We start from the raw sequence: 72089 nt of genomic DNA, 5'->3' as shown, positions 1-72089 counted from the left end.
AGTCTTAAAAAAGTTTTCCAACGTTGCAATATTTCTGCTCCCAGTCAAGCGTCTAGGAAAAGGCAAGGAACCAAGAAAAGGAACTTCTTCTGATCTGTTAACTTGTGGTTTAAAAGAGGGTTGAATTACTCCGGGTGTCTCAGAAGTTGGATAAGATCAAGGATGTGTCGAACTCAGTCAGGGCTAGCTAAATACGACAGGCGGACCCATATTAAGATTGTTGTGGATGATTTTTCTAGTGATTTGGGTAAAGATCTTGAAAGGATTAAAACGGCGATTGAAGAGTTCACATTTGCATATTTTTCTAACTTCGAAGACAACACCAAATAAAAAAAACAAAAAAAAAAAGTAATTTTGGCAAATGTAGAGCTAAATCTATGATTTGCAGGCTCCAATTCCACGATTTGCTGAGGGAGAGAAGAGAAAAGGAAAAATAAAAAAAAAAGAGAGAAGAAATGGGGGAGAGAGAGAGAGAGAGAGAGAGAGAGAGAGAGAGAGAGAGAGAAATTGGCTTAAACCTGCCTTAGTTATAGTCACTTTTACTTTTGCCCTGATTGTTTGTTAAAAGAGTTTTTGGTTAGTAGATATGATCTATTGATCATGTATGGATCATGTGATTATTTTCAGGCCATAAGTGGTTGAAATTAGTGATTTCGATCATATTAGACCTCTTATACTTTTATGAGGAAAGTAAAATCAGCATTTTAAATTTAGGGTTAATTACATTTACCTTCCCTGAGGTTTGACCAAATAACGAATCGATCCTTGAGATTTGACCAAATAACAAAAAGGTCCCTCAAATTGAAAGATGTATAACAGATACACCCTTCCCGTTAGTCTGTTGCCGTTGACTGTTAAAATTATGGGTTAATTGCATTTACCTCCCCTGAGATTTGATCAAATAACGAATCGATCCCTGAGATTTGACCAAATAACAAATTCCTCTCCCATACTAACTTCTGTCACTTATATGTAACGGAAATAGCCAAAAGTCTGAATAACCCTTATTGATTTCCATCAATTTTTTGACCTATCGATTTTTGTGTTTTCAGAAAAAAAAATTTTGGTTAATAGATAAAATTTTGAATCCAACAAATTATTAATTTATTTAACAGATAAAATCAGAGTAAATTCTGGTAGACCTTGTAATGCAAAATTTGCCATACACGTATTTTGTAATTTGGTGAAATAGTGTGACAAATTTTGGGTTACATGGGGTAATACCCATTATCCCATAAAATACTAGTGCTTTACGACTTTTCCCAATTATATGAACAAAGAATCCATTTTTTTAAAAAAATAATTTATTTAAAAGATAAAGTAAAATTAAAATTTCCAACGAATAAGAGGGTTGAAAATGTAGTACGCATTTTTTCTTTCCATAATGTACCAGCTCCTTATACTTTTCCTATATTATATAAACGAAGTACCAGCTTTCTATTGTCATTTTACTCTATATATTAATAATCCATTGTAAAACCAAACCAGCAAAAGGCTTTTCTACACAATGTAATTAACCCTTAAAAATTTGATGGAAATCAATAAGGGTTATTCAAACTTTTGGCCATTTCCGTTACATATAAGTGACAGAAGTTAGTGTGGGGGAGGAATCTGTTATTTGATCAAATTTCAGGGATCGATTCGTTATTTGGTCAAATCTCAGGGGAGGTAAATGTAATTAGCCCTAACGGTCAACGGCAACAGACTAACGGAGGGGTGTATCTGTTATACATCTTTCAATTTGAGGGACCTTTTTGTTATTTGGTTAAATCTCAGGAATCGATTCGTTATTTGGTCAAAGCTCAAGGGAGGTAAATGTAATTAACCCATAAATTTAAGGAACGACAAAATTCCACTGGCGAATTCGAAGGTATATTATGGATGATTTTCCTTCTATACATAAAACATGAGGCATGGTTTTAGTGTTAAAATTTTTTATCATCTTTTATTTTTCCAAAAGTAAAGATTTACTATAGATGACTACTAAAATTCAATAAATTCCAATAATTTCTGATAATTTCTTTTTTATCTATTATTTCTTTGGCAAAAAAAAAAAAGAATCATACTTCTTTTGTATTTTTGTTTGCAACAAAAAATATAAAAGTTATAATAACTTCCACTAGCATTAATAAATATAACTTAATTTTTTATTAATTTGCACACCATATGGCATGATTTTTCCATTGATCTTTCTATATATAAAGCATGAGCCATGTAGGGGTGGAGCTAGAAAAAAATTCAATGGGGGCAAATTTAAAATGTTAAATTATGCTACTTTCAAATTTTAAATCCCTATCAAAATTCTTAATAAAGTTTTATCTATTTGTGAAGGTGAAATAACAAGAGAGCTAGCAATTTTTACAAATTTATATGTGTTGAGAAAAAAAAAAAGACAGCAACTTTTCGAATGGATTTGTATGGTGAGAGCAAATTGGACAAGAGTGAGAAGAAGAATAAAGATAAAGTTGAATCTTTGGTGATTGGCTTTTATTTATATGTGAGAGGCGAAATGAGTTATTTATTATTTTTAATCAATCTTCTTGGAGTAGACAAAGTGATAAAAAAAAGAATAATATTACTTAAATATGTTTAAAAAAAACTAAAATCTTGTTGAAGAGCAGTGGCGCAATATTCTCTAATTATAGGGGTAAAGGTATGAAGTTGTATGTGTCAAATTCGAACCAGTGTTTGCAACATCTTCGAGCACCATAAAACTAAGCCTCAACCCTATTAGATTATACTACAGCCCACACCATCCCATCACTTATCTCAATATTAGGGATTCATTCGATCAGCAATCTTACCCTTCAATTGTCAAACATAAAGGGCCGACACTAAATCCTAGAGATGGCAAAATGGGCAAATTGATGGGTATAAATGGAATTAGATTCGTATCAAACCCAATCTCAAAACTAGAAAATCCATCCTGTCTAAAGGATGAGTAACCCATTGAAATTTGGGACAGATTCCTATCACCACTAAATCCTAACTCAAGGGTTCAACCGATCAAACTATGGAGACTACATCACTAAGGAATTCGCAAATCCAGACTACAAGGGAGCTCTCCATAAGTGCTGTGCTCTAGCTGACGAACAAGGCAGTTGGCTAAGCACATTTTTCATACTGGCCATTTGACTTGAAGATCCTAAATCATATCTTGGATAAATAGACACTTAACATATCCAAAATGATGCATTAGATTCAAGATTGAGCCGCTAAAATTCTTTAACAACTAATCTTCGATTCAAAAAGAATTATATCCCACATTGGTTCGAAAACTGGAGAAAGAGTCCTTAATATGTAAGTGAGGACCCAAAACCTAATAATTTAAACTTTTTGGTCAATGATGGATTCCTGACTTAATTACATACTGGGTCTTTTTGGTGAACTCTCTTTGGTGTTTCCCCGAATCTTCTAATTGCGAGATTGGACTACTCATAAGCAAGTAAATTTTTCTTAGAGTTAGATCAGAGAACTTCTCTTATTGGTGGTGGGCTAAAGTGCCAAGGAGATTGGCTAGTGTTGGACTAAGTGCGCCATGGGTTGGCAGAAGCTTGGAACTCAATTTGGATATTAAAGAAGAGTGGGTCTATGATTGAGAGAAGAGATGACCTTGGACGTTAATGTGGGTTTGCATTGAGATTTGAAGTGTGCTTGAAGAAGAGCTTATCTTGTTGGTGATAGACTGAAGTGCCAAGAAGTTTGACTATTGTTGGACCAAGTATGCCATGGATTGGCCGGGTTTGAAATCCAGTTTGGATGTTGAAGAATATTGGATCTATGGTTGGTAGAGGAAATGACATAGATGTTATGGTGGAATTGCGTTCAGTATTAAAGTATCTTGAAAAAGAATTTGTTACTCATGAAGAGGGAGATTATTAGACTCATGAATAAAGAATTATGTCTCACGTTAGTTTGGGAGAGAGAGAAAGAGTCCTTAATATGTAAATGAGAGGGCCCGAAACCCAGCGGTTTAACCTTTTTCATCAATATTAGGTTCTTAACTTACATATTTGGTCTTTTTAGCAAGCTCACTTGAGTGTTTCTCCCTAACAAGTTGTGATTCAACTACTGAACAAACATGTTTCAAAGTATACAACAATTTAATGACAAATAATGAAAAATGTTTATCCCTAACAAGTTTGTTGTGATCTAGCCGCAAAATAAATGTCTCAAAGTGTACAACAATTTAATGACAAATAAACTACAAACATGAAAATAAACGAGACACAAGATTTTTATGAGATTATAATAACTTGAACCTAAATCCAACCCTTGTATAATTTTTCTTATCTCTTGAGTGTTTCTGTGAGGACTCGTAAAAACTATTATTTTATGCCTAATTTATGGCTTAATAAATTATTTAATTGGATTTTATTTCCAAGGAATATTTTCTAGTCTTATTAGACTTAAATACATGGTAATATAACTTCGTTATATTTTTAAAATGATTCGTTTCGAAAATTAATTTCCTAGAGCGCGTTTAGTAAAAATAGTGAATAGTACTTGGAGATTTTATCCGCGTAGTAGCACAATAAGCTTGGAATATTGGAGACTTGTACTATGGTCCTAAAATAGGTAATCTTATGAATAAATATTCAAGTGATAGTTAATAGTGCAATCGTTATAAGAATTTCTCGGAAGTTTCGCGTTATAACGTTAAATTTGACGGTACGCGTTTTCACGCGCGCGACTTCAATCGAGGGACTTTAGACCCTTATTTCGGGACAATTAAGAGTGAATAATATTTACATGAATATATATGCCTTGGAGGTTTAGTGCACTAGTGAACCAAACGCGCGAGAAAATCGAGCCGTAATCGCACCAAACGGCCCCTAATGAGAGTTGACTTTTGGGTGAATTACCACCACTTATTTCACCTTCTCTTGGAAGCTAAAGGAAATCAGATTTCCCTCCATTTTCTCTCTCCTCATTGCCGACCAGCTCCCTCCTCTCTCTAACTCATTTGCAACAAAATTTCTGCTCACTAATCTCACTCAAAACCACCCCAAATCATCTCCAAATTTAACCAAACTTGCACCACACCTAGCTTGACACTTGAGGATCATCTTGAGCTGCAAACAAGGGCTGGAAATCACGGTTTTTCTGGGGTAGTAGAGGGCCGAAAATTCTGCTGAACATCAACCCAAAGTAAGTGATGATCCACTCTTGAAAACTTGAAGTTTGGAAGCTATCTTACCTTGTTAAGTTCATGCATGCATTTGGTTAGCTTGTGTATGGTGTAAAAATGTGATTGTGGGCTCTTTGAATTCCCACACTTGGGTTGTTGTTGCTGATTTGATGAGTGATGGTGATTATATTGTTGGTTTAGTGGTTATAATGATGCATTAGTGGTGGGTAATTAGTAGAAACTTCATTGGGTGTAAGAAGCAAAAACTTCCGATTTTGCCCCTGCCATGTTCGGCCATTTTAAGGCCATTTTTTAATGAACTAATGGCTTGAATTGAATGCTTGTATGATGTATTAGAGGTGTGGAAAATTTCATTGAAAAATAATGAGGTTTGAATGGGCAAATGAATTTTTTTTTAGAAACCAGCAAATCTGGAAACTGATTCGCGTATGACTCTGACCAGCAGTAGTATTTTGGCTATAACTCTGTCCTCGGATGTCGAAATCATGTGCCGTCGGTGGCGTTTGAAACTAGACATTCCTAGCTTTAATTTGGTATATAATTCACGTTCTGATTCTTTGTGAGCAAGCCGAACCAAATGTTTTAAGTTCGCTGTCCTGTTGCTCTGTTCATCTGGAATGAAGTGTTCAGGCAGCAACTTGATACCCGATTTTGAACCAGATGGGTGCCGAATTTGGAAACGATTTCTTCTGCAATATTTTAGCCCTATGAATTTATTTTCCAACGGCGTAAGCCATGCTCAATTCCGAGTTAAATTGACTGAGTTGTGACTAAAACAAGTGGACTGCCCTGTTTTGGAAAAACCCTAATATTTGGACTGGTTTGGAACAAGATCTTGGAGTGAACTTGTTAATTGATGTTCTTGATACTAAACACTTACCAAAGGTATTATGGATGGTTCTTAGGCCTTTATTTAACAAACGAACCATGATTGGATAGTTTGCTTGATTAAACGTTTTGAATTGGGTAATGAAGGTCTAAAGGCAGATTGCCTTATAAATTTTCCCGAACTTTGATTGACTCATTAGCTACCTTCCCGAGGGTATTTTTCCCTGAATTTTGACAGAGAGATACCTTCCATATAGTATTGAAATACTGCCAATTTTGGTATCAATCCAAGTCCATTTCGATACCTAATTAAATTACTAAAGTTGGAGGTTCAAATCTGGAAAATTCTTCTCCAGTCTTGAATTTCCCCAACTTCGGGCTACCGTATCTCGGTACTCGAAACTCCGATTCTTGATCCGCTTGTTTTGTTATAAACCTCACTTGTAACACTAATTGAGCTGCAAATTTCAGAGGCCGGTTTGCGACGTGTGAATCGTGCCGAATTTCCAAAGTTGGCCGAAATCCAACTTAATTCTGCCATGTAAACCAATCCTGCACCTTCAAGCTCATTTTTGCCCACTTTTCACTTCGATTCATGGAAAAGTGTCTTCTAGGAACTTATAGTACTCTCTAAGAGGTTTCCAACGGTATAAAGTTTTCCAATTCTCGACTTGTACCGAGTGAGTTACGATTTTTCAAAGATTTAGGATAAAACTGAAATTTCTCAATTTTCAAGGCAAAGGAGTTTTTCCAAAACTCTTAATTCTCTTAGTATTATTCAAACGTTTTGCCCTCGATTTTCATGATAAAAACTCAAATAATATTGTACATAATAAAAGGCAAGTTGAACCTCGATTTACGTGTAATTGAGGTCCCTGTTTGCAAAATAATTAGTACAATCTTCTTGATAAGTGGGTTAATTGTATGATTATCCGCTATTAAATTGCCAGGCGCACAAGGAGACCTTCAAGAGGATCTCACCGTGGACACTTGAACTCCCAGAAATATATTTCTTATCGAATTGCTCGGTGAGTGTCAGGTGTATGAATTTGATACTTGCTTATTTGTGGTAATTGTTGGAAGTTTTAAAAATAAGGGCGGGTGCGTACTTTACCGCACTCGTTCTAATTTCAAATGAATGAATGAAATGTATTGAATGAATGAATGAAATGCAATGTTATGTCATGAATGCTTATGTCGCTGGAGTGAACCTCCTCGACTTTCAAATGAATGGGGGACGCCCAAACTCATAGGCCGTCCTTAGACTCGAGCCAGCAATGGGCTTGGTCGGGGATTTGGGCGAGCCATGAGATATATATAAGCTCGACCTAATAAGAGGTCTTGCTTGGCATACTCGTAGAGTATCGCCCAATAATAGACTTGTGGGCCCTTGAGGTGTACGGTGGACGGAGGGAAGTAAGTGGTGATCTACGGAAATGGAAATACCGACCCAGTTGACAGGAGGGTCAATGCGGGAAGGTATACGAATGACATCGGTAGATCAAGTGGAACTTAGCTCCTGAGAGCTACTATATCCTTGAATTGTTTCTGATTACTTTTCCTGTTTGAATGATTGATTATTGAAAAGACATGGTTTTATTTATTAAATTGGGATTGTTATTTGACAAAGTGCTTGCATGTGTGTTCTTGGCCTCACGAGCGTTTAGCTCACCCTATAGTTTTGTTTTCCTTAACAGGACCGACTCTTGGAGAAATATGGAGAAACCATCCGTTGTAATTTTGTTAAGACTCCTGTTATATATTTTGACTAGACCCTGGTTTGGGTTGTACTTTTGGAAATTGTAAACTTGAAAAGTTTGGGCCCTGATGTGTACTTTGAATTTAAGTCGTTTCATGATTACCCGATGTACTGGTTATACATTAAGTGACTTATTAAGCTTAGACGTTTCCGCATTATTGTATTCATGTTGCTCTCATCGAAGTGTTTAGTTCGGTTTGAAATTGAATGGAATTGCTTGAGTCCTGGCGTGAGTTGGGCAGGCGTCCGCGGATACCCTTTGGTCCGCCTTAGGGAGATATGGGGCGTCACAGTTTCTCCCTAACAAGTTTGTTATGGTTCAACTGCGAAACAAACATATTTCAAATTATACAACAATTTAATGACAAATAATGAAAAGTGTTTCTCCCTAACAATTTTGTTTTGATCCAGCCGCGAAACAAACATGTCTCAAAGTATATAACAATTTAATGACAAATAAACTATAAATATGAAAATAAATGAGACAAAAGATTATTATGAGATTATAACAACTTGAACCTAAACCTAACCCTTATATAATTTTTCTCACCTCTCAAGAACTCTCTCCCATCTCATGTATAAGGCTACATAATACCAACAATACCTTCTCTGATGGACTCTCCGATGGGCAAGGGAAATAGGAAAATTGCAATGTGACTACCTTGAGAGGGAAGATAAGAAGTCTCCAGGCATCAATTTGGTTCCGTCACGGCTGTCGGCAGCCTCATCTGAATAATCCTGTTAGGTGAAGTTATGAAAAAAAAAAAGAAAAAAAATGAAAATTGGTTCAACAAGGGATGAGCTCTAACTTTACTATTTCAATTACTTTATCTAAACAGTGCCATAGTCGGTTTGGCAGCAGATGCATGAACTTCCACTCCAGTCTGGACCGATAAAGCTACATACAGAATCTGTTTTATCTTTTGAAAGATTCAAGGACGCCATTTTTGTTTATCACTGCTGTAGCATCTTTCTACACTTGATGCCACAATAATCAATTTCTGAGACTCCATTGCATTACCTTTTGAGTTCTCAAATGATGCGCCTATTTGGTTTAGGGGGAATACAGGTGAAAATTCAATTTTCTTGTTACCAAATACATTGAATTATTATTGAAGCCTAGAGTCAATTGCATCTAAGAAGCCCTTGCCTTTTCCCAATTAACTTAGAATTATCGAATTCTATCTTCCAACTAACAAGGGAACCAACCAACCAATTCAAGTTCTAATCCAACATCCAAGTGATCTTAGCTAGTTTCAGTTCTGGTTTTGAAAAATAGGAAGTATGGACCAGAAAAGAAGTGGAAGTAGGAAATTATTGGACGGTAAAGAAGATAGAATCAGTGAACTTCCCGAAAGTGTTTTGAGTCGCATCCTATCCCGTTTACCAATAGAGGATGCTGTTAGAACTAGTGTTGATAAATGCGAGTACAAATGAACTTCCATTTATAACTTAACCTTTGATGAAGGAAAGAGTTTTCGATACTCGCACAAGTGAGGCAAATGGACGCGGCAGAAGGAGCCTAAAAAGACAGATTTTATGGACTTTGTGGACAGAGTGCTTCCTCTTTCTAAGAATTCATCTATCAAAGAGTGTCACCTCTTGTTTCTAGATGCCTATGATTCATTCCGTTTGAAAACTTGGATCACCGCTGCTCTAAGAGCTAATGTCCCGAGGCTTTGTATTTCATACGAAGGGAACTTAGTATTTCCCCGTTGGTTTTTCACATTTGATTCCCTGACGAGGTTGAAACTCAAACTCTGAAAGTTTAAAATTCCAATGACCATATGTAATTCAAACCATCGAACTTTGGATATCCATGATATTGAATTCCAGAACGGTGGCCCTTCTGGCCATATTTCTTACCTACTTTGTCATTGAAGAGTTTCTGTCATCAGATTGCTAATGGAGGAATGTGAATAAGCTTAAAATACAGGCACCAATGCTTGCTAGGTTCGAGATAACAGGCTCCATCTTTGAACATCTGTGAACGTGCAAATGACGGAACAACTGACTGGAAAATAGAGATTTGTAGGGGCAACCTTGCAAATTTCAAATGTAGTGTTGATAAGTTCGCCAATATCTATTTTTCTGGCCTATCAAGAATTGTTGATGCATCTCTAGAGTATTCGGAGCCTGAAATGAATGACAATATTAACCAAAGAAGCGAGACAGGTGTTCGAGCCTGTGATCTTGACAAGATTCTCTGTTTTCATCAGCTTCCTGGAACTATCTACTGATCTGGTCGGGGTAAAGATTCCCCTTTATGCCAGTTTCTAAATCTCACCTCAAGCAAAATTGTTCATTTATAGTTCTTCAGAATTTAAGTTTGCAATTACCTCTTGCTATTCTCTTTCATTATTCACGCAATTTGAGATTGTAGATAAGAATATAGAGGCAAGTAACAGGCTCAGTCTACGATATATCATGACTCATGAGTTAAGACGTCTTGCCATTCTGATAAATGATTAGCTTCATGATGTACATGATCTTGCTAGAAAATACCCCTATGCCTTTTTCTTGTGTTGTATCTTGACTGATGCTTATGGCTGTAAATAAGTCTAATCAAACCAAACATCAAACTATTCAAACTTCTTTGATTATTGTAAAAAGCTTGAAATTGTTTTTGAGCTTGCTTTATTTATTTATCAAGCTGATCTCAAATGAGGTTTTACCAAGGCAAGCTCGAGTAGGTTGCGTTTTCTTATCTACAACTTCTAATTTTCATTTTTATACTTTGAAAGTTGATGCTATTCAAGTTTGACTTGATTAGTTAGCGAACCAATTCTAAACAATCTCTTATTGAGCTAAACTAGTTTCAAGTATGGAGTAGGTTGGTTCACCTTTCAGCCCTTCTAATGCTAGCCTAATTGCCCGATCTCCTCAAGGTACTTGCTGGTGCGAATCCGCAATGTCCTCCTCTTTTCTTTTATGAGCTTGCCCACCTCAAAGTGTATTCAGCAAGCATTCCAATTCAGTGTGATGCAGCACTCATGAAGATGGCACCAGGTCTTGAATCACTTACATTTGCTGGGGGTAAAATAAAGATTACCATTTCCACGCTCCTAAAAGTCCTTTTTTTTTTTTGCAGACTTCGTTAACTTTTGTGTTTATGTGCTTTGGTGGTTCCTTAATGTTTAACCTGTAGTCCTATTCATTGTCTTCCTTGTTTATCTTCATTAAACAGGAATTGTCGAGGCAAGCTGCTGATTACTACGATCAAATTCAATTGTTGCCTGGATATCTATCTTTCCTCAAGGTAATCAAACTGGTATATTTGTACTTTCATAAGCCAACGGAGAGTACTTTGGTGAAATTTTTTCTGCGGAATGCTGTAAAGCTTAAGGAGCTGTTGATTTATTCACAGCATGAGGGGCATAAGGTGGATGAAGTTGGAGATCATCTGCTAATGTTTCTCCAATCCCATGATTGGAGAACTCTAAGAGCTCTAAGAGTCTAATTGCGAGGAGAACTCTAAGAGCCTTGTTTTAATTATGGGCCAATTCCAGTGATTGCAGGTTAATGAAGGTTGCTACTAGCCCACTGAACACTTGTCACCACAAGTAACTGGACAAATTAAAGGGAAATGAAAACTTTTCACCAAGATGACTAGAACAAAATTATGCATTCATTTTTCCATCACAATTAGGGGTATCGAGTGGGCCTTACGAGTTAGATTTGACAAGTCCAAGTTTGGCTTATAAAAATAAAGTAGCACTTTCATGTTTTGGGACTCAGTATCTAGGCTCAATGTGTAAAACTCATACTCAGTTCACCAAAATACAAGAGTTTGGCCCAATGCGAACTTGGCCCAAATTCACAATTAATACATAATTTTAAAAATAATATACATATAATATTTATTTTATTGTATCATAATATATATATATGTTATAAACTATTTACATTATAATATATAATTATTAAATAACATACATCATTATGAACAAAAAAAATAGCTATTTATGTACTTAATTGATCAGGTCAAGTCGAGTTTTAATCAAGTTGGGTCTCTTTAAACTCAAACTCAGCTCACAATTTAATTGAGTCTTAACCTTAACCTAACCCTACAGCCCAATAATATGCAAGGCTCGACTCAAATTAATTCGGATCAAATAGGCCGAGTTTAGGTTGATCCAACCCATTAACAACCCTAATGACAACCACTATTTTTCACTTTCTTTTTGGTATGAAAACAGCCTACTTATATAAATAGTTGCCCGGCAGTAAAGCCTTTTGTTTTTTTTTTTTTTCAATTCTCCTACTACTCTCTTAAAGCCAAGCACATTACCAATTAATTTGTATTTCTTAGACAAGATTATTTCATGCATTTTAGATTATTTTTTATTTTCATGATGGTTTTTCAACTATTTTCGGTAAAATAATTATATTTAAATACTCTATTTAATTAAAATTTTTCATAAAATAATGTGAGAAAATATTTATACATGTACGAGGCAAAAGAACACATTCTGCAGAAACATTTTATAAAGAGTGCATAAAACAAGTATATTTGTTTATTTTAAATATTGTATTTCTTAGGTACAATTTTCCAAGGAAATATTTGTAAAAAGGTACAAAGAATGAGTAAAAAAAAAAAGGAAAGACATAAAGAAAGGAAGAATGAAAGGTTGCAATTTTTATAAAATTCGTAAATAAGGCAAAAGGATTAAAAAAACACGTTGTCATTAGCATTACTTTGGGGACAATATGTTCACATTGATATTGATGCAGACATGCATCCATATGCACGAGTATTGGTGGCTTTTTCCTCTTCTATTTTAACTGTGTGCACATCTAAACAAGTATTGTTAGCCTTTTCTCTCGTACTAATGTTCAACAATTCTATCTTCTACGTAAGATATAACCACCATGAGACTTTGTGTAGAAGATACTGTTATGAGAACTTTGGTATTGTGAGTCTAGGATGTGGAAAAGAAGGAAATATATTAGTTCTTTAAATCCAGAAATGACAAGGAATATTTAGGCAAAAATGAAAGGACAACATGTTCAAATGGACATTGTGTAGGAAATTTCACAAAAAAAAAGGGCTCATGATGGTGTATACCTTTGTTCCCCGAAGGACCACCATGGGGCTCATAGTGATTTGCTGGTATTCCTCGCTCATAGCTAAATTGAACAATGAACACAACAGAACCAACATGAAATGGGGACTTGATTAACTTTTTCCAAACCAAGTTCTGCTTAATTAGTATTACAGAAAGGCAATGAAATCCTATCTAAACAGTGTGTTGTAATCCAGATATGAAATCTATAACCATTCATGTAGTGATCAAAACCTCAAGAATGGAGGTAGGTTAAAATAGTCTACAACTAATTAAGAATCCATCTTTCCCAGTTTATGCCTGAATATGGGAAACCATTTATTACTCTGTGGGATGAAGTGAACCTCGATTTCTGGGTTTTAAATACTCTATTTACTTAAAATTTTTCATAAAATAATGTGAGAAAATATTTATACATGTACGAGGCAAAAGAAGACATTCTGCAGAAACATTTTATAAAGAGTGCATAAAACAAGTATATTTGTTTATTTTAAATATTGTTTTTCTTAGGTACAATTTTCCAAGGAAATATTTGTGAAAAGGTACAAAGAATGAGTAAAAAAAAAAGGAAAGACATAAAGAAAGGAAGAATGAAAGGTTGCAATTTTTATAACATTCGTAAATAAGGCAAAAGGATTAAAAAAACACGTTGTCATTAGCATTACATTCAGGACAATATGTTCACATTGATATTGATGCAGACATGCATCCATATGCACAAGTATTGGTAGCTTTTTCCTCTTTTATTTTAACTGTGTGCACATCTAAACAAGTATTGGTAGCCTTTTCTCTCGTATTAATGCTCAGTAATTCTGTCTTCTAAGTGAGATATAACCACCAAGAAGGTTTGGTGAGGGCAACTTTCATGTGCAAAAAGTTGCAAAATTATACAGCTTTGCCACCTTGAATGTCACGGAGTTGATCGTTTTACCAAAACTGAAACTCCTGGGCTTGAATTATGTCATATCAAGTAATGACAGTTCCATTCAAATAGTTAATTCTTATACGCTGTCAATTGCTTCAGGGTCTGCATTTTTGTGAATATAGCAGTTAGATGAAACTCGTGTTCTAATTCCTAGATGATATCGTTATCATTGAGTAATGTGAAGGCAAATAATTGACCTGAATCCGAGCCCTATAACTGGAGCATTTGCACTTGTTATGAATTGTAAACATACCCAAGTCCTTATCCTGCAGATGCATATCATAATGCAAAGAAATATTGGTCAAATTGGTTTCTGCCAGGTCTGTTTCTTTTATTGTGATTGTATGCATTGCAGAATACTTGATTTCGTAGATGTGAGATTGTATGGCTGTGTGTGTAGATCAAAAGTGAGTACTTTGTAATATTGAAAGTTCACTAGATTAAATATCTTTCTTTACTTCTTTTTCCTATGTCACTTCAAAATTGATTAATACATTCAATCTCAGGATCTACTCACAACTAGTAGAATTGCTGCACACAAAGGGCAATTATACAACATCCCTATCATTCTGGTACGTTTCTTACTATTTTGATAACCATACATAATTTTCGTCAAAGGAATTCGTAATATCAACAAGGTGACATGTCCAAGTTCTGCATATGAGAGCACTAAAATGCCTTTCCTGTCTCAATTGCTTTATCTGCACAGTTCCATAGTTAGCCTGGTCAGAGATGCATGAACTTCCCCTCCAATATGGAGTCGTAAAGCTACATACTGAATCAATTCTATCTTTTGAAAGATCCAAAGACACCATTTCTTATTTTTCATTTCTCAAGAGGATAAATACGGATAGCATTTATGATATACGATTATTGGAGTGTATTGGAAGAATTCATTTGCGAGAAAAAATGTGGAACCTGTGTGTATGTTTGGAAGTAGTTCATGAACCTCGTACACTGTAGCATCTATCTATATTAATGCCACCAATACTCAATTTCTGAGACTCCATCTGATCACCGTTTTAGTTCCTAAATATGCGTACGTATGGTTTAGGGAGAGTACTTGTGAAAAGTCAGTTTGCGTTTTCCTTGTTACCAAATACATTGAATTATTATTGAGAACCTTAACAGTGTCAATTGCAACCAAGCAGACCTTCCGTTTTCCCAACTAACCTACAAATATGGAATTCTAGCTTCCAACGAATGAAGGAATCAACCAACCAATTCCAGTTCTAATCCAAAATCCAAGTGATCTTAGCTAGTTCGAGTTCTAAGTTGAAAAATTGGAAGCATGGACAAGAGAAGAAGTCGAAGTAAGGAATTATTGGACCATAAAAAAGATAGAATCAGTGAACTCCCCGAAAGTGTTTTGAGTCACATCCTATCCTGTTTGCCAACAGAGGATGTTGTTAGAACTAGTGTCTTGTCAAGGAAATGGGAGTACAAATGGACTTCCATTTACAACTTAACCTTTGATGATAGAAAGAGATTTTGTTACTCGCACAGGCGGAGGAAATGGAAGAGGAAGAAGCAGCCTAAAAAGACAGATTTTATGAACTTTGTGGACAGAGTTCTTGCTCTTTCTAAGAATTCATCGATCAAAGGGTGTCACCTTTTGTGTCTAGACGTGTATGATCCATTTCGTATGAAAACTTGGATCACTGCTGCTCTAAGCTCTAATGTCCAGAGGCTTCTTATTTCATATGCAGCTAGTTCGAGTTCTAAGTTGAAAAATCCAAGTGGTTTTGATGGCTTGTTTCATTTAATTTCATAGAATTTAACGAATATATAGCTAGTTTCATATCACATTAATAGGAATAGGATAGTTATAGGTACAGTTAATACATCAGTGAAAGCATGTATCACATATATTTGGAAATTACGCCATAGCCAACCAAAATAATGAATTCAATTAATTGGTTATTTCATTTGCATAATTAGATAGTAATTCCATAACACTAAGCATATTTGCATGTCAATTATGCATGTCAATTATTACTACTTGTCTTGCATGTTGGTAGTGTAGATCCATTTGCTTTATTTGTAATAATCTAAATAAAAGAGGAGTTCGAATAACACCAGTAGTTGATAATATTTCTTGTAGGATCGACATCTAATATCCCCTATATTTGATAAATGATTTGTATACTTACACAAAATGGGATATTTTGGCTTTTAAAATTTGGTGTAAAGCAAAAGCCTGATCGAACCAAGTCATAGCAGAAACTTTGCCAATGTTGTGGAGTAAATTGTTACGAAACATGTATAGTTTTACTACTTCAAGTGTATATTCCAAGTTGTTTTTGTCCAAAATATGCAGCTCAAAAACTTGGACAACAAAACATAATTGATGTTGCAGGAGCAATCATTGCTTGTTTGTAGGCATTTGACTTGTAAACTCAAAACATGGTTGGCATCGAGGAGGAATCATTGCTTGCATAATTTGGTACTTGAGGAGGAAACGTTTGTTCTAGGCATTTGAGTCGTGGTGCAGACTTCTACTATCCCGCACTATTTCAGATAATTCCCATCACAGTTTCTAGTTTAAGTTTATACCAAAGTATTATTTTAAACAATGACCCTATGATTAATTCTTGCTCTGATTCTATGATAAAGAAGACAACAAATAGCGAAAAAATAATTGACAGACTCAGTTAGGAAGCCATCTTTGCTATATATAAGTGATAAAAGCCAACTATGTCTATTTTTTTTAAGAAAAAAAAAATCTATAGTGCAACAACAACTTGCATTTTTCTTTCAAGCACTTCCTTAAATCCTCAAGTGTGAAGAAGCTAATTTACAACACTAGTGGAGAAATATACCTTCCTGGTAAACGAGTCATGCAACAAACACTACAATGTGGTGCTGGTGATGCACTCAATATTCCCAACCAGAATTGGCCTATTTCTTCCCCTATCTGGGGTATGGTTCAGTAATTGATGCCTCATTTACAGAGCTTGGAATTGAAATTCTTTCGGTATTAGGTTGCTCAACTTCCAGCTCTTCCACAATGCTTTCCGATCCATGGCTCCGGAAAACTGCTGGACGATGTGGAGTTGGTAGGGTAACAGAGCTACTATTGAGCATATTGACCACGGAAACCATTGTAGGCCTTTTAAACAAATAGGTAAATTACATTTTTAGCTTTTAACATATAAATGCACTCTCAGTTTAGTTCTTAAATTTTTATTGTGGACACTTCACCCTAAAGGTTTTAAATTGTCCCACTTCAGTATAATTATTAATGAAATCATTAAAACAAATGGAATATTCCATCCCACTTTGATCATTACTTGCCATTATCCCATCAGTTTTGACAATTGACTGAGTGATTGTGATGATATGTGACAAATGTGATGCATTAGGAGGTGAAGTATCCAAAATTAAAGTTTAAGAACTAAAGTTTGAGTGCGTCTGTGGTTTAAGGATCTAAACTAGAATTCACACCAATTAAACATTTGTCTAGAGGCAATTTGTCCGTCATTTCCATAAAATGGCAAGTCAAGTAAAATAGAACAAGATCACATGGAACAACAAAAAATTACTATAAGTATGTCTAGATTGAACCCACCAAAGAGAAAGGAGTCAAGGCTTTTGTTAGGAACAAATTCATAGATGAGTATCTTTTCATCTCCTTCCAGGAAAAATCCCAATAGTCGAACTAGATTTCTGTGTTGAAGCTTTGCAACTACTACAATTTCATTTTTAAATTCTTCTGCACCTTGCCCTGAGCTCCTTGACAGCCTTTTAACAGCTATTTCTTGTCCATTACCAAGTACACCCTGAGTAAACATGCATACTAGAATTTAATTGAAATATTAAATGTGTAGATATTCAAATTCACAAAAGCAAAATATTTCATGCAGAGACCTTGTATACACGACCAAATCCACCTTCGCCAATTTTGCTATCCACAGAGAAGTTATTTGTGGCAATTTGAATTTCAGTTAAGCTATACTGTAAGGATTCGGCTGTAAAGATTTCAACAACTCCATCTACACCAGGGATAAGCGACTATTAGTACAAAAATCTCTGAGGTTTCCTGTAATTGCAATCAATAAACTTTACCAGTTGCCTCCTGCTGTGCCATAGCAGCATATCGCTTCCCTGATCTTCTTTTCAGGAAGACTAAAGCTATGATAAATAGCACAAAAGCAACCCCGATTAGTGGGACAGCAATTGGAAAAGCTGCTCGTAGGGGTCTTCGCCCTTTGCCTGGATTAAAGGAAGTTTAATTTACTTCAAAAGTCAGCTCATAGGAGATCAAGTTTGCTGAACTTTGGATTAGTGTAACTCCGAGACAGCCCATTACATAGACGGATAGCTACGCAAGAACACATTATTTGAAAAAATATTCATTCAGTATGCTTTAAAAGTTTTTCGCCACCTTTTCGTCTCACATACTCCATGTTGACGGTAAATAGAAAAAAATTTTGACGATCAATTTTCAATCCCAGCATACCAATTGTTCTAGTTATGGATTAATAGACTTCAGTAATTAGCTTGGCTTCCCTGTGGCTTCAGTAATTTACAAATTTAGCTCTGTGTTTGGACCAAATTACAACTACGCTTGTAAATGCGGCTGTCCAGATCCAACCGTTGGATATAATCAAATGACAATAATGGCCCACTTTAAAAAGACTTGGAAAATAAAAACCAAAACAAATGGGATAGCGTTTTTAGGCACAAGAATTGCTAGCAAAAAAGCCGAAGATAATTAATTACTAAATTTAGAAAAGTTGGGTGGCAAATTAGCAAATAGGTGTTTCCCCCAGAAGAACAAGAAAGTACGTATCAGAATCGAACGAGATAAAAGACAAAGAAGTGGAGAAGAAACATTAAAGATAAAGTAAAGGAAGATGCACCAATACTAAGAAGAAAGAAATACAAGATAACCAAACCAACGGTGTGGAAAGGCAAAATAAAATGAGGAAAAAAAAAAGAAGAAGAAGAAGAAAGCACCTTTTCGTCTCAAACCTTATTTACTCCATTTCAGATCTATTACAACTGCCACTGCAATCACCATAACCACCTCCTCATTTTAACGTACCTATTCCTATTCAATTCCCTCGAGACTGGTATCACCAAGTCATTTTCTCCTTTCTACTTTTTCCTTCGCTTCATAAGCATACCGACATACATACATACTCGCGTCACGCGTATATACATACATATATGGTATTATAGTTGTGGAATTTGAACATATGTAATGGTAATGCTGGTAGATGAGATTTGGGCATTTTTGTTTCCTTAGATGGAAAGGTAATGTAGTTTTTAAAAGGGAAAATTGTTTAAAACATTTTTCACATTTCGTTTAATAAATTTTTTGTTATTCACTTTTAAAATTCTCAACTTAAATTTTTTGATAATTTCTTATCCTGAATATGATCCACACATGATTAATTTTTTGGGGCAAAAAAGTGAGACCCATCTGCAATTAAATAATCGACTCGATCGATATTTTTGTCCTTAAAAATATAGGATTTTATTCAATCATATTCATTTTTTTTTCTAAAAAAGTGGGATTTGACTCAATTTGTATTTGTTTTGCAATTAAAAAAAATAAAATTTGACATTTTTGTGCATATAAAAAATTATTGCATGTCAATCATCGAGTGATTTTAAGTTAAAAGTGGTCAAAAATTTAGGTTTGTACCAAAATTTACTAACTTGAATTTGTAAGGAACACAAAATTAAGATTTTAAAAGTGATTGACGAAAAAATTCATTTGATAAAATGTAAGAATCGTTTTAAATGATCTTCTTTTTTTGAAAACTTAATGTACGACAGAGTTTAATAGTCTAAAATTGTGCTCTAAACGACTAGAGGCCGATCAATGAGCAGATTGGTTGTGTAAAGTAAAGTTGGCTGCTTAATGGAGCTTGGATGCTGGAGCCCTATTGTAACCATGGTTATCAAGATTCGGATCAGCAAAATCGATTCGGATCGTATATAGAATCGAAAATTGCCTTAATTTGTATAGGATCGTTAGCATCGTTCGTGGGATCGTAGGATCATATATAGGATCGTACGATCCTACGATATCCCATTGTGATCCTACGAATTTTTGAGAATTTTGTAAATGTAGGGCTAAATGGAAATATTTTGAGCATTTTTGTAATTTATCAAAGAATTAGATCCTTTAATTATAATTTTGCAACAATTTTTGTCTCAAAAACAAATTAAAAGGTACAATAAAAAAGGATTCGGGAGCAAATGAATGAAACAAGCAGAGACAAAGTCACAAAAGACGAAGAGAGAAAAAGATTCTTTGGTTCTTCCCAATCTCCATTCCATACTTTTGCCCTATCTAGATTCCAATAAAATTTCACAAAATTTTGCCAATTTCCCATCTCTAATTCTCTATTGTCTTTGCATCCTTGTCCAAGTTCAAAGAATTTCTGGCAAAAGAAGTCGCCCAACGAAAACAACTACGAGTACTCGTAACGCCTAATTTGATTGTTTATTTTAATTATGCCTATCAGCTATATATGTGTACTAGATACTTTTACTATCAAGCGTCAAGATAGGTTGTTTCTTATTTCTAATTAGACAAGATGCTCGAACCTTTTCTTTTCATTTTAGGGTTCCGTTGCTTTATTTCTTGTCAAACTATAGGTAAAAAATGTTATTTGTTTATAAATCATTTACTTATTTAATATTTTTAAAGTTGTACAAAACTGTATATGAATTTTAAATTAATTAATTTAGTTAATTTGGAAATTTTTTATGGAATCTTACTTACAATCCTATGATCCGATCCTATTAAACTAAAATCGATCCTACGTAGGATCCCATTTTGCAAACCTTGATTGTAACTGTTAGGACTGGCCCAGGAATAAACAAACTGGTATCAGAGCTGGTTGATATATTTTGCAAGACAGGTTCATCTGGTGGGGCCCGTCCATCTTGTGGAGCCCACTCATCCTGTGGGTCCGTTTATCCGTGGGACCCGCTCACCTTGTGGGGCCCGTTCATCCCGTGGGGCCCGCTCACCCTGTGGGGTCCGCTAACGAGACTTACATATTTGTTTGACCAGTTTTTTGAGACAAATTTTAAATTACAGATTTTGTAGTAATAATGACGATAACAAAGACGGTTGTCGAGAAATTCGACAGAAATGTCAACTTGGGGATGTGGCAGCTCAAGATGGAGGCTATACTTGTTCAAGACGGAGTTGATCTAGTGATTCACATAATCGAGAACAAACCAGAAGATGTAAAGGATGTGAATTTCATGGAAATAGATAAGAAGGCCAGACTCAGCATAATCTTAAATCTCTCCGATGAAGTTTTGCGGAAGGTAGCAACGGAGACTTCGGCCAAGGTTATGTGGGATAAATTGAAAGCTTTGTATATGAAGAAGACAGTCGAGAATTGGCTATATTTGAAGCAAAGTTTGTATATGCTTCGGATGTCTGAAGAAAATATTTTTAGGTCTAACAATGAGTGGAATTTAGATTCGGATTGTTCATATCATATGTATCCCAATAGGGACTGGTTTTCAACATATGAATCAACTGAAGGTGGAATTGTCTTAATGGGTAACAACGCCGCTTGTAAAGTTGTTGGCAAAGGCACAATCCAGATTAAAATATACGATGGTATTATGAGGACGCTTACAAATGTTAGACATGTTCCAAATTTGAAGAAAAATCTCATCTCTTTGGGCACTCTTGAGTCTATTGGGTGCAGGTATTCAGGTGGAGATGGAGTTCTCAAAATCATTCAAGGAGCTCTTGTTGTTATGAAGGCACACAGATCTAGTACTTTGTATATTTTGCAGGGATCTACTGTTACAGGTGCTGCTGCTGTTTTAACATCATCTTTGTCAGATACAGACATCACCAAATTATGGCATATGTGTTTGGAGCATATGAGCGAAAAAGGCTTGAGCATACTGAGCAAAAGAGGACTTCTTTGTGGACAAAGTACCGGGCCATTGGAATTCTGTGAACATTGTATTTTTGGGAAGCAGAAAAGAATCAGCTTTAGTTTACCAGCAATTCACAAGACAAAAGGTACTCTTGATTACATTCATTCAGATCTATGGGGTCCTTCTCATGCTCCTTCTAAAAATGGTACCAGGTACATGTTGACTTTAATTGATGATTATTCAAGGAAAGTTTGAGTATATTTTCTTAAACATAAAAATGATGTTTTCTTAACTTTCAAACAATGGAAAGATTTGATTGAAAAACAAATAGGAAAACAAATTAAGCGGTTGAGAACAGATAATGGCATGGAATTTTGTGGAGGTGAATTTGATAGATTTTGCAAAAATGAAGGAATTGTTCGGCATCACACTGTTAGGATGACGCCTCAACAAAATGGTGTGGCCGAACGTATGAATAGAACGCTTTTGGAGTGAGTATAGTATATGATCTCCAATGCAGGGTTGACAAACGACTTTTGGACAGAAGCGATCAATATAGCCTGTTATATTGTCAACCATTCTCCTTCTGCACCTCTTGATTTCAAAACTCCTGAGAAAATTTTGTCAGGTACTCCTGCTGATTACTCCAATTTAAAAGTTTTTGGGTGTCCAGCATACATGCACGTGAATGATGAAAAATTAGAGCCTAGGGCTAAAAAATACATTTTTCTTGGATGAAAGGATACAGATTATGGTGTCCTGATCCCAAATTTATAATCAGTAGAGATGTTACTTTTGATGAGTTATTTATGTTATCTTCCAAGAAGGAGTCTTCTAGTCCTTGTACTACTGATAGTAAACAGAAGCAGGTGGAACTTGATATTGGCAGTTCCGATCCTTTTCATACCAAATCTTCTATTCATCAAGTGCCAGTAGATGCACTTGAATCTACTGTTGAAGATAGTTCTGATAAAGAGAAATATTCCATAGCTAGAGATAGACCAAGGAGAGACATTCGATCACCACAAAGATATGCAAATTTAGTTGCATATGTTTTGTCTATTGCAAAAGAAATTGATGCAGTTGGTGAGCCTTCCACCTATTCAGAAACAGTTTCTTGTGATGATTCTACAAAGTGGTTGATTACGATGAATGAAGAAATTGAATTTCCTCATCAGAATGAAACTTGGGTTCTTGTAAAGTCGCAGTCAAATAAGAAAATAATTGGTTGCAAGTGGGTATTCAAGAAAAAGAAAGATGTTCCAGGGGTTGAAGATGCAAGGTATAAAGCACGATTGGCTGCAAAGGGCTATAGTCAGGTACAAGGTGTTGATTTTAATGATGTATTCTCACCTGTTGTTAAACATAGCTCTATTCGTATTTTACTTGTTTTAGTTGCCATGTATGATTTGGAGTTAGAGCAGCTTGATGTTAAGACAGTTTTCTTACATGCCGAACTTGAAAAACAAATTACATGAAGCAATTCCAGGGTTTTGAAATTGAAGGTAAAAAAGACCATGTTTGCTTGTTAAATAAATCCTTATATGGACTGAAACAGTCTCTAAGACAGTGGTATAAAAGGTTTGATTCCTTTATGTTGGATCGTGGTTATTTGAGGAGCATGTATGATAATTGTGTTTACTTCCGGAAGTTAGATCATGATTCTTTTATCTATTTATTACTTTATATTGATGACATGCTCATTGCTGCCAAGAATTTGTCAGAAATTCACACTTTGAAACTGCAGTTAAATAGTGAATTTGAAATGAAAGATTTGGGAGCAGCTAAGAAAATTCTTGGCATGGATATCAAGCGAGATTGAGGAGTAGGGAAGTTATTCTTGACCCAGAAAAATTACCTTGAGAAAGTCTTGGAGCGTTTTGGCATGAAAGATGCTAAACCAGTATCTACTCCTCTAGCTAGCCATTTTCGGCTATCTGCTGCTCAATCACCACAATCAGATGAAGAGGAAGAATATATGGCACGGGTTCCTTATTCTAATGTAGTCGGCAATGTTATGTATGCAATGGCTTGTACTCGTCCAGATATCTCACATGCAGTCAGTGTTGTTAGCAGATATATGTCCTGCCCTAGTAAAGTACATTGGTAGGCTATGAAATGGATTCTCAGATACTTGCGAAGTATTTCAAATACATGTTTGAAGTTTGGAAAAAATAATAACACTTTGATTGGTTTTGTAGACTCAGACTACGCTGGGGATCTTGACAGGAAAAAATCACTTTCTGGCTATGTATTTTGCATTGACAGTTGTGCTGTCAGTTGGAAAGCTACTCTACAACCTGTCGTAACTTTATTTATTACAGAAACAGAATGTATGGCTGTGACCGAAGCAATCAAAGAAGCTTTGTGGCTGAAGAGTTTATTTAGCGAACTTAGTCTACATCAAGGTGTTACTGTTATTCATTGTGATAGTCAAAGTGCCATACACTTGACTAAAGATTAGATATATCATGAGAGGACGAAGCATATTGATGTGAAGTATCACTTCATTCGAGGATATCATTGCTGAAGGAAAAGTCCTTATTCAGAAAATCAATACTAAGAACAATCCAGCCGATATGTTTACGAAATCTCTTCCAATTTACAAGTTCAAGGAGTACTTGGATTTGATTGGTGTTCATTGTTCATGATATGGCCCGTTGGGGCTTATATGGAGAAAGTGGAGCAAGTTTACTATTGTCGATGGTGGGACTCAAAATTATGCCAAGGTGGAGGTTTGTTGAGCCGCAAGGTTTGACTTTTGTGGCAAAAATTTTTCATTCCACATCGGAAGAAGCTTTAGGAGTTCCTTTGTTTGCTTCCTATAAATAAGGGGGCTTAGTGGTGAAGAAGGGTGCACCACTCAAGAAATTATTATATGGGTTATTAGTTTTTTGGGTCATTTAACCCATTTATAGTCAAATATTTTAGGCTCTCTTGTTTTGAGTTTAGGAATATTTCCTAAACCTTTTGTAAGTGCCATTTTGGCTTAGGAACCACTTTCCTACAGCTTTTGTTTTTCTTCTTCATAGTAGAAATATTGCTCCTCCCTCGCCCATGGACATAGGTCAATTTGACCGAACCACGTAAATCTTCTGTGTCTTTTATTTGCTTTATTATTTGTCTTTATTGAGTTGCCATAATCCTTTTATATGGTCGGTTTTACCGCTTAATTGTTATATGGCTGGTGTCTACCGCCTAATCATTATATGGTCGGTTATATCACCTATTTTGTTCTAACTTTAGTTTGTTTACTCTTGCACCGGTCCTAACAGTAACTAGTGAAGTAAAGGTTAAAGGCAAATGTTTGCTATAAAGGAACGAGGAAAGGAAGAGGTTACCGTTGCCCATTAACCGGGAATCGAGGACAATGTCATATGTTGATGGGCATTTTGGAACATTCAACTTGTCTTTTTGTTGACCAGTCAAAGTATAATGTGTCAGTCGAGACTCGAGGTTAACTAATGCAAAAGAGCTCATATCCCTTTCAGTCATAGCATTATCAGGGACCCGGGACCCTATGGTTTTTTTTTTTTTCCGGAGACAGAAAATTGTAGTATATCCTAATCTAGGATACACTAGGGGAAGAGTGGATCTAAAGAGGTTCATGGGTAATTCGGAAGGGACTGAACCATCACCAAATCAAACGGTTACGTAATACACCTGCTTGAATTTTTTGAATCAAGTCCACATTTTAATATGGTAATTGATGAGAGGCAAGGTATGGTAATTCACCAAGCCTTAAAGGCTTGATGATGACCGGGCTGGTAGTTGGACCTCTATGGTTACACGCACTATTTTTAAAACTCGGATTGGTGGACTCCATCAGTCAAAACGAAAGTGGTTAGTTATTTGGTTTGAGTCATCTTTAAAAATCGCATGTTAGAAACTCGTTCAAATTGGTTTTATACTTTTTTTTTTTTTGCTTTTTTTTCCCGTTGCTAATTTCTTTTTCTTTTTCCAAAATTTTCTTCTTCTTTAGAGCCTTAATTTGATCCCTCCAACAATTTGGTAATATGTATTGGAAATCACAAGCACAAAGTTCTAAGAGAAAATAACAAAAAAGGAAGAGAGAAGATAGATCTATGAATATATCTTCATTATCAACTTCTAAAGATCTAGATCTAAATGAAAAAAAAAAAAGAATGAATGAAAATAGAGGAAGAGAGAAGGAATCCTGCCTATTTGAAGAAAAGAAACAAAAATGAAAATCACAAAATGAAAGGAAAAAAAAAAAAAGAATGCAGAGATTGAACCCCCTGGTAATTTGGTGATGATGCATGCTGCTGATTTGATAATGTCGTGTTTTTTGTTTTTCCTTTTTAATTTGGTGAATTTCTATTTTCGAATAACATTGATTGAAGTTGACTGGAAAGAGCCAAAAAAAAAAAGGGAAAACGCAGGTTGAAACTTGAAAGTTGAAGTGAAGAAGGAGAAGAAAGAGACGCAAATGTTTCCACCTGGTGCATGAGGAGAGGGGTAGGGGTTTGGACCGAATGAAGAGTAGGAAGGCAAAAGGTAAGGTAGGTGGCAACTGCCTTCCAAGTCTAAAATTTTTCTAATTTTGTGTTTTGACCCTTTATGTTTTGAACAATTACAATTATGCTTGCAAATTTCTTTTATAATTCTCGTGTGCAACTTTAGCTTTTGTACTTGGTACAAATAATTGTCAATTTTGTTTACGACTTATCATGCATGTGCATTTGAACTTTACAAAAGTTAACAAATTAATTTGAAATATGATTGTTGAATTTTTATTTAAAATTCGTATTAAGTATTTGATATTGATTTGTCATTTTGTTCAATTTGTAACTCAATTGTGTTTTAAGAATTTGATGTGATGCAAGGACTATGAGGTAAAAATGAACCTAATTAATGTATTAATAGTATTTTTTATTTTTTATTTTTAAAAATTAATATAAGTTTATGACGTCATAATGACATCATCTGATTTTTAATACCGGTATGATTCGATCGAACCCATTGACCCTTGAATTCAATCAAATCGATTGCTGGTAGGAGTTTCAAAAATAGGTTACAAGTGCCACCATAGAGGGCTTTTTGTAGCTCAGATGAGGCCAAGCTTACTTCTTGTGATCTAGGCAATGATAGCATGATTAACCTGCAATCCTATCAGTCTCTCACCCCATTATCAATACTTAGCATTACTTAGTAACATGGTCAAACTTTAAAATCTGATTGGTAATTTGGTCAAATTTCATGGAAATACATGCACAATAGGTCTGACTTATAAGTTGGCCGTAAAAAAACACAGTACATTTTACTTATCACTTCCTAACTCACTCTCGGTCTCATCTTGTATTATATTGTCATATATTGTTGATGAACAAGCTATTTTAACTCTTTTTTTTTTCTTCTTCTTCAGAATTCCAAGAACCACTAACTATGTAAAAAAATGATAATAGACTAAAATGCCAAATTTTAATTAAAAAATCAAATTTTTACGAGTTTTTAGTATATATATACCTCCTATACTCATTAAACAAACTATATACTTGCAGAATTTGAGATAATTAGATTATTAAATTTGGTTTAAGGCAAGACCTCGTCAATTGGATAAATAAAAGGAAAACTAAAAGAAACGTAATGGAGAGAAGCCCCACCCAGTTTCTCAAATCAAGCTATCATACCTATGGGATTCTACGATGGCGACCACGCTATTATTTCAATATATATTCTATAGTTAATTACCATTCTAATGATTGCAAAAAGGCTAAATATGTAGATAATTACTGTCTTAGGAAGTATAAGTCCACTTAAAATTCTACCATATATGACAAATCATGAGTGCCATGATCAGTATGATGTGCTTATGCTGAAATCTGTTTTGTACTATATGCCAATGCTGAAATTTACTCCTTGTACAAATTCTACTGTCATTCACACCAATTATAAATGTATTAAAGGTTTGGATTTAAATAAAGTTATGCGAATATAGCCCTTTCATTTTCATTTTCGATCCAGAATTCAATAAAAACAAAAAAATTGTAAGAATCAAGTCTGTTTTTAACACTAGGGGAAAAAAATGGTCAGAGCAAGACTCCAGAACATACCTTTAGTGGAACTAGGAGGAGGAGCGCCAGTGAAGGGATGTAAGTTTGACATAGGCGGTGGTGCAGGGGATGCACTATTGTAGAAGCGGTAGAGCTCATACCTAATATTACAGCTTGGAAAGAGCACTCTGCCTCCCACTCTGATAGTACAACAAAGGTTCAGATTGGTTCTGATAGCACTTTCAAGGCACCCTTTGCAGTCATCACCAGATATATCTGGTGTGCACTGTGTAAGGGCATACAACGTCTGAAAAGCGGAAAAGTTGGCTTGTTGAACAGCAAACTTTTTGCCCCATGTTTGATTTGCAGCCTGATCCGCAGCGTTATACAACAAATTTCCCAATAGCAATACGAAGTTGTACCAGTCCGATTCAGTGACATTTTGTACGTTGTACATAGCCAATCTCACTCCGAAATCAACCTTGGAGAAGATTGTCTGGTCAGAAAAACGCAACAAGCACTCATCATACCAAACAATAGCAGCCGTCTGATTCGGGCACTCTTGAAATACTCTTGTGCTGGCATTTGCTACACATTCTTTGCAAACATCAGGGCTGAGATCGCCTCGACAGAGAAGGAGGCCATAGACCGTGTTAGAAGGGTCATTACCAGTACTGAAATTATAGAAGCCATTGGTGTCTGTTCGAGATGCATTTGAAGACAGGGCGTCAAGCACGAAATTCAGATTGGTTCTGTAAATGCTGCCAGTAGTGCTGTTAGGGTTGTATGTAGCGTTTCCACAGTAAGGCGCAAGAAAATTAACGGGGCTAGTGAGTGTGGTATGGAAGCTAAGGAAACAAAGCATGTAATAATGGAAGTGGAACAACAATTTTCGGGAGATCATTTCAAAGGCAGGCATCAAAAGAATAAAAGGCTAACAATCTACAAACCAGATTGGTAAATTAGGAGCCAAAGCATTGGTTAAGGGACCATGAAAGTTGTACAGGCCAGGAAAACGTGTGCTCTAGGAAGACTTTATTTTAGCAAGTCGGAATACGTCGTTTATGGATTTTGACGGGAGTGGAAAATTCGAGGATGCTGACGATATTGAACAATGTCATTGTGACAGATTAATGGAGACCAAGCTAAAAGCTAGTGCTCTAATCGTCCCAAATTCAATCTCTATTTGGTAGTAGAATCGTTCAACACTACTGGGTTTTAACTTTGGATTATTCTTTCTAAACATTGTCAGTGTAAATCCATTTCACACTAATAAGATGCATGACACGTAAATTTTACTCAAATTTTGAATTCATTTTTAACAAATATAGCCTGCACCTAAATAAATAAATAAATAAAATCTTTATGCTGATGGTGTAGATTAGATTAATCCTATTTTTGAGAAAGAGCTCTTTAGATACACTTGAAAAATCATGTAAAGTCTATCAAATTGTTTCTTTTGTTGCCTGTATACAAATGGACCCCAACACGGACAGAAGTATCTAGCCATTTCGCCACAATTGACAGCCAATTTTATGTCTGCCACTGCTTTTCAAATCAAGTTTGATGGCCAGTTAATTTTCTAACTTATTTATTTACAATGGTGCCTGCTGCATTAGTAAGATATATCTTGGGCTGTAAAATATCCAGAGTTCATGCCTTAGTTTGATACAGGAGTAACCACTTTGCTAGTTGACGGTGCCGAACCTGTACAATAATAAATACCTACTCGAGAAAAATACAGATTTTGTATATAGCGGTGAGTAGGGTCGAATTCACAGGGACTGGGGATAATTCATTTCTTCTAGAGTTCAAAGTATGGGGAGTTTTTGGATTAAATGCTAACTAAGTAAATTAAATGCTGAAAATAATTAATTAAAAGAAATAATTAGAGAAACTCTAGCCAATGATACACTTCAGAAATGGTTCATGCACTGATCATCGATGCATAGGTAATTCCACATTTATTAATAGATTAGTTATAGTTGTCATGCACGCGATAAACAACCAACCCTTTCTTAATTTATCGATAGTTAAGGTACGACCGTTAGCTATTTCCCTAACCCAAAAACAACCTTAGGTACGACCGTAGGATTTAATTTTTAGATTGCATTAAGAATTAGAAAGACCCAATCCTAACTAACAAACACGCTACGAGGGTTTGTTTAAGTTAGATCGTATGTTTCCCTGACATAAACCCAATTACGCCAGTTGTTACTGGGATAGAGATAACGAACAATTACGGATTCAATTATCCCTATTCAGCAAAATAACCTATATGAATAATTAATTATTGTGCACTAATCAATCATATACAAAAGCTATAACAATTAAAAACAGGAATCATATAAATACCAATAAATGAAGAAGCGATTAAAATAAATTCGATCTCACAGTAATTGCAGAACCAAATCTTAAATTGTTCCTTGACTAGAATTAAGAAACTAGTTCTCCATTAATGGAGAACAACCCACGCGGAAAGGCTATTCGAAGCTTACAATTCTTGTCTCTCAAATTCCGTCCGATAGTAAAAGAACTACTCCGCGGCCTATAGAACCAAGCGGCTGCCCCTTCCTAGGAGTCACGGTTCTCCCCTCCTTAAAGAAAGGAAAACCTAAGTGACTCTCTAACTCCTCATCTGCCGCCCCCTCATTTCGAAAGCTCAAGAATTCTTTTTTGAAAAGTATTGCCAGTCAAAACAAAAACCAAGTCTGCTAATACTAGTCAACAATAGTGGCTCTTAAGGGTCTCTCACAAAACATACGAGAGATTCCCTTTTTTTCTTCCTTCAATTTCAGTCAAAGCAAGATTGGAAGACAATTGCAATGGTCCCCACTTTCCAAGGTCAACAAAAGATGATAAGCAATACAAAGTCAAGAATGGAGGCTCTTGTCTCCTCAGATGCCTTTCTCAAAGCTGCGGCCCATCTCCCTTTAAAAGCATAGCCTCGCAAAAAACCTAAGCCAGGCGACAAACTAACTCTCGCCCAATTAGATTTCTTCAGCTTCTCAAGCGGCTCCACGTACGACAAATCCTCTAAAATTTAATTTTAAGCACTTTTCAGCATTCAATCCTGCAATTGACACCAAAACAAAATATCAGTAAAATTCACTCAATTACTAGAAATATTTAGTCGAATAAAAGTACATTAATACCCAAAATACCCCCTAAAATGCACCCTATCACTAGTTTCCTGGACATGAGCCATCGGATGACTAGTTTGTAACTATAACTTCTATACGCCATTAAAGGATTTTGGTGGAACTGGAAATTTGAGGATGCTAAAAACATCAAAACAACTTTATTGTGGAGGATAATTGTACTTCTACTAATGCTCTAAAGAATAAATTCGACCTAAATTTTAAAAAAAAAAAAGTTGACCCAAATTGAATCTCTATATAGTAGTTCAACACTGGTTTTAAGAAAGAGTTCTCTAAATATAGTTCAAAGGGGAAATGATGCACAGCCCCGTGGATTCATTCATTGTCACATGACTCTATTAATATGTACGAATATCCATATAAACTTTCTATGGTTTCATATAAAGTGAAAATTTGATGGAAAAATAACCTCTAAAATATATTTATTTGAAATACCAGTATTACATTTAGTTAAACATTAATTCAAACAATGACCAGACCATCTTACATAAAACTATAGGATAATTATGTGAATAAATGCAAAATTTACAAAGGATTAAAATGGATATTCATACAAATCAAACGGGATATTAAGTATATATCATTATTTCGTCCCATGCATTTTTGGAGCACTTCTGTTCAATCACTATAGCCATTGGTGTTTTCTGTCTATTTATTGTATCCCATGAAATCATAGGGCGTTATGTGGACATTTTGAAATTTAAAGGGAATCATGTGTCAATGAAAAACCAAGGGAGGTTATGTGTAATTTACAACAGTCTGTCACATTTTAATAGGACTGAAACTTTCTAATAATTTTCATTGTCAAAAATGCCAATAAACTGTCACGCTACTTTTAATTCTCTACGGTTCCTTGTGTTTGGTGAAGTGGACAAATCATAAGACAAGCATTAATTTAGAGGAAAGAAACGTCTACCCATTTCTTAATGGCCAATTCCATGTCTGTGCTGGATTTTCGATCATATTGACAAGGGTGCCTGCAGCATTAGACCGTGTTAGAAGCCATTGGTGCCTGTTCGAGATGCATTTGAAGATAGGGCGTCAAGCACGAAATTTAGATTGGTTCTGTAAATGCTGCCGGTCGCACTGTTAGGGTTGTATGTAGCGTTTCCACAGTAAGGCGCAAGAAAATTAACGGGGCTAGTGAGTGTGGTATGGAAGCTAAGGAAACAAAGCATGTAATAATGGAAGTGGAACAACAATTTTCTGGAGATCATTTCAAAGGCAGGCATCAAAAGAAAAAAAGGCTAAAAATCCATAAATTACAGTTGTAAAATAGAGTTTTATTTGGTTTTCTTTTTTTTTTACTGACACAGTAGATATCCAAAATTCAACGAATTATATTTCCGGGCCAGACTAATCCAATGTTTTGGTTGAGGGATCATGAAAGTTGTACACGCCACGAAAACGAGTATTCTATAGGATGACTTTACTTTAGCAATTCAGTCAACCAAGTTTTTGACCCAAAAAAAAAGAATTCAGTCAACCAAGTCGCCTGCACGTGAACCATCAGCTGAATTGTCTCTAACTAAAATTCAATACGTCAGTAATGAATTTTGATGGGCTTGCAAAATTCAATACGTCAGTAATGGAAAAATATACAACATTTGACCCTAAATTACATCTATTTAATTTGTATATATTTGATCCAAATTTGATACTTATTCATTATTTTATGTATTCTTTATGTTTTCTTCATATGTAAATATGTAACTGCTATATGTGTGTGTAGTTGTCAGGGGTATTGTAAGATATTATCAAGTTTTCATTTGCATTTTCAAATGCGAATTCTTTCAAATGCCAATTCTTGCAACCATTGTGTTCAATTTTCAATTTTATATGATTTTCATATTATATGAGGTAAAATTAAACATATTGCAAAAATGTTAAACCAAATTGCAACTCATGATTTTCTTTTGTTTCAAATTTTATTTTTTCAATTTTATTTTGAAAGTAAAAATATAAGTACATTTTAAAATGTAAAATAAACTTACAAGTTATGGAAATTTTTCCTTTTACTTCAAAGGTTAACCCCTCAATTTGGAGGTTGAATATGGATTCAACCACAAAATTTCTCCTTTGAAAATTTGAAAACATTTAATTCAATATTTTTGTGTGTGGCCAATTCAAAATTAATATGAAAAATAACTAAATTTGATTTTTTTTTTATACTTTTTGCATTGAATTTTCATTTTATATTTTACCCGCCAAATTTACTTTATAGTAGTGTAACATTGGCAATATGTTAAATTATGTTTTCAATAAAAAAAAGAGAAATTAAGACTCTTGGGCCAATAGAGATAGGAAATGCCAACTATAATTACTATTATTTAAAAAAGAAAATCCCGACACAAACACAACATAGTATATACATATGTGTACATATAATTCTCATAAGCATATAAGAGAAAATTGTAGATTTGTATAGCATAATATATCTTAAATGAAAATTTGTAGTATTACTTTATTTTAATTTTAGCCAAGTGGAAGAAGAAAAAAGGAATAAGGGAAGTGGAATTGGAGGAGGTTGGGCGAGAGAGATGGAGGTTGGAGGGGCTATCCAAGGGTTTGGGAGAATGATGAAGAAAAAGGGGTGGCAAATTAGGGGGCGGGGATAAGAAGTTAGAAGAGAGATGAATGGAATACTAAAGAGTTAAAAGGTAACGGAAAAAGTTGAAAAATGATGATGAACTACAAAGTTAGATAGAGAAAAAGGAAAGAAAGAAAGGAATTGTGGAGTATGATAGAGGTGGTAAAAAAGATAGGAAGAATTGCTCTGTGATTGAAGGTGCAAAGGTCATATGAGACAATGGATAGTCATGACAAGTAAGAGAGAACGAAAATAATGATAGTTTCTAATAATTCTAAAAACGCAGCTTACAAAAATATTTTTAATCTATATTAAAATCTATGAAAAACATTATTTTAAAAGCCCTCAACAATTTTAGGGCTACAAGACAGGAGAAAATTTTTTCTAAAATTGTGGAAAATAAATTAGTCATAATTTATGTGTTTATATTATAAATTTTGATGTATGGATATATATGGGGCTATAAATTAGAAATCTATATTATAAATTTAGTATAACTTTTTAGTCTTTGTCATATATTTTATCCTATATTACAATATATAAATATGTATTATTATTTTGAATTGAAATATAAACTCATGTATAGCACGGACCAAAATGCTAGTTCATGTAAACTGTGGAAGCATTAAGTGGATATTATTAATTCACCAAACGCATTTTTGGAGCACACCTGGTTCAATCACTATAACATTGGCGCTTTCCGTCTATTTTTCATATTACACTAAACAATAGGGGTTTATGCGGATATTTTAAGATCTAAAGGAGATCATATAGTAATATAAAAATCTAGGGGGATTATATGTAATTTACCGTAAAATCCGGCAAAGTCTTTCGCATTTTAATTGGATTGAAATTTCCAATAATTTTCGTTGTCAAAAATGTCAATAAACTGTCCCACTACTTGTGTTTGCAATACATACAAGTATCTTCACAATTTTGTCGAACTGATTTGCATTTCTTAAATTCTTCTTCTTTTGGTAAAGTGGACACATCATAGGACAAGCATTAATTTAGAGAGACCTCAAGGAAAGAAAGGTCTACCTATTTATTAATGACCAATTCCACTTTCGTGCTTGCTTTTCAAAAATATATCAAGTTTTTTAACATATTTACATTTTACAAGGTTGTTGATCTTTGTTTTTTCAAGAAACCGGTCACAATAGAGCTACTCGCGTAAATCCTCGTTTATGTTATCAGTTTTAGTGAACCATGTGCTTGTTGGCATTTCATTGCAATTTTAATGTTAAAATTAACTTTTTAGCATTTCTTTTTTATTTATATTATTTTTCATTCGTGTTAAGAAATTATGGTATAGGATTCATGTCTCATTCAGTATTTTCTTTATCGAAATCACCCAAATTTACAACATATGTATATTTTCGGCCTACACGTTCATGTTGTTCTTAAAATTCTTGCATCTAGTTTAGATATTTATTATGTTTAGTAATTATAATATAGTGCGTTCTTCTAGGGCCTATTAGTGTTTTAATTTCATATATGCTCAAATTATCAAATGGAAATAATTTTTATTTTTTATATATTAATTACAATTATCAGGCCCAAAAAAGGGAAAAGAAGAATAGATTTTTTGAATTAAAAAAGAACTTAAAGAAAAAGGGTTTATCGAGAATGAAAAGGAACTTATATTCTCTTTCTCCATATTCGAACTCAAGCGATGACCAACCTAAAAATCCCCCCATCACTACTAAGTAGTAGGCCATAATATATTCTTTCTTGCTGTGGATGCGAGAGAGAGGATTGAAGGAGGAAATCTTTGTGTAGGGTATTTCAAGTTATTTACAAATTGTTATTGTTTTACTTTAGAATCTTTAAGAATACCCTATGGTACCTTATGATCATGTTCTAAAGCATTTAATCCTGAAAATCTAATGATGAAAACAGGAAGAATTCATGGCTGAAGATTCGGTTTGAATGATGAAGGTTTGACATTTTCCTGATTCTGTAATTTGAAGATCGTGATCATACTAGAAAATTGGAGAACCTATTAAACATGTAGATCTAGTACCTTTTATCCAATCTCCTAAGTGCACGTAATAGAAGGACCTAACTTTTAAGAAAAAGTCAATCAAATTTTCGAGCATTACAAAAGTCAAAATATTGTATCGAGTGGAAGTCAAGCTAAAAATTGAAACTCATATCCAGCTCGATGTTCATTTCGAACCCGAGTTTGCAACATCATTGAGCACGTTAAAAATAAGGCTCAGCCCGATTCGATTACACTTCGACCCACACCAACCCCCGTCACTAATCTCAATATTTGAAATTCCTTCGAGCTCTAAACAGCAACCTATCCTTTATAGACATGCGTCACAATAAACCATCAATAGATACCATTAGGGGAACCGGTGAGACAGACTCTCTCTAACTTGAGAGCTCCTCTCTCTAACTTTAGAGGTTTCCCTCCTCGGTGTGGGAGAGTGGGTGAGGTACCAAAACATAGAACTTTTTCCTACAGCTTAATTTCTTAGATCTAAAAGCAGATCTTTAGTGCATTCTCTGCATTCATGTTCCCTGTCCAGAAGCCACCTTTCTTCCGGCTTCAAAATGGGCGACAAAGTCTGTAGTTGTTTGGAATCGATTGGAGGAGTAAACGCTTTGGGCAAGATATGATCCATTGAGTCTGAGCTTGTGATAGGAAGTTGGAGTGTCGTTATTGTTTCCCTTTCTTTATTGCTGTAATGTGGTCGGTAGTGGGATAGTGGTTTGTTTTGGTTTTTCTTTTTTTCTTCTCATTTTTTCTTGTGCCTGTGCTTTTCCTGTCAAGTGCCTCTCTGTCTTCTGGTTGGTTTTTAGTGGGTACGGATAACACCGCTTTGTCTGTCCTTGTTTTTCTTCACAGGTCTGTCAGTGGGTCTCTCATAGCTCAGAAATAGTGCTTGGTTTCTCAAGGAGCTCAAGTCACAGGAATGGCGGATGCTTTAGAAAGAGCCTTCCAAAATTTCGACTTGTCTGAAACAGAGTTAGGAGGTGTCGATCTGAGTGGTGAGGACTTGGCAGAAGGAGTCTCTGAGTGTAAAGGAAGCCTGGTAGGAAAGCTGATTGGTGAAAAAATTGCCAACTTCACGGGGTTAAAGAACTTTACAAATCATGCATGGGGATACCCCTCAAAGATGAAAGTGACTGAGTTAGGTCCTAACTTATTCCAGTTCCATCTGGGAGATGAAGGGGAAAAGAAAAAGGTCTTATCGGGTGGGCCTTGGGTCATGGACAACCAGATGCTGATAGTGAAGGAGTGGGAAGAGGGGTATGATAGAAACAGCAGTTTTTTTCCAGCATTCCTTTCTTTGGATTCAACTATGGAACCTACCAGTGCACTGGTTGAGCAGAGCTGTGGGGTTGAAAATTGGAGGGATCTTTAAATTAGTGAGGGGAGTGATTCTCCCAGGAAGTGGTGGGAAGGAGGGTCGCCACATGAAGATTATGGCTGAGGTAGATATAACGAAACCACTGGTTAGAGGGACAAAGATTAACTTTAAGAACCAGGCAGTGTGGGTTGAGTTCAGGTATGAACGCTGCCCTGATTTCTGTTATAGGTGTGGTATCATTGGGCATAGTGATAGGACTTGTAGTGTGGTAGGAAGGGTGGGGGGGGAGAAGCGAGAGGAACAATATGGTGCCTGGATGAGAGCTGGGAATATAATGGTATCTCCCTTAAAGGGACGACTGGAAGGAGAAAGTGAAATTGCAGCAAGGAGGGTGGGGGCAGGGTATCCTAGTAGTGAAGTGCAATCTGGGGTACATATAGCTGGAGATACATTAAATCTTGGGGAAAAAAATAGTAGAGTCTGGGGGGGAAAGGAAAGGGGGGATAAGGAGAAAATGATGGCGAGACAATATGAAGAGAGGTGGGATGAGATTCTAAAAGACAGCAGGAAGTGTGAAAAGACAAACCAAAGGGTAGAAAGTTTGGCAGTGGTCTTAATGGAGGGAAATGGTGATAAGGAGGTTTGGGTACAGGAAGGGGGACAAGGAGGGTGCAGTATAACCCCACCAGTAGTTATTAAGGATATGGATACGGACAGTTCAAAAAAGGAATGTGATAGTTTGCGGGTAGGGTCAATAAAGCAGGAGGGGATAAATGCAAGATTGCCAAGGAAGGAGGCTACTCCAGGGGAGGACGGCAACAAAGCTGAAAAAAGAAGCAGTTTTAAAAGAAGAGGGAGGCCGGCTAAAGCATCCTTAAAGGCAGATACAAATGGGCAGGAAACGCAGGTTTCATGTGCTAAAAGGAAGGCTGATGGTATGTTTCAGGGGACACAGCCGATGGAGGAGGATGATGATAATGTGCCGAAGGTAAAGGTAATGAAACTGGATCTAATAAATGTTGGTACAATGGGGGAAATGGAGGCTAGCCCCGGAAAGCCTCCAAAGTGTAAATGAAGGTTGTGGTGTGGAATTGTCGAGGTGTAGGAGGCCCCTTGACAATTCCCCAACTAAAGGAAGTGATTAACTTCCACTCTCCTAAGGTGGTGTTTCTTTGTGAAACTAAGAATCAGGAAGGTTTTATGGGTAAGGTTCAAAGGAAGATTCAGTATGATAATAGCTATTTTGTGAATTCGATTGGTAGAGCAGGCGGTCTAGCATTATTTTGGAACAATGAGGTGATTTTAGACCAGCTTGTAAGTACTGATTGGTGTATTAGTGCTAGAGTAGAGGACAGGGATACAAAAGGATACTGGGGGCTAGTGTGTGTTTATGCAAACACAGATTGTAACATTAGAAAAGCTCAATGGAAATATTTAGAGGACAGGATGAGGGACTGGGGGGATGACTGGATCATTGTAGGAGATTTTAATGATTTGAGGTCTAGTGAGGAGAAGTGGGGAGGAAGGGATAGAGCTGAAGGAAGTTTTAGGGAGTTCAACAGGTTTATCAAAGATAATAACCTGGTTGACTTAGGTTATCAAGGGGTCCCGTGGACTTGGTGCAATAGTTGGGAGGGGGATGGGGAAGTGAAAGAGAGGTTGGATAGATGTTTATGTAGCACCGAATGGCTGCAAAGATTTGAAAAGGCGCAGTGTACCCATTTAGATACAGAAGCCTCTGATCATATAATGCTGCTTGTGGATACAAACCCGGAAAACAAAAGGAGAAAACGGAGATTTTACTTTGATCAACGATGGACGCTAAATCCAGAAGCAAAAAGGGTGATTCAAGGAGCATGGACTAAGGTGAAGTCAGGGTCCAGGATGTTTAGAGTGGCTACAAAAATAAAGGAATGTCGCATGGCTATTCTGGATTGGAGGAAAAAAGTGCAGGGAAATTCAAAAGTTAGAATTAAAGTGTTGAAGGAGAAATTGGCTGAAGTGAAAGCAAGAAAGGATGATGGGAAAAGAGTACAAGTTGATGAACTAAAAGCACAGTTGACTAAAGCTTATGCAGAGGAAGAGATGTTCTGGAGTCAAAAATCCAGGAGCAAGTGGCTCAAAGAAGGGGACAAGAATACAGCCTTTTTCCATTCTTCGGTCATGGCAAAGAGGAGGAGAAACAAGATCAGTACATTGCAGAAGAATGACGGAACATGGTGCAAGGAGGAACATGAGATTGAGGAGGAACTCTGTGAGTACTATAAAGATCTTTTTACCACTACTAACCCGGACTGTTTTGAGGACATTCTAGCTGAAATTCCAAGCACTATTTCGAGGCATATGAATGAACAACTGATACGACAAGTGGAGGAAAGTGAAATCAGGAAAGCTTTGTTCTCGATGCACCCCAATAAAGCACCAGGAACGGATGGTATGTCTCCTCTATTTTTTCAACACTATTGGGATATTATCAAGGTTGATGTGATAGCAGCTATTCAGAGTTTCTTTCATACTGGCCATTTGCTCAAAGCTGTGAATGATACTATTATTTCGTTGATCCCTAAAGTTGATACTCCTGAATCTGTGGTGCATTTTAGACCTATTAGCTTGTGCAATGTCCTGTATAAAATTATTTCTAAAATCATAGCTAATAGATTGAAAGGAGTCTTGCATCATTGTATTAGTCCCTCTCAGTCTGCTTTTATCCCAGGCCGTCAAATTCTTGATAATGTAGTAGTTGCACATGAAATCCTGCATTTTTTGAAAAATAGGAGAAAGGGAAGGGTAGGATTTATGGCTCTTAAGCTGGACATGTCCAAAGCTTACGATAGAGTCGAATGGAAATATGTGGGGAGAGTTATGATGAAAATGGGGTTTTGTCCTATTTTTGTTAGATGGATCATGTCTTGCCTATCTACTGTGACTTACTCCTTTAATTTAAATGGGCAAAAGGTAGGATGTGTTCAACCGAGTAGAGGGCTTAGACAAGGAGACCCTCTATCCCCGTACTTGTTTATTATATGCGCTGAAGGTCTTTCATGTTTAATCCACAAAGCTATGATGAACAAGGAAATTACAGGGATCAAAATATGCAAGGACAGTCCGATGGTGTCTCACCTTTTCTTTGCAGATGATTCTCTTCTATGCTGCCAAGCAACCAAGCAGGAGGCGAGGAAGGTCAAAAGCATCTTGGAAAGATATGGTCAAGCATCCGGACAGGTGGTAAATTTTGAAAAGTCTGCTATCTTCTATAGCAAAAATACTACTGATCAAAGGAAGAATGGAGTGAGAGAGGTATTAGATAACATTAAAGAGGCAAGGAATGGAACCTACCTGAGTCTCCCAATGGCAATTGGAAGATCAAAGACACAGGTCTTTGCTTTTGTCAGGAACAATATTAGTAACAAGTTGCAAGGTTGGAAACAAAAACTTTTGAGCCAAGGAGGGAAAGAAATTCTGGTCAAATCAGTGATTATGGCTATGCCAACATATGTGATGGCTTGCTTTAGGCTTCCAAGGGGTTTGTGTAGACAAATCACAGGTAAAATAGCGAGATTCTGGTGGGGGAAGGGAGATAAGGGTACCTGTGTACATTGGGCAAGTTGGAAGAAACTCTCAGAAGTTAAGGGAAGGGGAGGTTTAGGCTTTAGAGATCTGGAGGCCTTCAACACAGCATTACTGGCAAAACAAATTTGGAGATTCTTAATGGCTCCAAATTTGTTAGTAAGTAAGGTAATGAAGGCGAAGTATATGAGTGATGAAAAATGGATGGACAAGAAGCCTGTCTCTTCAGCCTCTTGGTGTTGGAAGAGTATTCAGAGTGCAGCCTCCTTTCTGTATGATGGTCTTTGGAAAAGAATTGGAGATGGCAGATCAGTCAATATGTGGCGGGACAGATGGATAGTTGGTTCAGATACCGGCTTTGCATCAACCACACAACCTGTGGGATGCAAGTTGGAAAGGGTAAGTGAGCTGATAGAGGAAGGGAAATGGAAAAATGAATTGCTTCTCAAGTGGTTTAGTGCAAAAGATGCCGAGTACATAAAGAGAATTCCAGCAAGTATAGGAAGAAGAAAGGATAGATTGATATGGGGGCATTCCAAATCTGGAATTTATAGCGTGAAATCTGGTTATGCTTTAGCAAGGCATCGGGAAGGAACAACAGGGAGAAGGACAGGACAAGATGCAGAAACAAGTTGGGAGATACGAAAACGAAATGTGTGGAAGCAGTTATGGCATTTGAAGGTGAAGGCCAAACTAAAACACTTCATGTGGAGGTGTTTACAAAATTGTCTGCCAGTCAATGAACAACTGTCGAAAAGGCTACATAGAGGGGAAGGCAGATGTGGTTGCTGTGGTGAAGATATGGAGACTATTGAGCATTTGTTTTTCTTCTGTGACAAGGCTGCGGAAACATGGAAGCTAGCACCGGTCAGGTGGGATGGATTACTGGGTATGCAATATAACTTTTGGCTATGGTGGGAACAAGTCACACAATCGCTGGCACTGAACCAAGGTCAGGAGAGAGTTAGTCTTACTATCAATATACTGTGGCAACTTTGGAAAGCCAGGAACAAAAAATGTTTTGAACAAGCCAACCAGGATCCAGCAAGAATAGTAAGGAAAGCACAAGATGAATGGCTTGAGTTTGAACAGGTAGGGAGTACTGACCAGAAGGAGAACGCAGGGATACTGAATGAGGCTTTACCAACCAGGAGAGTGCGGCCAAGGAAGGAACAGATAAGGTTGTATACCGATGCAGCGATATCAGCTAAACGAGTCAGGACTGGACAAGGGATTATAGCAAGGAATTGGAAAGGACAGCTTTTGAAAGCAAAAGGAATTGTCACACAGGGAAAGGGTTCGGCAAGTGAAGTGGAAGCTCGGGCTGTGAGAAATGCTCTGCTGATGGCTAACCAAGCAGGTTGGACACAAATTATAGTCCATACAGACTGCAAATCAGTGGTAGAGCAGATTACTAAATGCAAGGAGTATGACTACACGACTGCAACTATGTGCAGGAACTTAGTCTAGCTTTTGAAGAATGTTCCTTTGTGTTTATACCTAGAACTGAAAATCAAATTAGCCATCAATTAGCTCAATATGCTGTGAAGCTTGTACATGATATTGAATGGGAAACTGATTTCCCAATATGACTGACTGATTTAGCTAGGACAGAGATGAGGGTAGTATCCCCTTTTTGTAACTAATCCTTGTAAGGTCAAGTGTTAATATTTATAACATGATACCGTTTGTAGAAAAAAAAAAAAAAGATACCATTAGGGAACGGCTTCAAGCCCTTTGCTCTGTTAATTTTGTCCTGAGAAATTAAGTGGACTTTGTTTTGTATGTACATCAATGGTCCCTCTTAACTAATTGTAAATAGTTCTTTAAAAACTCATGAAGTAGCACATTGCATTTGAAATCAAGATGGGATGGAGCAGTGGCGGTGCCAGGAATTTGTTATAGGAGGAGACGGGGGAAACTAAGGTTGAGTATAACTTTATTTTAAAAAAAGGAATAAATCGAGATTAAATGAGCAAAAAAAATTAAAACGTTGAAATAAATTTTAGTGGTTATATTTTGATTGATTTTTAGCTCTAGGAACTTTGTCTTAGTTGAATTTCGGAAGAGTCATAATATTTGAAAAATGTTGACTGTTTGAAGTAGCCATAAAAATGTGGACATTCTTAGATGTAGAGCAACATTCAGAGCCGAGAGAAGGGATGAATTAGGTGGTATAGCGGAACTTACACTAACAAAATCCATAAAGATTTAAAAAATAAATAAAAAAGCTTCAAAGATTCCAAGTTCAACACTTGTTTCAATAGTTCTTTTATTCAATTTTCTTGCTCCCGATAGTCACAAAATACTCAAATCTCAATAAGTTACTAAATAACCTGAAAAATCACTAGTATGATTAAGTGCAAGCTTTATGTTTTAGAAGTTCTAAAGCTTTTGCTTTTTCATCTAAAGCAACCGCAAATGTTTCATAATGATTTTCAAAGGTTTATTCTATTGACAAGTTTTTTTTTATATTATCAATAACTATAACCTTGTCTAAAACCATTCTTTTAGTTCTCCTAATCATTGCAGCAGAACTAGTTAAATTCACTATATTCATTAACACAAAACAGAAACATTGAAGTTTATCTAATTGAAAAATAGAAGAAGTAATTATCAATTTTATTTAATCTAAAATGACAATTTATCGGACTTGCTCTATGACAAGGAAGACAAAAAATAGGGGAAATTTTATTATTTTTTTCATTTGTAATTACATTAAGACTTTTTTATTTGATGCTTAAAGCACCAAATAAGCATATAGAAAAAGGAAATTAGCCCACCATTAAACCTTCAAAATTTCCACCCTGAAATACAGCACATTAGCAAACAAATTACCCTTTTGAAAAAAAAAAAAAAAAAGAGACCCACTCCTTATGGTGCTTTAAGGGCACAAAATATAAACCCAAAAGATAAGACAACATTTAAATCAGTAACTAATCTAATCTAATTTAAATGACAAAACTGGGTAAAATACTTTAAACAAAAAAAAAAAGAAGGAATAACAAATATGAAGATTGTACGAATGCAAGTACATTGTTATTATAATAGAATACTCAAGGAAGCTTAGGTGATAATAAATCATTGACTGCCGAAAAAAAATCCTAAATCAGGATGAATCTGATATATTTTAAACTCCTTTAACTAATAGCACACTAACAAGAATTGTGAACCAAGACAGCCTTTATATTGGTTTTGTTACCAAACGTATACATTGTAAACCCGGGCTATCCTTCATAATTCGTTGGTACAATGATATAATTGATAGACTCAGTTTGGAAGCCAACTTTGCTATGTACAAATGGTAAAAGTTCAAGACATACTGTTTGTTCGATCAGCTGGGGATTAATGTTCATAAATAAAATTGCTCTTCTATTTTTAAAAAATATCTAAAGAGCGACAACAACTTGCATTTTCTTTCAAGCACATCCTTATACCCCTAAGGTGGAAGAAGTCAATTAGTGTGAAGAAGCAAACATTGAAACGATCCCCTAATTTCCAACAATAGTGGGCAAATTTAGGTACCTTCCTGGTAAATGAATCATGCTTCAAAATCTACAACATAATGCTGATGATGAACTTGATATTTTCTTCCAGAATTGGCCTATTTCTTCCTTCATCTGGGATATGGTTCAGTAATTGATGCATCATTGACAGAGCTTGGAGCTGAAATTCTTTGAGTGTTGGATTGATCAACTTTCAGCTCGTCTACCCTGCTCTCCGATCCATTGCTCCGGAAAACTGCCGGACGATGTGGAGTTGGTAGGGGAACAGAACCAGGATTGAGCATGCAGACCACGGAAGCCATTGTGGGTCTTTTACTGGCATCTTCTTCAACACAGAGTAAGCCAACTTGGATGCATTGAATGACTTCATTTCTGGCATAAGAATCTCCAATGCTTGAATCCAAAAGAGCTAAAGTTTGGCCGCGTCTCCAATGGTTCCAAGCCTTTTCGAAATAATCCCACTCATAAGGTGTACATTCTTAAAAACTTCAATTAGGTAATGTCAATATTCACAATAGGCAATAGTCAATACTCTCTATTTCAAGTTTAATCATATAAAAAGATTGATTAATCTTTCTTACACTGACAGTGTATACACTGTTGTCAGCGTTTGATGAACAACAACTATGCAAAATTTGAATTTTAAATTCAACTTTTGCATACATATTATGAATTTAACGGTGATAGTATATACACTGTCTAATATATAAGATTTATTCATAAAAGATTTCGAATCGCAACCTTTTTTCCCATCATTGTAGTTAAGTATAACCTGAGAAAGAAGTACAAGTACTCTACTTTGAGTGTGTGACAACGTACAAAACGAGAGAAAGAATAGCAATTATGACAAGTCTTGCATCCAACATCTAAAAATTTCCATAAGAAGCACATAAACAGAAATACGTAGTTATTTCGGGCAGGTAGTTCATAAATTATCGTGCCAGTTTGGTCTGGTTCACACAAAAAATGGTATTGCAAGTTTAGGTGAATTTAATAATGAAAAAAAAGAAAAGATAAAAGGTTGAAAAGTAGGAGTGCCAATATCAAATCCTCCTCCCCAGTTCTGCAAAAGCCAAAAAAAAAAAAAAAAAAGCAACAACTATAGCAAAGGTTTTGCAATTTGTACTTACATAGCTTAGAAGGTCTTCGGAATCTCTAGATTGATGGAAATCACTGCTCTTCTTGCCCGTGACAATTTCCAAAATTACAACCCCAAAACTAAACACGTCTGACTTTAGTGAGAACTGACCCCACCTTGTGTATTCAGGAGCCATATAACCACTACAAGCCACAACCATTGTTATAATCAGTACAAAGATAATCCGAATGATGCAATCAAATGGAGGTGTACATAATTTCCATGAAAGATTCAAAGTGATATTATGTGAGAAAAGATAGTATGGGAGCAAAACTTACACTGTCCCAGCAATTCTATTCGTGTTTCCTTCATATTGATCAACTCCACAAATCTTTGCCATGCCAAAATCTGCTATCTTGGGGCTCATATTTCCATCCAATAATATATTACTTACTTTGAGATCGCGATGAACAATTCTTAGACGAGAATCCTCATGCAGATAAAGAAGTCCTTTTGCTATACCTCCAATGATATTGTAACGTCTTGACCAGTTCAATGATCGTTTATTTTCTGGATCTACAAAAATTTAAACACAATATATTGTGCTAGCATTGAGAATTATTAAATCAATAACTCCAGAAAGCATAATCAAATAGGTAAATTAAATATAAATGCACTCTCAGTTTAGTTCTTAAATTTTTATTGTGGACACTTCACCCTAAAGGTTTTAAATTGTCCCACTTCAGTATAATTGTCCCATTAGTTTTGACAGTTGAGTGAGTGATTGTGATGATGTGTGACAAATGTGATGCATTAGGAGGTGAAGTATCCAAAATTAAAGTTTACGAACTAAAGTTTGAGTGCGTCTGTGGTTTAAGGGTCTAAACTAGAATTCACACCAATTAAACATTTGTCTAGAGGCAATTTGCCCGTCATTTCCATAAAATGGCAAGTCAAGTAAAATAGAACAAGATCACATGGAACAACAAAAAATTACTATAAGTATGTCTAGATTGAACCCACCAAAGAGAAAGTAGTCAAGGCTTTTGTTGGCAACAAATTCATAGATGAGTATCTTTTCTTCTCCTTCCAGGCAAAATCCCAATAGCCGAACTAGATTTCTGTGTTGAAGCTTTGCAACTACTACAATTTCATTTTTAAATTCTTCTGCACCTTGCACTGAGCTCCTTGACAGCCTTTTGACAGCTACTTCTTGTCCATTACCAAGTACACCCTGAGTAAACATGCATACTAGAATTTAATTGAAATATTAAATGTGTAGATATTCAAATTCACAAAAGCAAAATATTTCACGCAAAGACCTTGTATACACGACCAAATCCACCTTCGCCAATTTTGTTATCCATAGAGAAGTTATTTGTGGCAATTTGAATTTCAGTTAAGCTATACTGTAAGGATTCGGCTGTTAGGATTTCAGCAACTCCATCTACACCAGGGATAAGCAACTTCACTCAATTTATTAGTTCAAAAACCTCTGAGGTTTCCTGTAATTGCAATCAATAAACTTTACCACTTGTTTCCGGTGCCATTGCAACACGACTCTTCCGCAATCTTCTTTTCAGGAAAACTAAAGCCATGACAAATAGCACAACAGCAACCCCAATTAATGGGACAGCAATTGAAAAAGCTGCTCGCGGGGGGCTTCGCCCTTTGCCTGGATGAAAGTTAGTTTAATTTAGCTTCGAAAGTCAGCTGATCATAGGAGATCAAGTTTATTAAACTTCGAGGTAGAGTCACTCTGAGACAGCCTTACATAGACAAAAAGCTAGAGTTGAGATCCTCTCTATTACTTTCTCACCATTTATGTGCCTAAATTTTTCATAACAGTCTATTTATGTCAATAATTTTACTTCCACAAGTAGAACAACATACTTAAAATTCATTCTCATTTATGAATTTTTTGTCATTCAATTTGTACAAAACACTTTTGACGGTGCGAAATGGGTCAAAATTACGATAAAAAATGTAAAGTTTGATCCCATAGTAAAATCCAATAGCTTAAATGTGTTTGGACAAATCACCAAAAAATTCTTTACCCTATGCACTTGTAGCCTTGTGTTGAAGTGCAAATCCTTATTTCTTATTTGCTGGATGATTTCGCACCACGCATCTGTGGCCTGTGAAATTGGATAGCATAAGTTTCCTTCTCTTTCAGAAGACCATGGATCTGAGGTGGGAAATCACCCAACGATGTGTTTCCTCTGCGGTGTTTTTTGTTCTTTTGTCATGTATTTGTTTTCATTATTCCATTTTGATTTTTTATGACCCTACATGAAGAATACATGGCAATATGCATAGTTATTAAACTCGATCGGACAAGAAATCCAGCAGAGGGACCAGGGCAATGGGCGACTAGTTTAACCAATCAGTCATTGGTTGAACTAGTGAGTACTAAATTAATATTTACAAATATAAAATAGTAATAAAGTGTTTTTAAATACTAATTATTATACTTTGAAAGATATATAATGAACATACAAATATTAATAGAAGATTCAATTTCATTTTACTGTACTTGCACATAAATAAATAACACATTCAAATATAGAACAAAATTGTATCACTTATTTTCAAAGATATAGCATCATTTTTATTATTTTATCTTTCAAAAATAAAATAATTTTTAACAACTCAAATATTGTAAGTTTGAAAGTTAAAAGAATTAATTGTATAACAAAAAAGTAAACAAGTTTATGTAATAAAACATTTAATTATCAAGTAAAAACTAAGCAAGTAGTAAAATTTTATACACATTTAAATGAAAATCGAACTTACAAATCTAGTCAAAAGTATATTACACTTTATTTCAAAAACAATGATCCACAATTGTATTAGAAAAAAGAACCCAGTCAAGTGGAAAACCGGACAGGCTCCAATTGAACCACCATGTCAAACAGGTTTGATCGGACCAATTCATTCTCCAATCAAACTGGAAATCCTTTCGGCCGGATGGTCGAGTTATTGGTAGGATTACAAACGAATCGAATCACCTACGAGCAATTCAATCCAAAGCTCAACTCGAGCTCGATCAACATCGAACTCGAGTCGAGCTCAACCTGATCAAGTCGAACTCGAATTCAAACTCGAGTTCAAAGATATTCAGCTTATTAGTTCATAAGCTGACTTAATTATATATATATATATTATTTTTTATTTTAATAGTAAAATTACGTATATATTTCTAATATTTTATTATTTGTTAAGAAAATTATTATTTTATTCCCTTTTTAAAAAATAAAATAATTTTTTTAAACTCGAGTTTGAATTTAAACTCGATTCAAATTTGAGTCAAGTTCGAGCTCGAGTTGTTACATTGAGAGCTTGTTGAGTTCAAGTTCGAGCTTGAGTTTGATAAAACTAAGTCAAGTTTGAATCGATTAAACCAAAGTCGACTCTACTCAACTCGTTTATAGCCTATTTCATTGGGCTGATTGTTTCAACTGCTAGGGTCATGCCAGGTTCAAAAACTATAGGGGATGAAATAAAAAGTAAAACAAAAAATCCATTGTGAAACAAATGTAAAAAAATTTTATTTGGCAAGAAAACAATGATAGGATTTAAAAGTGGAGGAGAAAGGAAATTTGAATTTAAGATCTCTAAATCCTAAGGTCTCAACCTTAGCCACTAAGCATATAGTGCGTTACCTCATGATCTCTTGTGCATGTGAAATTATATATCCTATTATCCTGGCCCCTTGAACTTTCTTTGAAAGTGGATCACTGATTTTTCCTTTTTAGGCTAAATTAACTTCAAAGAGGGTAAATATGGTATTGGTTGATTTCAATGCTAATATTTGTCTTGTATATTTTTTTCTCAGCTATTTTCTACTTTGGGCTCTTGAACTATAGACATACTACCACTTTAATCATTAAATTTCAAAGTTAAGCACTTTATTTCTTAAAATATGAAATTCATCTTACTTTAGTTCTTAATAATTGTATTCAAAATTTTGACAGCTAGTTTTGTCACAAAACAAAGAAAGATCAAATGGCTTCACGTTGCCAAAGCACAACTAAGGTAAAATTGCGATTTTGAAACCACAAGGGGTTAAGAGGCAAAACATTAAACCACAAAGAAGTAACATTAATTTAATTATTTAATATCATATTTCAAACTAGCAAACAAATTATATTGCACTATAACAGAAAATCTTTTACATGCATACAATACATCATCGATCATCTTCAATGTCTTTGTCTTAAAGTGGAAAAACTAAAATGGATTCTTCTTTGCATTATGCCATAGTAATTTCATTTTTTTACATCAATTTTGCTATCAATACCATTCATAATATAACTCATGTACTATTTTAGTTAAACTCAAAAGTTAAATTAAAAATACCAAACTTTTTCCATTTGATTAATCATTGCAAAATTTTCCATGAACTTAAACCCTTTTACACTATGTAAATGTTTCTAGCAAATTGAATGCAAAAACTTTCTCAAATGCACTTTATATTCATGTATGCTGATCAAGCAATCAAAATAAAATTATAACATAAGTATATGAGTTTTAAAAACCATATAATAGATAAATGGATAGATAACTAAATAAAACCTAAATGCAAAAGTGCCCAACCCATTTTCGCACGTCAGGCCATCACGGTTAAAGGGATTCCGCAATGACCATAACAATTCTACTTCAATAGTTATTACAGTCCTAATGCTTGCAAATAGACTAAATTTACTGTCCATAAATGACAAATGATGGATCCAAATTTGCATGTGATCTGCTAATGCTGAAATCTTACTGTTGCGTATTCAACTAAAATTTGACTTAGAAAATTCAATAAGTTACGTGGTGGTCTTCTATAGGTACATATTTTCGTTTGAAAGTGAATTCACACCCCTCATCCTATATTTACATATTCTACTAACTTCAATAATATTAATTCCAATACTAAAGGTATGAATTTAAAATGAAGGCATGTGAATTTAGTACTACAAACAAGAAATTGTAAGAATTAAAGATTGTATTCAACACCAATTCCAAGAAGAGACGGCCATAGCACGGCTGAAGAACTTACCTTCAGTGGATTTAGGAGGAGGACCGCCAGGAGAGTTTGGCGATGCAGAGGATACAGTATCATAGAAGCTGGAGACCTCATACCTCAGGTTACAGCTTGGATAAATTACTCTCCCTCCCTGCTTCTTGGAACAGCACGCGGGTACATCTATTATAGCCTCTGTGAGACACCTTTTGCAGTCATAAGGGGATAGATCTGGTGTGCACTGCGTAAGGGTATACAATCTCTTTTGATCAGTGGAATAATTGCCTTCTTCGACAGCAAACTTTTTGCCCATGGTATGATTTGCAGCCTTATCCGCAGCGTTATGCAAAAAATTGATCAATACCATTTTGAATTTGTCCCAGTCAGGTCCAGGGACATCGAATGGATTGCGCCTAGTCAAATTCTCCCCCAAATCAGCCTTGGAGAAGATCGTCTGGTCAGAAAAACGTACCAAGCACTCGTCATACCAAACAATAGCAGCTGTTTGATTCGGGCACTCATGAAGTAGTCGTGTGCGGGCATCTGCGACGCATTCTTTGCAAACATCAGTGTTGACATCACCTCGACAGAGAAAGAGGCCATAGACCTTGTTTGAAGGGTCATCGCCAGTACTGAAATTATAGAAGCCATTGTTGTCTGTCCAAGATGCATGCGAAGACAGAGTGTCAAGCAAGAAATTCAGATTGGCTCTGTAAATGCTGCCAGAAGGACTGTTAGGATTGTATGTAATATTTCCACAGTAAGAGTCAAGATAGTTCCAGGGGTTTGTGTCGTTGGAAGTGGAACAACAATATTCAATGGTATGGAAGCTAAGCAAACAAAGCATGTAATATTTGAAGTGGAACAACAAATTTCTGGAGATCATTTCAAAGGAAGGCATCAAAAGAGTAAAAGGCTAACAACCTACAATCTAGATTGGTAGATTAGGAGCCAAATTAAGTATTGTTTGAGGGACCATGAAAGTTGTATAAGCCAGGAAAACTTATGGCCTGGGAAAACTTGACCTTGGCAAGTCTTACAACCAACTCGCCTGGACCTGAACCATCAGCTGACTGGTCTGTAACCAAAATTCAATACGCCAGTAATAGATTTTGACCGTTTGACAAAAAATATATATATAATGGATTTTGACGGGATTGCAAATTTCAGGATGCTAACAACTATCAAACAACGTCATCGTGGAGGATAATTGTAATTTGACAAATGCTCTATTGAGTAAAGTGGACCCAAATTGAATCTCTATCTACTAGTTCAATACTTTTAAGAAAAAGGATAAATTATACACATAATCCCCTATAGATTCATTGATTGTCACATGACAACCCTAATATTTTCAATATTCATATAAACCCTCTATGGTTTCATATAAAATAGAAATTTTACAAAAAAATATCTTATGTTACACTATTAGTAGAACTACTATTATTGGCCTTACTTAAATACTAAATCGAACAACAATTAGACCACCTTGTATAAAGTTATAGAAGAATTATGTGGATAAATACAAAATCTATAGAGGGTTAAAGTGGATATTTATAAATTGTAGGAGCATTAAGTGGATATTATTAATTCACCACATGCACTTTTGGAGCACATCTAGTTCAATCACTGTAACCATCGATGTTTTCCGTCTATTTTTCATATTACATGAAACAATAGGGGTTTATGCGGATATTTTGAAATGTAAAAGAGATCATATATTAATATAAAAATCCAAGGTGATTACATGTAATTTACCATAAAATCCCGTAAAGTCTGTCGCATTTTAATTGGATTGAAACTTTCCAATAATTTTTGTTGTAAAAAATGCCAATAAACTGTCCAACTACTTGTGTTTGCAATACAAACGTGTTCACCATTTTGTCAAACTGATTTACATTTCTTAATCTTCTTTTGATTAATTCAAAGGAACCCTCAAGGAAAGCAACGTCTACCCATTTAACTTAAGCGATGACCAACCTAAAAATCCCCACTGCACTACTAAGTAGTAGGCCATACTATATGCTTTCCTGCTGTGGATGAGAGAGAGAGAGGATTGGAGGTGGAAAAGAAAGAGAAGGAAATCTTTGTTATTGTTTTACTTTAGAATCTTTAGAGAGAGAGGATTGGAGGTGGAAAAGAAAGAGAAGGAAATCTTTGTTATTGTTTTGCATTAGAATCTTTAAGATTCTAAAGTATTGTTTTGCTGAAGATTCGGTTTCAATGATGAAGGTTTGACATTTTCATTGGAGAACCTAGTAAATTCTTTAATATAGGAAGAAAATCAAAAAGAGCTCTAACATTTAAAGGAAATTTGTGATCCTATTGCCAATTGCGTTTGTGCACATATCTTCTCAATGATCCAATATACTCTTCTTTAGACTGACCCTCCATTTCGTTGACCTCATTCTCATACGTCGAGAGCTACATACATTAAGCAAAACCGCTATGATTATCTAACCTAAAAAATTTTTAAAAAATTTCTTCAACAAAAAAGGGAAAAAAATGCAAAGATTTGCAAGATTACAGGAAAATTAAGAATTGTGTCTTGTCCCCAGTACTTCAATGCTGCCAAGTCAAATGCACGTGCAGAAGCTTCTTCATCATCGTAAGCTCCTGCCAGGAAAAAAACAAGTGACTCTTTTTTCTTTTCTTATTTCATATGTCAGCACAAGAAGTTTAGTGATAAACTTCTTTTCAAACCGATATAGTAATATTTCTTTCAAATTTCGAATTGAGGTTTAGTGATAATTAAAGAATTTGATAGTACCTTTTATCCAATCTACTAAGTGCACGTAATAGAAGGACCTAAATTTTAAGAAAAAGTCAATCAAAATTTCAAGCATGACGAAAGTCAAAATATTGAATGGAGTGGAAAGTCAAGCTTAAAATTGAAACTCATACCCAGCTCGATGTTGATTTCGAACCCGAGTTGGAGCATGTTAAAAATAAGGCTCAGCCGGATTCGATTACACTTTGGCCCACACCAACCCCCGTCACTAATCTCAATATTTGAAATTCCTTCGAGCTCTAAACGGCAACCTATCCTTTCTTGACATGCGTCACAATAAACTATCAATAGATACCATTAGGGAATGGCTTCAAGCCCTTTAAAAAAAATGATGAAATACAGAGTCCTCCTTAAAGTGCCAATAGTTTTTCCTGTCAATCACAACATCACAATTCCCTGGCTTTTCCTTACCCAGAAAAAGAAAGAATGAAATGAAGGAAATAAAAATCCAAGATGAAGAATAAGAAATATTTTGTTGATATGCCATTATCTCCCATACACTTGCTAAGATATTCACTTGTATAATTTTGGGTTGATAATTTTGTATTTTTTAATATCAATTTCCATATTCTAAATTTCATCTATGCGTTTGGGGTGATAGGTTGCAATTTTATCATTTATTTTATTATTAATTTCCTCTATTACCTGACTTGATATGGATTAATTATTAGATTCTACTCACTTTTCATAATTTGTATTTATTCCAGGGAGTAGATCGAAAATACCATAACAAGAGCTAATTTGACAGAAAAGGAAGTTCAGTAGCTGTCCGTAGTTTAGGGGCATTTTAGGAACAAAAAAAGACGCGAGCCCTTCGTTGGGTAATTTGGGCCGGAGCCTTCTTTCCTCCGGAGAGCGCCGCACAAAGGAAAATAAAGGGAGAAGGAGGAACAGAGGACTAGGCGTTCTTTCCCTTAGGGGCTAGAGCCGCCGCACACAGTAGCCATTAGAATAGGAGCAATTGATATATGGCAGAGAATGAGCACTAGCACTAGGGAGTTGCTTTTGTTGACTTTTCTTCCCTTTTAGTTCTTAGTAGTTGTTTTACCTTCCTCGTACGTAGGACCTTTAGCATAGTTTTCCTTTTGACTTTTCCCTTGAGTCTTGGGTGGATGTCTCCTGCGCATGTCAGGAGCAATTGAAGGTCTTGGTCACTTTCTGTATTCTTCCATCAATTGAGCAAATTGAGCTCCCTTGGTCAAGGACAATGGCCGCGGCTTCCTCTCCAACTTTGCGTGGGATTTGTTCACCAGGAATGAACTAATTTTTCTTTTTCTAGTCAAGGAACAACGGAGGTCTTGGTTGGCCTAAAATTGTGAGATCGATTTAATTTTATCTTTTTCTTTATTTATTGGTATTCACATATTCCTTGATTGCTATGCTCATGGTTATTTAATTAATTGATTGTCTTGGATCCGGATAATTAGTTAATTTAATGATCTATTGTCAATTGAGGTATTAAATCCGTAATTGTTTAATTACCTCAAAATAGTGACAACTGGCATGATTAGATTTGTGTCAGGGGAATACGCGGGCTAATCTAAAATAACCCTGGTAGTGCGTTATTTGGTTAGAATAAGGCTCCTCTAATACGTAAGACAATTGAGGAATTAAATTCTACGGGCGTACCTAGGATTATTTCTCAATTAGAGCAGTGATTAACGGGCGTACCTTGATCACCGACACAGTAAGGAGGGGTTGACTGTCATCGCTTGTTTGATAGTTATAACCTATTTATTGATAAATAATTGAAATTGCCTTTACCTATCGATGATCAATTAGGTGAACCATTGCTGAAGTTATTCCTTGGCTAGATTCTTAATTATCATTCATTTGATTTTAGAAATTTGTTATTTAATTTTTAGTAGTTTCTTAGATTTTATTTGAATTTCTTTTATTGTCACCTTCTGCATAAAAACACTCCCTTGTCACTGTGAATTTGAAAAGAAACAATTACTCCCAATCCCTGTGGATTCGACCCTGCTTACCGTTATCTACAGAAATCACTTTTAGTTTGAGCAGGTTTTATTATTGCACAGGTTTCGACAACCTGTCAATTTTTGGCGCCGTTGCCGGGGACTGGTGTCAGATTAATTTGTTTCTTTTTGAGTTCACATTGTTTTCATTTTTAATTTATTTTTCTCTTATTTTTTTTATATAGCTTATGGCTTCTAACACTTCGTACTTTGGTGATATACTGGATTTTGTTTCCGGGAAAGGCGATGCGACTAGTTTCTTCGCTAAGTCTGCATATGCAGAGGCAGTAAACTCTATTAGAAAAAGAATGGCTGCTGCAACTTGTAAAATTTGTTATGCCAGGGATCATTCAACAGGTATGTGCCCCGAATATCAAGATAATCTGAGTGTCCCATTCAATAATTACAGAGATTTTTCACCCTGATCTCAAACGTGGTATGACCCTAATCCAAACGGGTATGATCAAGGATGGTGGGATAACTCCGATTATAATTATACAACGGGGCCAATGAATTTTCAGCAGTATGAGTCTCAAGAATCGTCATTTATGTCAGGTATATCTCTTGAAGAAATAGTTGAACCAATAGCTACTAATACATACCAATTCCAACAGGAGACACAAATGAGGAATGAGATGATGAAGGATGCATTAAATTATCTGGCAGATCAACTATGTCTATTGACATCCAGAATGAATCGATTGGCTTCTCAAAGGGAAGAGCTGCCCTCGAAAACCATTGTTGATCTAGAAGAAAATGAGAGTGCAATTTACTTGACTAGTGATCAGGAGATGCAAGAGTGTCAAAATGAGAAATGTACAGATGCAGTTAAAAAAGAAGCCGAAAATGAAGAAATGGAACCCCAACCGCAACCCATTCAAGTGAAAGAATCCAGTGAACAATCTCCAAATGCGGTGACATCTCCTCCACTCCTTCATCAATATTCTCCTGACTCTTACTCTTCAATTCCTGTTAACGAAATTGACTTTATTATACCAGACAATTTTGAATTTTATGACAGGAATAAATTAAGAGTGGCGATGGCAAGATATCTTGAACCAATAACTGCAAGTGATGGAGGAGTGGATGAAGAATTGAGATCACTGTTTGATTATTTGGCGCCATTCACTAGTCCATGGAACCCCGTAACTCGTGTGCTCAAGGATTATTCTATTTACGAGGGTTATCAGGACTATATAGAGGATGAAGATTAAGACGAGCTACAAGATTTTATCTTCCATGAACAAAACATGATGATGTCTAGCCAAAGACATTAAAGAAATGCGCTTATTGGGAGGCAACCCAATTATTTCTTTTAATTGTTTGTTTTAATTTCGTGTGATAGTTTAAATATGTTTTGCTTGAATTTGTCTGATTTCGGGCTTCAATTTTCGTTTTTGATGATTTGTAGGTGTCTTTCTGTCATGACGCGCCCGCGTCATGACGTCTGGAGAGCTCACGGTCAGAATCGTCAGAAGGGATTCCTGCCCCCATGACGTGCCCGCGTCATGTCATATGGAGAGCTCCAGATTCCATGCCTTCATGACGTGCCCACGTCACATTTGCAGGAAAGGAGCTTCCTCGGCCGCTACCGGCGACGCTGCAGCCCTCCATCAGCCCTCGCGCGCAGCTCTCTCCCCAGCGAGCCCGTTGCGCCATCTCCACCTGCGCGCTCCAGCCGCCACCATTTCGCCGCTGCCTGCCACAGCCCAAGACCACCGCCGTGCGGTCAACCTCAGCGGCCACCAGCTCTGCGACCTCGTGCGCCACCAGCAGCTGACCACCAGCCACGCCACCCTTACCTCGCTTCCCTCTCTCTCCCGCGGCCATCATCAGCTTTGCCTCACCTCACGCCAACCTCCAGCAGCTCCGCGCACATCTCCTCCATTGCCGCGCGTCACCACCTGACCAAAATTGGCAGGTGGAGGTATTCCAATATCCACCTTGATTAGTATTTCTCTAGTCCTTAAATTGCTGGAATTTGCGTTTTTGTTTCTTGGGCTTCTTGTTGGAAAACAGCAGGCAGTGATTTTGGACATTTTCTGGGGCTAATTTTGGGTAGAGTTGAGTTAAACTGCTGCGATATTTGGGGGTACTTTGGGAGTAAGTTGCCAATTGCTTCTGGCTTTAATTTCCGCTCATTTTTGGCACTACTTGGGTGTTCGAATCTATTTTGTTCACTAGGTTGGTTGTTTGCTTTAATTTCTCCCTATACCCCCACCGGTGGTACTGGTGATAGTAGTTGTTTAACATCTGATAATCTGTGTTCTGGATTGCCAAATTAAGCGAGTTGTGGCTACTGGGCATTTGTGATTGAGTTCACCCTGTGATTGAGTGTTTGGATAAAGCAGGGGGTGATTTAGGCATTTTTTTGGGGGAACTTTTTGGACAGATTTGGGTTTAATTTTTGCCCAAGTGGGGGTATTGTCTGCTATTTGTTGAAAAGCTAGCCTTTTGATTACTTTGTCCTTGCGACTTCCCAGTGGTACTGGTTGAGATCTTTTGGCTATCGTTGTGGCTTATATTTGAAGATACTTGCTTATTTTGAAGTTAAAGTTCTTGCATTTGAGTTGCTGCCATTGACTTTAATTCTTTCCAGTCTGTGCACCAGTGGTACTGGTTGCAGGGTTGCTTTCCATTTCTTAATCATCTGTGCTGGATTGCCTATTTGATTCTAGTGGTTGTTGCAATTGCCTTTTGCTTGGCCCAATTGTTAGTTTTGATCGTTGAATTGAGTAATTGGCTGCCAATTTGAAACTAGTTGTTGAGATCTTGGCTGAATTTGTGTCCAATTGTTATGATTTGTTGTTTTGAGTAGAAACCGGCATCACTCTGAGTTTGTTTGAATACTTATTTTGGTGCATTATTGGGAGCTGTGCTCTAGTATTGTGGCTACTTTCCTGCGTTAATTTGCTTGTTACATTGGGATGTGCCTGTAACGCTTAAATTTGCTTATTGAAGTTAGTTGCCTCTGATTGCCTTGTTTAGGAGCATTTTATCCTTTTGGTCTCCTTTACTAAGCTCTTGGAAGCATGTGTTGCACTTTGGACCACATTGATTTTGAAATTGACTAGTTTGGGACCACAAGTGCTTATTGATTGCCATTGCTATAAGTGTTGGGGTATTTGTATGTCCTCTGGGTGATTGAATTGTGCACTTTGTTCATTGGGATGGTTTTAAAAATTGTTATTGCTTTGAATTTTCGGCTTCCATTATTTGTTGGCAATTGTAGTCTCTTGTTGCTTAGAGTGATATTTAGAGTTCATGGTGAAGCCACGAATGGCACCAGCTCCAGATGCGAGTTGAGAGACTAGAGACTCGGATGACCCACATTGACGTCACCATGCAGGTCTTCATTCACAATTTCCACTTGAACTGCCCATGTTTTGATGACTTCAGGGAAGTACCGTTGCCCCTCTTCTTTCTTCTACTTTTACATTATCACATTGAGGGCCATGTGTGAATTAGGTGTGGGGGGGGAATCATTGTGGTGCTAGTAATTTTGTGGGGAATCATTGTGGTGCTAGTAATTTTGTTTTTTTTTAGTTTCTAGAGTTTTTTTGTTTTTCTTTATTTTTTTAGTTTGTTTTTGTCCATCTTTCGTTTATTTTCTTTTTTCTAGTGGTCAGTCTTCATATGAATACCAAGTTTTGATGCTGGATTGTTATCTCTAATTCTGCTATTGCCAAGTTTTAATAATGAAAGGGTATCAAGTTAATGTGGTTGAATCCAAAAACATCTCTTTGGTGAATATCAATGATTGTTTTACTCTTATAATTTTTGGTTAACTTTCCTAGGCATAGGGAATGATTATTGGCATTTTCATGTGAATTGGTCCGGTTATTAATCTTAGTTCTCCATATTTAAAAATGAGGCTAGCAGCTGCAAAGTTCCTTTTGATTTTTGTGTTATTTTGAATTTTTGGTATTATTTGGCTGTGAATAAGAGCTGACTGTACTCCGCTAGTATTTACTACCGAGTAACCGGGGATTTTCACCAAAAGTGTTGATTCTCGCGTCAAAAGATAGTAATTCCTATGAGTACGTGGTCACGTGGCGATAGAAGCTGAGTAACCGGGCTCCTTCATCTGGCCAATGTTGGAGTTCGCGTCAAAAGGCTCAAATGGCTAGCGACTAAGTCTTTTGTTACTATTGAAAAAAAAAAGAAAAGAATCAAAAAAAAAAAGAGAGAAAAGTAGAAAAAAATTGTGGAAAAAAAGTGAAGGTTGTGTTAGTGTGTAATAAAAGTCAGCTTGCCAAATTATGGATTTAATGTTGAGATTTTGGTTAATAGTTGGACCATTTGCTGATAAATGTTATGCGTTATTCCTTCTTCTTAGATTAGTTAACCTGAAATTAGAGAAGTTTGTGGTTTAGAAGCTAACCAGAGTGATGTTTCTTGGACTTGACCATTGATGCTTGATTATTATTTTTCTTGGTATCTTGGCAATATGGTAGATGGAGTAATGACCATTGTCAAATATTGGTGTTTATTTGATGTTCTCATGCTTGAGGACAAGCATGGTTTAGGTGTGGGGGAATTGATAGGTTGCAATTTTATCATTTATTTTATTATTAATTTCCCCTATTACCTGACTTGATATGGATTAATTATTAGATTCTACTCACTTTTCATAATTTGTATTTATTCCAGGGAGTAGATCGAAAATACCATAACAAGAGCTAATTTGACAGAAAAGAAGGTTCAGTAGCTGTCCGTAGTTCAGGGGCATTTTAGGAACAAAAAAAGACGCGAGCCCTTCGTTGGGTAATTTGGGCCGGAGCCTTCTTTCCTCCGGAGAGCGCCGCACAAAGGAAAATAAAGGGAGAAGGAGGAACAGAGGACTAGGCGTTCTTTCCCTTAGGGGCTAGAGCCGCCGCACACAGTAGCCATTAGAATAGGAGCAATTGATATATGGCAGAGAATGAGCACTAGCATTAGGGAGTTGCTTTTGTTGACTTTTCTTCCCTTTTAGTTCTTAGTAGTTGTTTTACCTTCCTCGTACGTAGGACCTTTAGCATAGTTTTCCTTTTGACTTTTCCCTTGAGTCTTGGGTGGATGTCTCCTGCGCATGTCAGGAGCAATTGAAGGTCTTGGTCACTTTCTGTATTCTTCCATCAATTGAGCGAATTGAGCTCCCTTGGTCAAGGACAATGGCCGCGGCTTCCTCTCCAACTTTGCGTGGGATTTGTTCACCAGGAATGAACTAATTTTTCTTTTTCTAGTCAAGGAACAACGGAGGTCTTGGTTGGCCTAAAATTGTGAGATCGATTTAATTTTATCTTTTTCTTTATTTATTGGTATTCACATATTCCTTGATTGCTATGCTCATGGTTATTTAATTAATTGATTGTCTTGGATCCGGATAATTAGTTAATTTAATGATCTATTGTCAATTGAGGTATTAAATCCGTAATTGTTTAATTACCTCAAAATAGTGACAACTGGCATGATTAGATTTGTGTCAGGGGAATACATGGGCTAATCTAAAATAACCCTGGTAGTGCGTTATTTGGTTAGAATAGGGCTCCTCTAATACGTAAGGCAATTGAGGAATTAAATTTTACGAGCGTACCTAGGATTATTTCTCAATTAGAGCAGTGATTAACGGGCGTACCTTGATCACCGACACAGTAAGGAGGGGTTGACTGTCATCGCTTGTTTGATAGTTATAACCTATTTATTGATAAATAATTGAAATTGCCTTTGCTTATCGATGATCAATTAGGTGAACCATTGCTGAAGTTATTCCTTGACTAGATTCTTAATTATCATTCATTTGATTTTAGAAATTTGTTATTTAATTTTTAGTAGTTTCTTAGATTTTATTTGAACTTCTTTTATTGTGACCTTCTGCATAAAAACACCCCCTTGTCACTGTGAATTTGAAAAGAAACAATTACTCCCAATCCCTGTGGATTCGACCCTACTTACCGCTATCTACAGAAATCACTTTTAGTTTGAGCAGATTTTATTATTGCACAGGTTTCGACAACGTGTCATGGGGATTTCCTAGAATTTTATATACCTTTAAATTCTCAAGATTTCTAGGTTTTTTGTGATTATTTATGTAGCAGAATAATTCACAGATGTAGTTATTCACTTGAAAAAGTTCATATACTAAATGTGAAGATTGTATAAATGCATCAACTATCCTTTTTCTTGTTTGCGTAATCATTGATAGTTGGGATAGCCATCATATTTACACAATTATATCAATGGTTTTTTCTTTGCTTGAAGAAAAGGGAAAAAGATTGGCTAAGTTACATTAAATGAATAAGGAAAAGAATAAAGAAAAGAGAAAATTAAATGACAAAATTGGGTAAATACTTTGAACCAAAAAAAAAAAAAAAAGGAATAACAAATACGAAGATTGTATGAATGCAAGTACAATGTTATTACAATAGAATACTTAAGAAAGCTTAGGTGATAATAAATCATTGAATGCTGAAAAAGTTCCAAATCAAGATGAATCTGATATAATTTAAACTCCTTTTAACTAATAACACACTCCAAGAATTGTGAACCAAGACAGCCTTTATATTGGTTTTGTTACCAAACGTATACATTGTAAACCCGGGCTATCCTTCATAATTCGTTGGTACAATGATATAATTGATAGACTCAGTTTGGAAGCCAACTTTGCTATGTACAAATGATAAAAGTTCAAGACACATTGTTTGTTCGATCAGCTGTGGATTAATGTTCATAAATAAAATTGCTCTTCTATTTTTAAAAAATATCTAAAGAGCGACAACAACTTGCATTTTCTTTCAAGCACATCCTAATACCCCAAAGGTGGAAGAAGTCAATTAGTGTGAAGAAGCAAACATTGAAACTGATAGGGTGTTAATTGTTGGTCATTTTATTGTTAATTTTCCCCTTTGTCCGTACTAAATATTGTTTTAATTGTTAATATATACTTATATTTGGTATTTGGCCTGAATTACAGGAGATAGAAAAGTGCTAAAAAGGGAGGCCTTCTTGAGAAATATTCAATACGTGAGGAGCTTCCAAAAAGATCTACAACCATGGCCCACAATTGTGCTACAACGGAGCCCGTTTCCTGGGCTAACTAGGAGTCTTCTGGGATTAGCAATTGGAGAGACATCGTACAACAGTAGTAGCACTTAGATAGGAAATATAGAAATAGCATAGGACTAGCACTACTTTTTTTTTTCTTTCAAAGCCCAAAGAGCTTACGTCAATTTTTACAAACCTAAACCCCGAGAGAACCCCAAAAGCCGGTATCCTTTGAGGTCCCACAGGAGACTTATAACTACCAACCCAAACCCTCCCAACCCCGATGTGGGATACATCAAAGGGGACGACACCCCAAACCTCCACAACGGGGAGCCTGCTGCTAGTACTACTTTGGAGGGGATTCTTTTCGCTTTTGACTTTTCCCGTTTTGTTTTTTAGTATCTTTTCCTTCCTTCGTATGATGGGATGAAGGGAAGACATTAGATCAATCTCTGTAACTTTGCTTTTCTTTATGCCTTCGATCGAATTGAATTTGCCCATTTTCCAATCAATGGCCGCTACTTTCTCTTCGAGTTCGTGTGGGTCTTTCGCATTGGGGATGAGCTAAATTCTTTTTTCTAGTCAAAAAACAACGGATGCTTTGATTCGCCTAAAAATTGTGAGATCGATTTAATTTTATTTTTTTCTTTTATTTATTGGTATTCGCATATTCCCTAGTTACAGCGCTTGTGATTGTTCAATTAATTGATTGTTTTGGATTCGGATAATTAATTAATTTAGCAACCTGATGTCAATTAGAGCGTTAAATTCGTAATTGTTTAATTGCTCTAAAATAGTGACAACTGGCATGATTGGGTTTGTGTCAGAGGAATACGTAGGCTAATATAAAATAACCCTGGTAGTGCATTATTTGGTTAGAATAGGGCTCCTCTAATACGTAAGGCAGTTGGGGCATTAAATCTTACGGGCGTACCCAGGATTATTTCTCAATTAGAGCAGTGATTAACGGGCGTACCTTAATCACCGACACAGTAAGGAGGGATTGACTGTCATCGCTTGTTTGGCAGTTATAACCTATTTATTAGTAAATAATTGGAATTGGCTTTGCATCGATGATCAATTAGGTGAACCATTGCTGAAGTTATTTCTTGACTAGAGCCTTAATTATTATTCATTTGATTTTAATAAATTGTTATTTAATTTTTAGTTGTTTTTTAGATTTCATTTGAATTTCTTTGATTGTCACCTTCTGCACAAAAACAACCTCATTGTTACTGTGGATTTAAAAAGAAACATTTACCCCCAATCCCTGTGAATTCGACCTTACTTATCACTATTTACAAAAATTAACTTTAGTTGAGCAGGTTTTTATTATTGCACAGGCTGACAACCTGTCAATTTTTGGCGCCGTTGCCAGGGACTAGTGCCTAATTAATTTGTTTCCTTTTGAGTTCATCTTGTTTTATTTCTTTTTTTTTCTCTTATTTTTTTTTATATAGTTTATGGCTGCTAACATTCCGTATCTTGCTGATAGACTAGATTTTATTTCTAGAAGGAGTTATGAGGCTCATGCTTTTTCTAATGATCAATTGGTTATTCCAAATTGTGAATCTTATTTTGCCTCAGATCGTTCAACTGACATATACCGTGCATTTCAACATGGCCTAAGTGCTCCAATCGATACTTTTAGAGATTTTTCACCTCAATATCAAATGTGGTATGACCTTTATTCAAATGGGTATGATCAAGGATGGTGAGAGGATTCCAATTTTAATTATGCGACCAGACCAATGGATTTTCAACAGCAAGAGTCTCAACAACCATCATCCATGCCAGGTCCGTCTCTCGAAGAAATGATGAAGCAATTAATTGCTAATCAACAAAAGACGGATTCTGACATACAAAGTATAAGGAATCAATTGGGACAGGTGCAAGTAATGTAGAGTCAGGTGAGTCAGATGGTGATAGCAATTAACCGCCTAGAATCCCAAATCCAAGGAAGGCTTTCATCTCAGCCTGAAGTCAACCCAAAGAACGCGAGTGCCATGACCCTCAGAAGTGGAAGAGAAATTAAAGGGCCTATGGTTCTGGAGAATAAGAGTCAACATCAAATTCAAAAAGAGATGGAAGATGAAAGGCGTGAATTGACATCAACACTGAGCAAATTGAATTCTTCAAATTATGAAGAATTACCCTCACAGACCATCGTCAACGTTAAGAAAGATGAGAATGTGTTTGTCTGGCCAAGTGACATGGAGCTACAAGAGTCTCAAGAAAATGGATCTAAAGATGCAATTGAAAAGGAAGTTGAAGTGCAAAAAATGAGACCCCAACATCAACTCATCCAAGTGAATGAATCCAATGAACAATCTCCAAATGCGGTGACATTTTCTCCATTCCTTAATCAATATTCTTATGATTCTTATTCTTCAATTCCTGTTAATGAGATTGACTTTATTATATCAGAAAATTTTGAATTTCATGACAAGAATAAGTTAAAAGTGGCGATTGCAAGATATCTTGAACCAATAAATGCATGTGAGGAAGGAGTGAATGGAGAATTCAAATTATCGTTGACTTATTTGGTGCCATTTACTAGTCCATAGAAGACCGTAACTCGTGTATTCAAGGATTACTCTATATACGAGGGTTATTAGAACTATATAAAGGATGAATCATTAAAATGAGTCACAAGATTTTATCCTCCATGAACAAATATGACAATGTCTAGCTAAAGACGTTAAAGAAAGGCGCTCATTGGGAGGCAATCCAATTTCTGTTAGTCATTTGTTCGTTTTTGTTTGTTAGTTTAAACATGTTTTCCTTGAGTTTGACTGATTTCGGATTTCAATTTTCATTTTTGATGATTGGTAGGTGTCTCTCTAACATGACGCGCCCGCGTCAAGTCGTATGGAGAGCTCATGGTCAGAAGGATTCTGGCCCTCATGACGTGCCCACGTCAAGTCACCTGAAAAGCTCTTCACTTTGTGTCTACATGACGTGCCCGCGTCATGTTTGCTGGAAAGCTAAGTATTCAAACTTTGAGAAAAAATTTTGATTTTCTTTTAATCTCTAATTTTGAATTTTGAAAGTGAATTTTATTCATAATATTGAGAAAAGAAAAAAGATAAAAAAAATCCAAAGAAAGGTTTTTTTTTTTAAAAAAAAAACCCCAAAGAAAAAACCAAAAACTATTTTGTTTTTCTTTTTCTCTTTTCTTTTCTTTCTTTTCTTTCTTTCTTTCTTTCCCTTTTCTTCCTCTTCTCCCCCGCTGCCCCTGTTTCCCTTTCCTTCTTCACTCTTTTGGCCGAAACCCTTCACCGCCGCCCCTCTATCCAAACACTAGCGCCGCCGAGCCCAGCCTTCCACCGTCGCGGCGCGTACACCAAGCGACAGCCGCACGCTGCTCATCCCTCCACCTGCTCTTCTCTCTCCTCTGGCGAGCCTAACTTACCGACTAAATCCCACGGACTGCCACCAACGTCGCCACCTCCATTTCTTCACGCACAGCCGCCGTTTCCCTCTCTCGATCTCACTGTCCGCCACCACCATCGCCACTCCAGCTGCGCACCTCCACTCCAACTCAACCCATCGATCTCACTAGCTCACATGCACCAGCTCCTGCCAATGACCGTGAGCTACCGTCGTGCGCCCCCTGCCAACGCAGTTCGCCGGCCGTCTCGCCCTTTTCTTCTTTGCCGCGTCTCTCTCCTTGCCGCGACGTCACCACCTGTCAATTTTTGACAGGTGGAGGTATTTGAATTTTTTCCTCCAATTGTATTTTTTGGGTCCTAAATTGCTAGATTTTGTGCCCTTTTTCTTAGGTTTCTTGGTCAATAAAAGTAGGGGCTGATTTGTTTAGTTTTCTCTGTCCCGTTGAGCCTAATTGTTGCTCTGCTTGGGGTTGTTTTCTGGTACTGATTGCATTGTTGAGCAATGATTGGGTTTTGACTACTTGAGGCTTTTATTTCATCTGTAGGGATAATTTTTGACGGCACTTCTGCCGGTTCCTTTGTTTGAAAGTTATTTGGATGGTAGTGTGTCTGATTGCTGAAATTTAGTGATTTGTTTAGACACTAGCACTGCTCAGAGTATGTTCGAGTGGAACTAGTGGGATGTCCATTGCTCTTTAAGTTTAATTGTTGTGGTATTTGGAGCTGAATTCTTGTATTGGTTCAATTGTTGGGGGTCCATTGCTCAGCGATTTGTATTGTTAATCTAGTGGACCGTTTCTTGTGCATTACATTGCCAAATTGAGAGCCTCAGCTGTTGTCTGTTGGCTTCACTAGAGGTTTTTCATTTGTTATTCCATTGCACTTGGTAGTCTCCATATTTCTTAAAAATTCTATTTCTGGTTGATTGAGTAGCCTCTTAGTACCTATGGCGGTGATCCCGGCCCGTCTACCTTCGCTCCGCCCCCTCCAACTCCAGGGGCTGAGGACTGGCACCAGCTCCGGACGCAGATTCAAAATTTGGAGGCTCGGATGATTAACATCGACAACAATGTGGCTGCCATGGCACAGAATTTGGCGGCATTTATGCAGCAAGCGGGTTTTCCACCCCAATCCCCGCCTCGCCCACCACTTTGACCCGATTCCAGGGGAGTTCTATTACCCATTTTCCCTGCTTTTGCTGTTTCTTTGCCACATTGAGGACAATGTGTCATTTAGATGTGGGGGGGATTAGATGGGGTGCTAATGTTTTTAGTTTTATTTTTCAGATGTTTCCTTTTTGCTTTTACTTTTTAGCTTTTAGTTACCTTGTCTATTTTTAGTTTTTGTCTAGTTTTTGCTATTTGGTGTCATTTGATGTATTTTTGTCTAGTTTTTGCTAGTTGGTGTCATTTGATGTTGGATTGTCTACTCGATGCTACTATTGTCAAGCTTTCGTAATAAAAGTATATCGAGTTGATGTGGTTGAGTCCAAGAGCATCCCTTTGGTGAATATCAGTAATTATGTAGCCTTTCTAATTTTTGATTAACTCTTCTAGGCATTGAGAATGATTGTTGGCATTTTCATGTGAATTGGTCCAGTATTAACTTTAGTTCTCCATATTTGAAGAAATGAGACTAGCAGTTGCTATTTTTGTTTTCTTTTACTATGTTATTTTGAGTTATTGTGTTATCTAGCTGTGAAATAAAGTTGATTGTACTCCGCTAGTCATTACTATTGAGTAACTAGGGGTTTTCACCTAAAGTGTCGATTCTCACGTCAAAAAGTAATAATTTCTATGAGTACGTGGTCGTATAGCGATAGGAGCTGAGTAACCGAGCTCCTTCATCTGACAAATGTTGGAATTCACGTTAAAAGGCTTCGATGGCTAGAGACTAAGTCTTTTGTGCTATTGAAAAAATAAATAAACAAATAGCGAAAAAAAAGAAGTGAAAGTTGTGTTAGTGTATGATAAAAGTCAGCTTGCCGATTTGTGAATTTAATGTTGAGATTTTGATTAATAATTGGACCATTTGGTGATAAATGTTGTGCGTCATTCCTTCTTCTTAGATTAGTTAACCTGAAATTAGAGGAGTTTGTGGTTTAGAAGCTAATCGGGGTGATGTTTCTCGGATTTTGATCACTGATGCTTGATATATGATTTTTCTTGGTATCTTGGCAATATGGGGGATGGAGCGATGACCATGGTCAAATTTTGGTGTTTGATTGCTGTTCTCATACTTGAGGACAAGCATGATTCAGGTGTGGGGGGAATTGATCGGGTGTTAATTGTTGGTCATTTTATTGTTAATTTCCCGCTTTGTCCTTACAAAATATTGTTTTAATTGTTAATATATACTTATATTTGGTATTTGGCCTGAATTACAGGAGGTGGAGCAGAAAAGTGCTAAAAAGGGAGGCCTTCTTGAGAAATATTCAATACGTGGGGAGCTTCCAAAAAGATCTACAACCATGGCCCACAATTGTGCTACAACGGAGCCCGTTTCCTGGGTTAACTAGGAGTTTTCTAGGATTAGCAATTGGAGAGATGCCGCACAACAGTAGTAGCACTTAGATAGGAAATATAGAAATAGCATAAGACTAGCACTACTTTGGAGGGGATTCTTTTAGCTTTTGACTTTTCCCGTTTTGTTTTTTAGTATCTTTTCCTTCCTTCATATGATGGGATGAAAGGAAGACATTAGATCAATCTCTGTAACTTTGCTTTTCTTTATGCCTTCGATCGAATTGAATTTGCCCATTTTTCAATCAATGGCCGCTGCTTTCTCTTCGAGTTCGTATGGGTCTTTTGCATTGGGAATGAGCTAAATTCCCTTTTCTAGTAAAGAAACAACGGATGTTTTGATTCGCCTAAAAATTGTGAGATCGATTTAATTTTATTTTTTTCTTTTATTTATTGGTATTCGCATATTCCCTGATTACAGCGCTTGTGATTGTTCAATTAATTGATTGTTTTGGATCCAGATAATTAATTAATTTAGCAACTTGATGTCAATTAGAGTGTTAAATTTGTAATTGTTTAATTGCTCTAAAATAGTGACAACTGGCACGATTGGGTTTGTGTCAGAGAAATATGCGGACTAATATAAAATAATCCTGGTAGTGCATTATTTGGTTAGAATAGGACTCCTCTAATACGTAAGGTAATTGGGGAATTAAATCTTACGGGCGTACCGAGGATTATTTCTCAATTAGAGCAGTGATTAACAGGCGTACCTTAATCACCGACACAGTAAGAAGGGGTTGACTGTCATCGCTTGTTTGGCAGTTATAACCTATTTATTAGTAAATAATTGGAATTGGCTTTGCATCGATGATCAATTAGGTGAACCATTGCTGAAGTTATTTCTTGGCTAGAGCCTTAATTATTATTCATTTGATTTTAGTAAATTATTATTTAATTTTTAGCAATTTCTTAGATTTTATTTGAATTTCTTTGATTGTCACCTTCTGCACAAAAACACCCCCTTTGTTACTGTGGATTTGAAAAAAAACATTTATCCCCAATTCCTGTGGATTCGACCTTACTTACCACTATTTACAAAAATTAACTTTAGTTGAGCAGGTTTTTATTATTGCACAAGCTGACAACCTGTCAGAAAAATTCCCTAATTTCCAACAATAGTGGGCAAATTTAGATACCTTCCCGGTAAATGAATCATGCTTCAAAATCTACAACATAATGCTGATGATGAACTTGATATTTTCTTCCAGAATTGGCCTATTTCTTCCTTCATCTGGGATATGGTTCAGTAATTGATGCATCATTGACAGAGTTTGGAGCTGAAATTCTTTGAGTGTTGGATTGATCAACTTTCAGCTCGTCTACCCTGCTCTCCGATCCATTGCTCCGGAAAACTGCCGGACGATGTGGAGTTGGTAGGGAAACAGAACCAGGATTGAGCATGCAGACCACGGAAGCCATTGTGGGTCTTTTACTGGCATCTTCTTCAACACAGAGTAAGCCAACTTGGATGCATTGAATGACTTCATTTCTGGCATAAGAATCTCCAATGCTTGAATCCAAAAGAGCTAAAGTTTGGCCGCGTCTCCAATGGTTCCAAGCCTTTTCGAAATAATCCCACTCATAAGGTGTACATTCTTAAAAACTTCAATTAGGTAATGTCAATATTCACAATAGGCAATAGTCAATACTCTCTATTTCAAGTTTAATCATATAAAAAGATTGATTAATCTTTCTTACACTGACAGTGTATACAAAAGATTGTGATGATGTGTGACAAATGTGATGCATTAGGAGGTGAAGTATCCAAAATTAAAGTTTACGAACTAAAGTTTGAGTGCGTCTGTGGTTTAAGGGTCTAAACTAGAATTCACACCAATTAAACATTTGTCTAGAGGCAATTTGCCCGTCATTTCCATAAAATGGCAAGTCAAGTAAAATAGAACAAGATCACATGGAACAACAAAAAATTACTATAAGTATGTCTAGATTGAACCCACCAAAGAGAAAGTAGTCAAGGCTTTTGTTGGCAACAAATTCATAGATGAGTATCTTTTCTTCTCCTTCCAGGCAAAATCCCAATAGCCGAACTAGATTTCTGTGTTGAAGCTTTGCAACTACTACAATTTCATTTTTAAATTCTTCTGCACCTTGCACTGAGCTCCTTGACAGCCTTTTAACAGCTACTTCTTGTCCATTACCAAGTACACCCTGATTAAACATGCATGCTAGAATTTAATTGAAATATTAAATGTGTAGATATTCAAATTCACAAAAGCAAAATATTTCATGCAAAGACCTTGTATACACGACCAAATCCACCTTCGCCAATTTTGTTATCCACAGAGAAGTTATTTGTGGCAATTTGAATTTCAGTTAAGCTATACTGTAAGGATTCGGCTGTTAAGATTTCAGCAACTCCATCTACACCAGGGATAAGCAACTTCACTCAATTTATTAGTTCAAAAACCTCTGAGGTTTCCTGTAATTGCAATCAATAAACTTTACCACTTGTTTCCGGTGCCATTGCAACACGACTCTTCCGCAATCTTCTTTTCAGGAAAACTAAAGCCATGACAAATAGCACAACAGCAACCCCAATTAATGGGACAGCAATTGAAAAAGCTGCTCGCGGGGGGCTTCGCCCTTTGCCTGGATGAAAGTTAGTTTAATTTAGCTTCGAAAGCCAGCTGATCATAGGAGATCAAGTTTATTAAACTTCGAGGTAGAGTCACTCTGAGACAGCCTTACACAGACAAAAAGCTAGAGTTGAGATCCTCTCTATTACTTTCTCACCATTTATGTGCCTAAATTTTTCACAACAATCTATTTATGTCAATAATTTTACTTCCACAAGTAGATCAACATACTTAAAATTCATTCTCATTTATGAATTTTTTGTCATTCAATTTGTACAAAACACTTTGACGGTGCAATATGGGTCAAAATTATATTAAAAAAATGTAAAGTTTGATCCAATGGTAAAATTTAATCAATTTAATTTGAATTTTTTAATATACTTTAAACAACACCAGAAATATAATTTGGATGACCTTTTATTTCAAACATAGTATATATTATAACCATGTTTACTTAGGTGTAATGGAGAAAAAATTTTCTCCAATTAATGGAGAAGAGCCTAACCCAAAAAGCTATGCAAAAACACATTATTTGAAAGAATATTTTTTTTTCAATATTCTTTAAAAGATTTTCATCATCAATTTGCAATTTTGGATTCAATGCAGAAACTCCCCTGAGGTTTGAACATCTACAAGCTTAACTGTGTTTGGACCAAATTACGACTACCCATTGTATGCGAGGCTGTCCAAACCCAGTGATTATTAAGAAATGACAACAATGCCAAATATTTTGGAAATAAAACCACACAAATGAGATTGCTTTTTTAGGCCAAAGAATTGCTATAGAAGAAAAAAGGTTGAAGAAAATTATTTACAAAATTAAGAAGAGAGACAAATCACCAAAAATTCTTTAGCCTATGCACTTGTAGCCTTGTGTAGAAGTGCAAATCCTTATATCTTATTCGCTGGATGATTTCGCACCACGCATCTGTGGTCCTGTGAAATGGGATAGCATAAGTTTTCTTCGCTTTCAGAAGACCACGGATCTGAGATGGGAAATCATCCAACGAAGTGTTTCCTCTGCTGTGTTTTTTGTTCTTTTGTCATGTATTTGTTTTCATTATTCCATTTTGATTTTTTATGACCCTACATGAAGAATACATGGCAATATGCATAGTTATTAAACTCGATCGGACAAGAAATCCAGCAGAGGGACCAGGGCAATGGGCGACTACTTTAACCAATCAGTCATTGGTTGAACTAGTGGGTACTAAATTAACATTTACAAATATAAAATGGTAATAAAGTGTTTTTAAATACTAATTATTATACTTTGAAAGATATATAATGAACATACAAATATTAATAGAAGATTCAATTTCATTTTACTGTACTTGCACATAAATAAATAACACATTCAAATATAGAACAAAATTGTATCACTTATTTTCAAGATATAGCATCATTTTTATTATTTTATCTTTCAAAAATAAAATAATTTTTAACAACTCAAATATTGTAAGTTTGAAAGTTAAAAGAATTAATTGTATAACAAAAAAGTAAACAAGTTTATGTAATAAAACATTTAATTATCAAGTAAAAACTAAGCAAGTAGTAAAATTTTATACACATTTAAATGAAAATCCAACTTACAAATCTAGTCAAAAGTATATTACACTTTATTTCAAAAACAATGATCCACAATTGTATTAGAAAAAAGAACCCAGTCAAGTGGAAAACCGGACGGGCTCTGATTGAACCACCATGTCAAACAGGTTTGATCAGACCAATTCATTCTCCAATCAAACTGGAAATCCTTTCGGCCGAATGGTCGAGTCATTGGCAAGTTGCAAACGAATCGAACCGTCTACGAGCAACCAAATCCAAAGCTCGACTCGAGCTCGATGTGTTGCTCGCGACAACTCGAGCTTGATCAACATCAAACTCGAGTCGAGCTTAACCTGATCAAATCGAACTCGAATTC

General features: G+C 36.0%; 4 protein-coding genes and 2 long non-coding RNA genes across 7 annotated transcripts in view; 1 reads left to right on the top strand and 5 right to left on the bottom strand.

The window, feature by feature from the left end:
- The first annotated feature begins 4929 nt into the window (after positions 1-4929).
- LOC140006556 (uncharacterized) lies at positions 4930-7902 on the top strand. Its single transcript, XR_011814227.1, has 3 exons — positions 4930-5151; positions 6931-7008; positions 7678-7902. It is a non-coding gene; the product is annotated as an uncharacterized lncRNA (long non-coding RNA).
- A 9243-nt stretch (positions 7903-17145) lies between these two features.
- LOC113688303 (cysteine-rich receptor-like protein kinase 25) lies at positions 17146-28675 on the bottom strand. The gene is made up of 4 exons (XM_027206103.2): positions 27680-28675; positions 17799-17945; positions 17601-17725; positions 17146-17512 (listed from the first exon to the last, which is right to left on the bottom strand). Exons 1-4 carry the CDS (start codon positions 28536-28538, stop codon positions 17252-17254), a joined length of 1392 nt encoding a protein of 463 aa, XP_027061904.2. The 5' UTR covers positions 28539-28675; the 3' UTR covers positions 17146-17251.
- Positions 28676-43879: 15204 nt separating this feature from the next.
- LOC113714014 (cysteine-rich receptor-like protein kinase 10) lies at positions 43880-45274 on the bottom strand. The gene is made up of 3 exons (XM_072049681.1): positions 45186-45274; positions 44900-45050; positions 43880-44212 (listed from the first exon to the last, which is right to left on the bottom strand). The coding sequence occupies exons 1-3, from the start codon at positions 45272-45274 to the stop codon at positions 43880-43882; spliced, it is 573 nt and encodes a 190-aa protein (XP_071905782.1).
- An 84-nt stretch (positions 45275-45358) lies between these two features.
- Positions 45359-46285, bottom strand: LOC140004461 (uncharacterized). Its single transcript, XR_011814225.1, has 2 exons — positions 45871-46285; positions 45359-45423 (listed from the first exon to the last, which is right to left on the bottom strand). It is a non-coding gene; the product is annotated as an uncharacterized lncRNA (long non-coding RNA).
- Positions 46286-46364: 79 nt separating this feature from the next.
- LOC140004392 (cysteine-rich repeat secretory protein 38-like) lies at positions 46365-50778 on the bottom strand. Its single transcript, XM_072049680.1, has 2 exons — positions 49895-50778; positions 46365-46522 (listed from the first exon to the last, which is right to left on the bottom strand). Exons 1-2 carry the CDS (start codon positions 50757-50759, stop codon positions 46365-46367), a joined length of 1023 nt encoding a protein of 340 aa, XP_071905781.1. The 5' UTR covers positions 50760-50778.
- Positions 50779-68614: 17836 nt separating this feature from the next.
- The window catches only part of LOC113714012 (cysteine-rich receptor-like protein kinase 25), a 7435-nt gene continuing 3960 nt past the window's right edge, over positions 68615-72089 (bottom strand). The window contains exons 2-5 of one of the 2 annotated variants that reach the window (XM_072048655.1): positions 70035-70178; positions 69826-69950; positions 69527-69737; positions 68615-69171 (exon numbers count right to left, since the gene is read on the bottom strand). In XM_072048655.1, the coding sequence (XP_071904756.1) occupies positions 69095-69171; positions 69527-69737; positions 69826-69950; positions 70035-70178 (557 nt within the window). In that variant the 3' untranslated portion in view covers positions 68615-69094. The remainder of the gene's footprint in view (positions 69172-69526; positions 69738-69825; positions 69951-70034; positions 70179-72089) is intronic. The other variant, XM_072048654.1, reaches the window with a different exon arrangement.

The sequence above is a fragment of the Coffea arabica genome, chromosome 5e (genome assembly GCF_036785885.1).
Source record: "Coffea arabica cultivar ET-39 chromosome 5e, Coffea Arabica ET-39 HiFi, whole genome shotgun sequence".
NCBI classification, from domain to species: Eukaryota; Viridiplantae; Streptophyta; class Magnoliopsida; order Gentianales; family Rubiaceae; genus Coffea; species Coffea arabica.
Note: the sequence above shows the minus strand (reverse complement) of the source record. Positions and strands in the feature narration are given on the sequence as shown.

Bases quoted from the DNA above. Each gene is read 5' to 3' on its own strand.
- LOC113714014 (XM_072049681.1), bottom strand. From the start codon at position 45,274: ATGAGCCCCAAGATAGCAGATTTTGGCATGGCAAAGATTTGTGGAGTT. The intron at 45,051-45,185 runs GTAAGTTTTGCT...TGTGGCTTGTAG, and splicing joins AATAGAATTGCTGGGACAGT to TGGTTATATGGCTCCTGAAT. The intron at 44,213-44,899 runs GTAAGTACAAAT...TATTTCGAAAAG, and splicing joins CCGAAGACCTTCTAAGCTAT to GCTTGGAACCATTGGAGACG.
- LOC140004392 (XM_072049680.1), bottom strand. From the start codon at position 50,759: ATGCCTTCCTTTGAAATGATCTCCAGAAATTTGTTGTTCCACTTCAAA. The intron at 46,523-49,894 runs GTAAGTTCTTCA...ACTTTCATCCAG, and splicing joins TCCTCCTAAATCCACTGAAG to GCAAAGGGCGAAGCCCCCCG.
- LOC113688303 (XM_027206103.2), bottom strand. From the start codon at position 28,538: ATGCCTGCCTTTGAAATGATCTCCCGAAAATTGTTGTTCCACTTCCAT. The intron at 17,946-27,679 runs GTATGTTCTGGA...CCTTTAATCCAG, and splicing joins TCCTCCTAGTTCCACTAAAG to GCAAAGGGCGAAGACCCCTA. The intron at 17,726-17,798 runs GTAAAGTTTATT...TCCCTGGTGTAG, and splicing joins GGCACAGCAGGAGGCAACTG to ATGGAGTTGTTGAAATCTTT.